The 72,089-nt window shown below is 42.3% G+C and overlaps 2 protein-coding genes across 3 annotated transcripts in view; both read right to left on the bottom strand.

The window, feature by feature from the left end:
- Positions 1 to 19,266, bottom strand: part of IL18R1 (interleukin 18 receptor 1) — a 20,727-nt gene extending 1,461 nt beyond the window's left edge. The window contains exons 1-9 of the mRNA XM_054163007.1: positions 19,221 to 19,266; positions 17,978 to 18,218; positions 12,893 to 13,070; positions 11,057 to 11,210; positions 10,487 to 10,549; positions 5,398 to 5,554; positions 5,088 to 5,221; positions 3,607 to 3,768; positions 655 to 813 (exon numbers count right to left, since the gene is read on the bottom strand). Of these exons, the coding sequence (XP_054018982.1) occupies positions 655 to 813; positions 3,607 to 3,768; positions 5,088 to 5,221; positions 5,398 to 5,554; positions 10,487 to 10,549; positions 11,057 to 11,210; positions 12,893 to 13,070; positions 17,978 to 18,218; positions 19,221 to 19,266 (1,294 nt within the window). The remainder of the gene's footprint in view (positions 1 to 654; positions 814 to 3,606; positions 3,769 to 5,087; positions 5,222 to 5,397; positions 5,555 to 10,486; positions 10,550 to 11,056; positions 11,211 to 12,892; positions 13,071 to 17,977; positions 18,219 to 19,220) is intronic.
- Positions 19,267 to 32,737: 13,471 nt separating this feature from the next.
- Positions 32,738 to 57,834, bottom strand: LOC104310024 (interleukin-1 receptor-like 1). Of its 2 annotated transcripts, none has more exons than XM_054162965.1 (10): positions 57,771 to 57,834; positions 55,590 to 55,791; positions 55,152 to 55,320; positions 54,907 to 55,069; positions 52,536 to 52,604; positions 49,004 to 49,136; positions 48,761 to 48,918; positions 40,143 to 40,286; positions 38,154 to 38,312; positions 32,738 to 33,805 (listed from the first exon to the last, which is right to left on the bottom strand). In XM_054162965.1, the coding sequence occupies exons 1-10, from the start codon at positions 57,832 to 57,834 to the stop codon at positions 33,459 to 33,461; spliced, it is 1,608 nt and encodes a 535-aa protein (XP_054018940.1). In that variant the 3' UTR covers positions 32,738 to 33,458. The 2 variants fall into 2 exon arrangements, with proteins under 2 accessions (XP_054018940.1, XP_054018939.1); XM_054162964.1 differs by lacking the exon at positions 32,738 to 33,805 and adding an exon at positions 35,943 to 36,209.
- Positions 57,835 to 72,089: the final 14,255 nt, after the last annotated feature.

The following is a 72,089-nucleotide window of genomic DNA, read 5'->3' as shown; positions in this document are numbered from 1 at the left end:
TGCCTTGTGAGGGACGTTGACTAACCTTATTGTTCAATGTTTTTAACAATTAAATCTATTTCCTCAGCTTTGGACTAAATTGAATCATACCTTATCTTTTTTTCCCAAGCATTTGCAAAAGGCCATATATCCACAGGCCATTTAGAGAAAAAAAAAAATCCCATGTTCTTGTTTCTATATTGTTATCACACTGTTACATTCACAAAATAGTTTCAACCACCATAGGAAAGATAAAGTAAAAATACAAGTTACCTGAGAATAACTCAGAGTACCAGAGACACCATCTGCTTTGTGCAGTAAATGTAAGTTCATTCATAGGTGCTTGCTCACAGCAAAAGCAGAGCAAGATCACTGTCACCGTGGAACACCTGACACATACTGTGTTTTCACTTTCTCTATGCTAGCTTTTAAATCTGTTCATCTTGGTTCTGGGTAATCAAAGATGTGTGTATGTGGAGGTGCATGTGAATTCATAAATAAATTCATAAAATGTGTAACGTGTGCATGTGAACTCTGCATGCACATGGGCCAGATTACATGGGAAATGTAGCATTTTAATGCACAACACATTTGACAGAATTCCTTCTCATTACAGACTTCTAACTATGTGTGAAGATGCACTTATTTAATGACAAGAACACTCAATACACTTACCTCCTCCAGGGCATACATCCCTCTCAAATATACATAACTTGTACCCAAAGTTTTTTTCTAATACCGTGGGTAATATCTTCAAAGCAAATTCTCTCTCTTCTTCAGTAGGAGAAACACAGTCTTTCAGGTAAGACACAAACGCATCATATTCTTTTCCATCTGGAAAGAAATCACCAATTGCTTTCTTGTTGATAACCATTAGAAATACAGTATCTGATCCACCATTCTGGTTTTCAAAGTTACTGCCTCAGTAGCAAAGCACCAAGACACTCCTGCTCTTTCCTTTGATACTTAGAAGAGTCTTCAAACAAAACAAAAAAGAAAAACCCTGAATCAATTTAAATTCAATAAAAAAGATTCTGATTGAATTTGACAATTGATTTCCACATTTGCTTTACTCTTTAGATTATCTAAGACTATCAAGTAGCTCCACAGAATGAGTACTGGCTACAGACAATAAACCAATTTATTATTTTAGTTATAGAAGTATACCATGTCTGGTTATGCTTTGGGCAGTAAGTTGCAAACACAAAATCAAAGACCAATCCAGAGGCCGGGTTTACCCCATAGAGTGATATCTAATTGAACTTCACTACAGAACAGCTTTCTGGATTGATACAGTGGGGTACAAAGCTTTGTGTCTTAAACTGTGCTTTTTTTCCCTTTTTCTGGTTGCTTTACTACATGTTGTGGCAGTTTCAGGCTATGCCTTTAAAAGTTAGCTGCAGAGTTTGAGCAGAGGAGTGGAGAAGTATAAACAATTCACAGTTCGGTGTAAAAAGGAAAACAAAAATTATTCTAAATTAATTTCATTGGACAGATGTGTGAGATGTAGAACAGAATAGAATAGAATAGAATAGAATAGAATAGAATAGAATAGAATAGAATAAGCCAGGTTGGAAGAGACCTTCGAGATCACCGTGTCCAACCCATCATCCAACACCACCCAATCAACTAAACCATGCAACCAAGCATCCTGTCAAGCCTCGCCCTGAACACCCCCAGTGACGGCGACCCCACCACCTCCTCGGGCAGCCCATTCCAGTGGGCAATCACTCTCTCTGTGTAAAACTTCCTCCTAGCATCACACATCCCACTTCATTCCTTCCTTCCTTCCTGGCTGCTGCTTCTGCTCTGCTTGGCTGGGAGAATTTTATCACCACTGACCTTGAGATAAGAACACTAATGAGTAACGACGCTTTGAGCTAACAGTACTCCTAACTTCTTTTCTCTTTTCATTCTAATTAAGCAGAGAAGGTGGGGTAGGAGGGAGGTTAGGAGAGAGCAGAGCAGTTCCCCTGCCCCTTTTTGGGATCCCAGAAAGGGGTTGTGGTGGTTTGAAAGGAAAGGCTCTGCTTTCCCTCCCCCACTGAGAAAGAGACCACGGCTAAACCCAGTCGGAGAAATGAGAGTATATTTTACAAGGAAACAGATTAGATGTAACACAACAAACACAGGTATTTTACAGTATATACAGGAATATACAGCAAATGAACTCAACCAGAAACCAGACCCCCCACAGAGGGGGCTTCCCCCTGTGGCCTCCTTCACCCCCCTACCTCCCTTCTCCCCCAAAGAGGTAGAAGAAGAGACGAGGACGGTTAACAGGGCAGGAAAAGAATAAAGGCCTTGCACAGGGAGTTAGTATCTTATCTTAGTTGGCCAGAATCCCAGAAGCAGATCCAGCCGAGAGGGACAGCGAAGGAAGGAAGACTGAGAGAAAGTTCCCAACTCCCCTGGGTCCAATCTCTCCTCCCACAATCCTACCAATGAAATTCGTTTAGAAAACCAAAATATTTTACAAACATTTAGCCAGTGTGCCCCTTCCTTAAAGGCACAGCGTCAAACGGCCACAGGGGTTCAGTGGGGTTTCTGTGCTGTTTTCTGATTGTAAATACCTGTATAGTATTGTAAATACTGTATATTTGTACATATTCATTGCAGTCCATTGTGGAGTGTAGTTATTGCTTGTAAATACAGCTTCCGTTTGCTTTCCCCACTGAGTCAGCCGAGCTTTTGTTAATGTGGTGGTAAATTCCAAACCCTTACACATGTGGTTAATAAGAGAGAACAAACTAAAGCACATGAAAACCTACATATACAAGAACTCCACAAGTAGGAAACCCATAGCCTACTATCAGACACTCAGGTCCCCCAGGTTGACATAGTCCAAGTTCTCCGAAATCCTCCCTGTAAGCCAGTGATAGCTAATGTCAACAGATAGCTAAATAACAGTGCCTGGCATAAATGGCATCCACTGGGAATTCTCCAAACAATGCAGTTTATTTAAGCTATATTCAAGCTGATTTAGCAACTAAGGAAGTCTAAAAGAATAATTTTTGCACACACATTTCAGAAAATCATACCCAGGATTGGGTAACTGTCAAACTTGCTCCTTTAGCAAAGGTCACAGCAATGCTGCTTGGTATGATACTGGTAGCATGCTCTTCTGCTCTCCTTAAGTGCATTTGATGACATACCTGCATACACTACAATGGCCTTCTACAGTCAAGGAAGTATTTTAACCTTCACCTCACCAATGAGTATCAAACGATGTGAAAAGAAATTTCTGTCTCTTTGCCTGCCTGACAGCTCCAAGAGTGCTCATCCTCTTTACAGATAATTATAAACTTCTTCACTTTAGTGAGCTTTTGTGATGAAGAATACATCAGAACAGAGCACATTCAGGCAGCATCTAACCATGTCCATTCTACTACCTGCTCCAGAGACAAATTTTTCTCTGTGTTTATCTCCTGTTACTGCTTCAGGTGTATAACAAACTCCCTTTAGAACCTGACAAGGTTCTCTTTTACATATTCTTTGCTGTTTCTACTCACAAAACTCTTGGATTTATTTTGTCTTTTCCTCAAAGATGACTGTTTTATAGAACCAATCAGAAACAAATTTTTAATGAATACACTTACTTCAATGTCAACATTAACCAAGTCATACCTCCAGCAGTGTCATCTCTTCTGCATATGTTCCTGTAAAATAGAACTAAGTCGATTCTAAACATGACACAGAAAAACATCACAGCTACAGCAACACATGGAAATAGTATGGCAAGGACCATTGCAGTTGTAAATATGTGCTCAGGCATATCTTGGGTCTTCCCTGTAAAACAAAACCCAAGAAATTATACCCTTAACAAAGAGTATTATATGGCGACATTATTGTGTTCAATACTGATGGCATCTTAAAATCAAACTCAAAAAAATCACACTGGTGATGTGAATTCTTTCCTGCTAATACCTGAAGTGTATATGCATGTCATTTGTCCTGAGATGGAGAAGAACTACAGAACATGGATTACTCTAAAAACTAGAGAAACATTCACACACCCTTTCCACATATAAATCACTATAGTTGGGACTAAGACTGACACTACAAATCTTCATAGTTATACAGCATCCCAAACATCACTCACTTTTATGGCCAGTTTTTTTTCCAGTTTCTTTCCTGTTATTCTCACCCCTCTCTCAATCCATTCATAACAGTACCCTTTAAGCTCTTTGGACAAGAATTTTTTTTCCTTCTACCTCTAGTCTCTTATCAGGTTTTATGTTTGGTTGGTTTTTTGTTCCCTTATCTTTGTCTTTTTAGTTCCAAATACATATTTTCAACCCTTGAATCTCTGTGAAGTCTTTATGAAGGTACTGTCAAGTCATGCTCATTGTAGTCTGTATTTCATTTGCTTTATTATATACATCATTGTTGGGACTACTCTAATTTCACATATTTCCTTTTAGTAAAACTTGTAAAGGTCTGAGAGAAATGGAAAATAAGATAGGAATGACCATTTGGCATGAATCTGGACTATAGATGTGAATCATGACTATAGAGTAAAGGTTAGCTTTCTATAGCTAGAAGGATAGGGTCCCTGACAAGGGAGAAACCATCAACCAGTATGTTTCAGGCACTATCAGGAATATAAAAGACCTACTTTTGGGGGAGGAAGGAGTCAACCAGCCAACCAAAACCACAGCAAGCAATGAAAATATCAGATTTTAATTTTAGAAAGAGCTGCTTAATAAACAAAGCTGTCCAAACAACAGACACTGGACTGCACCAAGCTTTGGGTAGTTACGCTCTGTCATCTCACTGATTGGATGATGAAAAGAGGACAAGGAATACTCTGTCATGTGATCTAACAAATTGCCACCCAAAGATCTGTCATCCAGAGATGTGTCCAGAGCAGAGACCAAACTGTAGTCTACACACATATGCTCTAGCAGATGTAGCAGCAACCCCTGCTCCCCTGTGCAGGAGAAATAATCACCCAGGGGATTGTTAGGTCGAGCACTAGGGCCTTCAGAAGCAGACAGACACATCTGGAGGGATGTTGATAAGTCAGTTTCATGTCCTCAGGATTGAGGAGGTTGGCATGATCAATAGTTACATATGAGAAGTAGAAGTCACAGATAACACCGTACCTTTCCTCAGCTTCATGATTTTTATTTGTGTATTTTCATCCATTTGAAACACGCAGGTAAAATTACGATGCATGTCCTCCTCTGTTACCTTTTTAACCCGTAGTAACCTTGTGACATAGACCTTGTTTCCCAGCCTACAACAAGGAATGGTATTAGCAACACTACAGAAACTTACAACTGGCTAAGAGGAAGACTTTGCAGAAAAGGCTCTAAGAGAACCTCTGGCTGAGGTTGTACTGAATTTGCAGTTCCACAAAATACAGGACATGATCACATAGAAACAAAAGCATAGTATTTTCAGGAAACTTACTGTAATGTCTTTAACTCTTCTTCACATATCGAAGGTTCCTTCTCAGGGATACCTATGCATTTTTCTGGAAATGTTTGATTAATTAACCAGTAGAGGCTGGCATCCTCTTGCATACAATAACCCAAGAAACCTGTGCAATTCAGTATCTCTTCTTTACCTAAACAAAGCATGACATGAAAAGATCTAGCCAGAAATATCATTCATATTTACAGTGCAGTAAAATGTTCACTTTCCAAGCAATGTATCCCATGAACTGTGCTCCTTTCTGGACTTTTCAGCCCCTGCACAGCATTTCACAGGTGTTCCACCTGCTCTGGTGGTGGCTTTGGCAACCATGCACAGGGCTCTGTTACAGCCTGTTGTCGAGTGACAGTCATCCACTGCTTTCTCTCAAATAAAATGTCACAGCTAGAAGAATTTTAAAAGATGAGTGTCGCGACAGATGAGAGAATTTCAAGCTTTAGAGAACAAAAGGCAGTTGAAACAGATGATCTTTGTAAGTCCCTTCCAATTCAAGATGGTCCACGATTCTATGAACTAGACTGTGTTCTGCAGGCAGGGAACAGGAGAGAATGGCTCATCACCAGCCCCACAGGGGCAGGTAAAAGTAAGTAACTGGTAAGGGGAATTACAACCAATTGATTACAATACCTAAACTACACACTATGACTCAATAAAGTCAAAACTGTTAGAGCCTCTGCAGAAGTCTCACAGAGGAAATTCTCATTTCAGCACCACTTCGTGAATTCAGCATAATACCAAATATGCAAAGAAGTCTCTTAGTCAGCTACATCAGACAGCTTCAAAGCACTAAATAGAAGTGTCAGAGTCCAGTTGAAGAGTAGGACACAGTTTCTCTATGGGGAACCAGCTACAGAATGCAGAAAGAATAAAACTAAAAAGACAGATGTACATTTGGGTGGCAAAGGTCAGAAAACTGCAGCTCTGGAAGGTGAGATCTGATGATTCACAAGGCATTTTATTTTAAACATTGTCATGGGAAGCATGACCTGAGCTTAGCTGCAACTATAGAATAGAGTAGAGTAGAGTAGAGTAGAGTAGAGTAGAGTAGAGTAGAGTAGAGTAGAGTAGAATAGAATAGAATAGAATAGAATAGAATAGAATAGAATAGAATAGAATAGAATAGAATAGAATAGAATTAACCAGGTTGAAAAAGACCTTCGAGATCATCATGTCCAACCTATCATCCAACACCATATAATCAACTAAACTATGGCACTAAACACCTCATCCAGGCTCTTCTTAAACACTTCCGGTGATAGCGACTTCACCACCTTCCTGAGCACCCCATTCCAATGGCCAGTCACTCTTTCTGTGAAGAACTTCTTCCTAACATCCAGCCTAAACCTCCCCTGGTGCAGCTTTAGACTGTGTCCCCTTGTTCTGTTGGTGGTTGCCTGGGAGAACAACCCCCACCTGGCTACAACCTCCCTTCAAGTAGTTGTAGAGAGCAATAAGGTCACCCCTGAGCCTCCTCTTCTCCAGGCTAAGCAACCTCAGCTCCCTCAGCCTCTCCTCATAGGCCTTGTGCTCCAAACCCCTCACCAGCTTTGTTGCCCTTCTCTGGACACCTTCCAGCAACTCAACATCTTTCCTAAACTGAGGGGCCCAGAACTGGACACAGGACTCGAGGTGCAGCCTAACCCGTGCTCAGTACAGGGGCACAATGACCTCCCTGCTCCTGCTGGCCACACTGTTCCTGATCCAGGCCAGGATGCCATTGGCCTTCTAAGCCACCTGGGCACACTGCTGGCTCGTGTTCAGCCTACTATCAACCAGTACCCCCAGGTCCCTCTCTTCCTGGCTGTTCTCCAGCCACTCTGACCCCAGCCTGTAGCTCTGCATGGGGTTGCTGTGGCCAATGTGCAGAACCTGGCACTTGGATGTGTTCAATCTCATGCCGTTGGACTCTGCCCATCTGTCCAGCCTGTCGAGGTCCCTCTGCAGAGCAATCCTACCCTCTAACAGATCAACACCTAACCCCCAGCTTGGTGTCATCTGCAAACTTACTGATGATGGACTCAATCCCCTCATCCAGATCATCAATAAAGACACTGAACAGGATGGGGCCCAGCACTGATCCCTGGGGCACACCACTGGTGCCTGGCCACCAGCTGGATGTGGCACCATTCACCACCACTCTCTGCGCTCGGCCCTCCAGCCAGTTCCTAACCCAGCACAGAGTGTTGCTGTCCAAGCCACAGGCTGACAGCTTGGCCAGGAGTTTGCTGTGGTGGACAGTGTCAAAGGCCTTGCTGAAGTCCAGGTAGACTACATCCACAGCCTGCCCCACATCCACCAGGCAGCCACCTGATCATAGAAGGAGATCAGGTTGGTCAGGCAGGACCTGCCCTTCCTAAACCCATGCCGTCTTTAGCTACTTGAAGGGAGGTTGTAGCCAGGAGGGGGTTGGTCTCTTCTCCCAGGCAACCAGCACCAGAACAAGAGGACACAGTCTCAAACTGCACCAGGGGAAGTTTAGGCTCGAGGTGAGGAGAAAGTTCTTCACAGAGAGAGTTGTTAGCCATTGGAATGTGCTGCCCAGGGAGGTGGTGGAGTCTCCGTCCCTGGAGGTGTTCAAGAGGGGATTGGACATGGCAGTTGGTGCCATGGTTTAGTAGTCATGAGGTCTTGGGTGATAGGTTGGACTTGATGATCTTTGAGGTCTTTTCCAACCTTATTGCATCTATGATTCTATTACCCAAGCGGCTAAGGAGGTCTTTAACTTCTTCCTCCTGGATCACAGGGGAACTACACTGCTCCATGACTCCACCTGCCAGCTCAGGAGGCCAGTTGTCCAGAAGACAACCTATCTTGCTATTAAAAATTGAGGCAAAGAAGGTCTTAAGTACCTCTGCCTTTTCCTCATCTTTAGTTACAATATTCCCCTCTGTGTCCACCAAGGAGCAGAGGTTGTCCTTGCCCTCCTCTTGCTATTAATATATTTGTAAAAGGATTTTTGGTTGTCCTTCACAGCAGAGGCCAGTCTAAGCTCTAAATGGGCTTTTGCCTCTCTAATTTTTTTCCTGCATGACCTAGCAACATCCTTAAACATTCCATGGGTAACTTCTCCTTCCTTCCAATGATGATACACCCTCTTTTTTTCCCTTAATTCGTTCTGAAGTTCATTGCCCATCCAGGCCATCTGTCTGCCCCAGCAGCTCATCTTCCAGCACATTGGCACAGCCCATTCCTGCGCATTCAAGATTTCTTTCTTGAAGTAGGTCCAGCCCTCCTGGACCCCTTGGTTTTTAAGGGCTCCAGGAGGTACCTTCTGAGTTAGTTCCTTAAGTCACCTAGGTCCGACCTTCGGTAGTCCAGAGTGGAGGTTTTGTTGCTGCCCCTCTTAGTCTGACTGCATATTGAAAGCTCAATTATCTCGTGGTCACTGGACCCCAGACAGCCTCCAACCACCACATCTCCCACCAGCCCTTCTCTGTTTGTGAAAAGAAGGTCAAGCAGAGCCTTACCCCTGGTAGGCTCACACAGCAGCTAGGATAAGAAGCTATCCTCCATACACTCTAAGAACTTTCTAGACTGCCTCCTCTCTGCTGTGTTAAGTTCCCAGAAGGTATCAGGCAGGTTAAAATCACCCATAAGAACAAGGTCACAATTTCTAAGCTATGACAGCATCATTTCCAGGGAACACATCTAGAATGCCCTTTATTAAGCCACAGAAGACAGTTGTTCAGACCAGAATGCACAAATGCTTTTCAGTAAGCAAGATCTCCCCAGGAATCCTCTAAGGGCACACATTATAAGCTGAGTACAAGATTTATCAGTGTGGATGCTTCTAGTGGAAGTTTAAGAACTTTAAAAGCAGGATCCATCTGAAAATCTGTCCTTCTAAGATTTGAATCTTGGAAACTCAAATCATAGTTGCACAAATTGAAATATAAACTTAATCTTCTAGTATCATCTACCTCACAGCTTTTTCACCATACACAACAGCTATTTTCAGGGAAATATTATAGAATGCCATCTTAAAAATTACAGGTTAGAAAGACCATGGACCCAGCTCATCCAAGCTCCCCTTCACTCTCCACCATGTCATCTGTCTCATCACTTAGCAGGTAGTTCAATGACTTTATCAAATGATCTTGTCAAGGTAGATAAGGAATGGAAGACAGTGGGTTCATAATCACTTGATACTGAATCCTTCTACATTCCAAGGGTTGGGACAAGCACAGTAAGTGGAAGGTAAGAGTGTACTGGGGGGTTGGGGGCATCGTAGGATTGTGGCATAACCACTGGAAAAAGAACCTCCTAACTGGTATTTGTAGCAGGAAATAAAATCAGCATATGCAGGTCCTGGCTAAGCAAAGGAGATAAATACAAATATTGAGACTTGAAAAGGAAAGTCTAAGTAACCAGGTGAGAGATGCACTGTTCTAGAAGCACAGTCTTGGCTTTTAATAATACAACTAATTCTTTGCAGCAGCAACAGACCTTCATGCTTGCTTTGCCAGGGCTGTCAGTCCTCACATTTCTCATTTCCCTGCAGAATAACATCCTCCTCTGCATCAGGTACTAAGGTGATTAATCATTACCACTGTTCAGTGAACATACCAGGTGTCTTTCACACATTACTCCCCAGGGTTGCCTATCTACAAAGGCGAGCCATAGACAGATGGTTTTGGCAGTGTTAGGTTAATGGTTGCACCCCTATTATAGTTTATGATAAAAATTATAAGCCAGAAATATGATTAAATATGAATGTGATTTATTAAATACCAAAAACATTTTTCTGACCCATGATCGAAAGGTCCTTTACAGCCTATGCAATTCTATGACTCTGTGGTTCCATGGTTTGTCACCAACACCACATTTGCTTGCTGGTCATAGCAGTTTCCACTTCTGCATCTGTAGAAGGGTACATTTAGTGTACTTGTGTATCAGTCATGAAATACACTATGCAAAACATAACCAGATGTGCGGACAGATCAGATTCTGAAGGGTGCACAGGTAATCATTAGCTTGATTACACACAACCAGGCTATCAACCACAACAGAACAAAAGTATGCATATGCAGTAACTACCACAAAGATTTATGCACTGATTTCATACCTATTTCTGTTTGAATTTCTTCATTGCGTCCAACTATCTCCAAAGTTGTAGCCTCTGGTGCATCTAAAATACAAAGTACTGCTATTGAAGTAATAGTTTGCTCACATTCTACCACAGTGAAAATTACAGATTTGCTTTATTTCTACAACTACTCATATACATTCCATTCAATTTAAAGAACAATATCTGGGGCCTTGCATTACTGAGTAATTTAAAACACAGTATGCCCTGTTGATATTTTCCCACATGCACATACACACAACGCAGTTCACAGTGGCTGGAAAGACTCCTCCCTGCAACTCTTAGTAGGCTTTTATGACTTACTTAGAACAGCTAATTTTGAACAAGTACAACTTTAGGGAAAACATTCTAAACACGTTTTTCAAATTTGGTAATCCATCACACAAACTTATGCTGCTGCTTTCTCAGTTTTGAAATTACTGCGGAATAGTTTAGATTAGCAGCTCTGAGCCCTCTTGTGTATATTTGTCAAATGAGAGCTGTGGTTAAAATGTTACACAGCAAAGAGAACTAAAAAGCATGCTACAAAATTTTAAAAAGCTTTCTTACCTTCTTTGACTACCAGCTTAATGGTATTTGTGGTGTAGTATGTCTTCCCTTCATGATGAATTAAAATTTTGCAGGTATATATCCCTGAGTGCTCCACTGTTAAGGTTTTAAAATCCAGTTCCCGCTCTGTTTCATTTTTGTAGTTCTTACAGTCCTTCACAGAGACAGAAAATATCATTCTATAACAAACATGCATTCAAAACTTTAATGATATAAAGAGAAAACTTTATACACTCCTCATCACTTTGCCACTATCTCAATTACATTTGTCTGATCCAAAGGAGCTGTGAGGTTGTTGGGTTTTTTTCAGAGATGATGGCTTGGGTCTGTAGGTGTCACCTGCTTGTGGCCAAAAGTTGCCTAGACTTCTGAGGAGCATTCAGGTTAAAGCGAAATGCCTCAACACCTAGGGAAAGTGACCATCTCTGGGCACTTATGTTTGTTTACTGTCCCTATACCACAAAACAAATTCTGGTTTTGAGCTGAATCACAGAATGGTCTGAGTTGGAAGGGACCTCCAAAGGTCATCTAGTCCAACCCCCTCTGCAGAAAGCAGGGGCATCCTCAACTAGATCAGGTTGCCCAGTCATGTCAAGCCAAACCTTGAATATCTCCTTTTAATTTTTCCTTTTAATTCTTCTGAATATCTTGTTTTAATTCATAGCACATGATAAATTCAATGTCTGGTGAAAATGTAGCAATATTTGTTTCTGGTCTGGGAAGGGAAATGGTCGCTGCTGGAAATTGTCCACAAAAAGGCATTTCCTCAATGCATATGGGAAATTACTAACGGGATCTTATACACAAAAGCACATATAACCTCACCTGTTTCATCTCAAACAAGAAGGCTTTGAAAACTTTCAGAGTTAAGCATCAAAGACTATTTACATGCAAGGACAGCTGCATCATCTGTCTCACAGTATTTATTGGGTTTTGTATTAGGCACTGGCATATTCAGATTAACTATGAGGAAGTCTGGGGTATGGTCCTTCACTAAGGACAACAACCCAACGCCCTGCTCACCAATGGTCCTAACCCCCCAGGCCCTGAATGACAATGGATTGAAAAAGGTCTGTTACTCTAACCAGGACCCCGAGAGGAAAAAGGAGCACTGGCCAAGGTAATGCATATCAACAGGGTGGAAGGGATCTATTCAGAGTGTTTCATCTACTAGATGAGCACAACATCCAATAGTTACAGGTGTTTTACACAACTATCATCTATGCTCTGGCAAAAGCTGCTAGAGAGAAGACTTTGCCCAAAATAAACAGAACAGTATCTGTCACATACTATGTAAAAAGTGTTTAAAACCAGCAAAACCGAAATGTTTGCTCTTTTTTTTATTACAAGCACATGTCAACTGCAAAGCAAGCATCTAGGCACCTCATTTAGTTTCAGGATAATGCATATATCAGCAAAGTAGTATCACAGTATCACAGTATAACCAAGGTTGGAAGAGACCCCAAGGATCATCAAGTCCAACCTGTAAAAGTGGGAGGTGTCCCTGCCCATGGCAGGGGGCTGGAGCTGGATGACCTTTAAGGTCCCTTCCAACCCAACCCAGCAAACAGGCATGTTCATCAGATCTTTTACCATCCCAAACTACCAGTTTATTAATGATTTCTGATTACAGGTACCTTTGTCTAACAGAACAGAGAGCAGAGAAAAACTGTATCTGTCTGAAGGTTGTTGTTTATTTTCCCCCAATTAACCTGAGAAAGTAAAGCTTTACAAGATTTGTAGATGCATTTAAAAATTTGTTTGCAATGAATTTTTCCTGTAATCACGTTTTTCTTCTGTAGCCAATGATTTCAGTGACACTGTTTCAGTAATTACCTTGAACCATGCTATGCTGTCATTCTTGTTGACAGACAAATCACTGCATTTCAGCGAGTGGCCAGTTCCAGCGTTTTTAATTTCAGTAGTTAAATGATTGTTGTTGAAACAGCTGCTTTTATTTCGTTCTAGTACATTCAATGTCCACTTTTGAAGTGTGAAATTTTGTTTTCCACTGCTAAAAAAAAAAAAAAAAAAAAAAAAGGAAAAGGAAAATCAGGTTTAGGAACTTTTTAAAGGAAGGCATCTTAGTAAGTTACACAATAAAATACAAATAATTACTTTAATGTATCTGTTAGGAAGAAAGTACATCTACAGTGACCTAGTTATTTGTATTCCTTTTTATTACATTTCCACCCCCAAATATGTGTTATTTCCCATAGTAAAAGTGATTATGTAACTAAGGAATAGTGTGGCCAGCAGGAGCAGGGAAGTCATTCTGCCCGTTCTCAGTACTGGTTAGGCCACACCTTGAGTACTGCGACCAGTTCTGGGCCCCTCAGTTTAGGAAGGACATTGAGACACTTGAATGTGTCCAGAGAAGGGCAATGAGGCTGGTGAGAGGCCTCAAGCACAAGCCCTATGAGGAGAGGCTGAGGGAGCTGGGGTTGCTTAGCCTGGAGAAGAGGAGGCTCAGGGGAGACCTTCTTGTTCTCTACAACTACCTAAAAGGAGGTTGTAGCCAGGTGGGGGTTGGTCTCTTCTCCCAGGCAACCAACACCAGAACAAGAGGACATAGTCTCAAGCTGCACCAGGGGAAGTTTAGGCTCGAGGTGAGGAAAAAGTTCTTCACTGAGAGAGTCATTCGTCATTGGAATGGGCTGCCCAGGGAGGTGGTGGAGTCGCCGTCCCTGGAGGTGTTCAAGAGGGGATTGGACATGGCACTTGGTGCCATGGTCTAGTCATGAGGTCTTGGGTGATAGGTTGGACTCAATGATCTTTGAGGTCTCTTCCAACCTTGGTGATACTGTGATACTGTAGTATCTATCACAAAACATTAGACAATAAAATTGTAAGTGTGGAATATGACAGTATATGTTGTATCAACCAAGGATGCATCAAACTGTGGTATCATGTGTAATTACAAGGGAGCATGAGAGTTTTAGGACCTTGAGCCAGATAGTGGTTTTGCAGGTTTAATCTCCTAAGCATTGCTAAGGTTTAGATGAGTCACTGAAAAATATGTTTGTAAAATAGATAAAAAATAAGATGGACAGCTCTGTTATCATTCACAAAGCAACAGTGTTCATTGTTTGAAGCCATGCAGATAGTCATGGATACTTTGGAAATATTTAAATATTACACAAGTCTCATGAATTACTGAATCACTTCTGGACTCAAACACATCTGCAAAACAAGACATTTTGGAAAGGATTCACCTCTTTTTCTTTCAGTCTGCCCTGATAAGAGATCTATGATACCTGGCCATCCCAGGTTGACTGGTAGAGACAGGAACTACACTTCTAAAGCAGAGTCATCATGTCCCATGCAGTACTGACAAAAAATCAGGAGAATATGCTCAAAATATTCCTCTCTTGAATATCTAGAAACTGACTGTTGACCTTTAGATATCTACTATGTTCTATTCACTTAGTTCTGTAAAGAATCAGATTATAGCTGTGGGTTATTTCATTGCTAGGTACTTCAAATATAAAAGAAGAAAGAATCATTCCTAGGAGAACAGAAACCAATTCAAGAACCATCTTGATGAGAAGAGCTAATAGGACAAAGCAGTTGAAATGGAGAAGCAAGCCTGACAAAATGTATCAGCTTAAATACCATTCTTGACTGGCATGCCTTTTAATGTAGAAGATTCAGAAAAAACATTAGGACAGGCTTGAAGGGGCTCTGAGATATCCCTACAACTGTAGTGGGTTTGGACTATATGACCCTTAAATGTCCCTTACAACTCAATGCATTCCGATTCTATCATTTATATGATGAATTTACACCAACTTTAGAGTTGGCTTTGGTTTGTTTTCTCCCCACCTCTTTTTAAGATCGCCCTGTTAAGATCACTCATTGCAGCTTTTTTCCAGCCTTCACAGATTCTCCTTATTTTCCTTACTCACTTGACTACTTCTTTAGTCATAATGGTGATGGACTATCTAAATCAAAGCATAGTGGTTTGGTTTCTCGATCAGTTAACTATGGTGGCATAAACAGGAAAAAGCTTATCAAAACTTTCCCATCAGAGATGTACTCACTTGGGTATTCACAGTGGGTGGAGTCCTTCTCACCTATTGTTCAGCAAGATAACCTGTACCCCAGAAAGGCCTCTCTCTCCCCCTAACAATAAAGATACCTAAGATAATTTTAATTGTAGATATAAACATTAGTTCTGATTAATTCCACGAGTTCTGTGTGTCTCTTTAGGTAACTACACATCTAATAATAAAATCCAAATGATTTTACTATCTGGATTCAGCAGACAGAAGAGAAGGATCAATACAGCCACACGTTCTCCTCAACATTGTCACTCCACAGAAGCTTTCTTCTGTGATCAGATGTGGTGAAATCACTTCAACAAATAGGAGTATTTCACCTAAACTGGATCAAGATATTCTTCTACCTGGTGGGCCAAAATCTGGCAAGGAACAGCTCTCTGGAAGGTAACAAAAACATGCCTATGCACTCTAAGATTAGTTTGGCTTAAATAACTTTGTCTGTTATACACATGATTTTCAACAACAACAAATATGCACCAAATTGTCTTGTTTAAGCTGCTAGGCTGTAAACTGTTATATTTCTGTTCGGATTTCACTTGTCTGAGTCTTTACTGATAATTTGTGGGGAACAAAACTATTTCTGGCTTAACAGCCTTTTTACTTCCCCCACCAAACACACCAAGTAGGAACAATTAAAACTATCTTGACTCAGGAAGTGAAAGCCCTTAGAAGATTTTTTTTTCCAGGAAGCTACCAATTCCCCCAGTTTCTAGGTCACTAATACAGAGCAACCAAACAACCACCTTTTTTTATGTATTCTACTTTTTCCTTTGGCAATCACAGGATATAGGCTATGAGAGAAACACACAAATTAGAAATCTGGCCAGAGATGTGTGACAGTTTTTCTGTTTACCACTGCCACTACAAGTGCATGTGAAACCTTTCATTTTCAAAAAGTATTGCTGAAGATGGACACACACAGGCTTACAGACAATGTCTGTGAATTCCTGAATTTATATCCCAAGTCTGCTACACTAGCAAACACACATGAGCACAAAACACACACAAACACACACTAGCGATCTGTGCTGTGTCTCAGAAGGACAATTCTACATTAAGTGGAAAACTTCTGATTCTTACATGAAATATATTTAGGTAATACACCACACATACATGGTTACAGCATTTTTACCTCTTGCTGCTTGCATATTGTTAGTTGTAACATCATTAAAAAAAAATATCTAAATTTAATTAGTTTGCAGAATCTGTTAATATGTGTTTTTTTCCTTGTCTCAAAAATCTGCAGTATGTTTGTAATTATGCTCTCTAAAACTGCCCAAACACTTACAGGCACCTCATTTCCCATATAGCTTACAAATACATATCTCTAAACAGATGAAAATAAAAAATGTCAAATAAAAATATACTTGGAGTGTCTGCTTTCAGCCCTCCAAATTTTAATCTATTATTGATATTCTGAACTGAAAATTATTCCATTCTAATTTACATTGTTATTAAATACTAAACATCCCTATCTGAAGAATCCCTAGCTGCAGAGATGGCTAAACTCCTCTATCTGAAGAAAGCCGTATCTGTAAATAATCTTTTGCATTTGCAGAAATGTAGCTCCATTAACATGCTCTCCAATAGTGAGAATCATCATATGAACAAAGTCAAATATCCCATTTAGAATCCCATAATAATTGCCTTATTCCTATTGTTCCAGTGGTAAGGCCTGTGAAGAGTTCCTGCATGAGGAATCCTGACATGTGTTTTCACTCTGGTCCTAACAAAATTTGGGGGGGGAGGAAATAAAATTAAAGTTATTTCAATGGTCAAAATATGTTTTTTAATGAAGAAACATTTTCTTTTTCCAAAATACAAATGCTTTCCTTGCAAACTGAGTTTTAAAATGCAGCACTATTATAAAGTCCTAGAAAATTAATAAAAAGGCAGAAACTGAAAACTGTGAATTCCAAATGAATGCTAATTCAAAACCTTTCTTCTGAGTTTCTAGCTTAAGCAGATCAGCAATCAAGACATTTCACAAAGGGTTCAGACTTTTGTGTTTTCCAGAAAATACTTATCTTAACAAACTCCATCCTAACAGTTTTACTTAGTCTTTTTCTGTCATCTCTTCCTATATAAAAGGCTGGTTTTCTCAGGTTTGAAGCCTGCATAATTTTTTATATTCATTTGTAGAGTTCTTGTAATTTACTGTATTTTTTTCTGCTTAAGATTAATGATTGCTTCAATTTTAAATGCTGAGGTACAGTTTTGGTGCAAGTTATTCATCAGAACTCCACACAGAAAACCTTTCATTTAGTCCTTTAGTCTTTCATGGTGGTCTAATGGAGATTATAACCAAACAGTTGAGGCAAACCCTTATTTATCATTTTGACTCATGATGTTCTACAACAGTAAGAAAACAAATCCAATTAATTCACTTTTTCTTTCAATGTCTTCAAGCATGCAAGGTTTTACACAGAAACCAGAGTTAAGATATGTCACAGCTTGACAGGCTTCATAGCATAAGATCCACTCAACACATTAAGAAAGAACAAGTCTGGTGGAAGAGACAAGCAAATGTTTCCTTTTACTTGCCAGTGGACGGAAGGATTGCCTATCACTCATTTTGCTTAGGTAATTAATCACAAAGCAGCAGATATGCTACCTGCCTTACCAAAGAGTTTACAGAACCTTTAAAAGGCTGAAACTGCTGACTGGAAATTGTAAATACCATAGGTCTGCTGGATGGTTACAGTGAAATGAAATGGAAAACAGCACTACAGTTAATGCCTTTTCCTGCACCTCCTTTGTACAGATGCCACAAGCAATATAAAGCAAAACAAAGAAATTAGCTTCTTCATAGACAATTGCCAAAGCAAGAGGTTCAGCCACCAGCTTGTGTACCCACCTGTAAGTGACAGAGTAATTCCCGGAGTCACTGAGTTCAGCTGGCCAAAACTCCAGCAAATTCATTTGGGAAACAATCCTGTGTGTTTCTTTTATCGCTTGCTGCTTTCCAGCATTTTCTCTGTACCAGTTTATTGTGTATGCTTCTTCCTGAAAACGTTCTTGCATTGACTCAAAATAACAAAGGAAAAAATATTCCCCTTCTAGCACATCAATGGAGGCACGAAGGGGACACAGCTTCTCTTCAGAGAATGAAGGAAAAAGACACATTAGAAAGCCAGGTACTACTTTCAGGAAATTACATTAGTCTGACTTTAAAGTGATTTGTTACACCGTTGGTCTTTTACAAAGCAACTTTTGTTCAGCAGGGTGGTTTGGCAGTGTTTATTTATTCCAGTAATGCCCACCAGAAGAATCAGTTTTCCAAAGGTTTATTTTATCTCACCCAAGCAAAACCAGCAGGAAAAGAAAGGTAATAAAAAAGGCATCACCCTAAGATTATTTCTTGTGGGTCCAACAGTATCAGAATCAAATAGGCACAAATAGACAAATCTGACCTCACTCTATAGTAAAGCAGCTACCACAAATGGAAGGGGGGGAAGATAAATTATTCACCTATGGTTTGACTGGTTTGACTTGACAAACATGGCTAATCCTTAGAACGGTTCAGCTACCACAAAACCAGAGATCCTATGAATTAACATTTGCCTTTTCTTCCCAAAACTAAGCCATTCCACATCTAGATTTCTTTTAAACTTTAGTCTCAAAGGCTGCTTTTCCAGTCAAATTTCCCAAATGTACCTTTGCATAGAGTGGTCACTAAAAATACAGAAAAAGGACCATGGTCTAGCATTATTAGTCAAGAATAAAATAAGCCTTCAGTTTCTATTTCTCCTGAGGTTCTCAGAGATTTTTGCTGTTTAGCAGCTGTTGTGATCACACTACTGACTGACAGAAAAATAAGCAGACTCATCCTCTTCCTAGTGGTGGCTCTTTATACAAACATTCTCCCTTACCACATCATCAGGTGTCTTCAGGTAGCCTCTTTACTCTTTTTATGACTTTTGTATTTTGGACCAAATTTCCTAAGTCTGGAACTGGGCTAAAATTGCCAAAACCTCTAAGATTTTGTTCAAAACTGCAAAGCACCTAACTTGCCCCACTCTAAGCAACTATCAAGAAAATGCCAAGTATTCAGCAAAAGTTTGGACGGTTCTACTAGTGAAATGAAGATTTATACTTACCAGTGGCAGCTTCAATGACAAGCATTAAAAAAAATATTAGAGACATTTTATTGACCTACTTCTCACTTTTCCAGAGGTATGAAACAATGGTTCTTTCTTGTTCTGAAAGCCTAAGAAAAACAGATTCCAATTTCATCACAAGTGCAGAGAAACAAATTACTTTGAACATGTCAGCAGTGTAACTATTGCCTGATACTGAAGAGGGTGTTCCAAATTCAGTGTTATACTTTTTTATCACATGTATCAGAAAAGGTATCTAGATTTGTCATGGCAATTCCTTCTTTCATTTTCTTGTTAACTAGAGAAATTTTACACTTCTGATTAAACTGACATTCTCATAGAAGCACTCAAACTTAGAGGCCAAGCCAGCTGACACCACAGGACAAGGCAGTGCTTTTTTCCTGCACACAGAATATAAACTTTGCAAGACTCAATCTTGTAGACACAGCTATCAGGAACATCTCTTGCTTTCAATGAGAACAACACAATGATAGATTGGACATATTTTGATAGCTAAATTTGAGCCTGATGGAAAAAAAATGTGATCTACAATTTTGTCTATATAACCAATAAACGCTAGCTGAGGAGGAGAAGAAGCAGCTTGTATTGAACTGTTTCATGTGTAGTCAACTGTGCTTTCAAACACAGTGGAAAACACCTCTAAATAATACCTATGTGGAGTACCTTCTCTGAGATTCCTCAGAACACCAGTTTAACTGACAACCAAAGGCAGAGCCAGTCCTTTGCTTACAAATCAGGCAGATTAGGAGCATCAGCAGCTCAATTCAACATCTGCAACCATGACAGACAGCATTGCTTGGTCACTGACCCAAAAATGCATGGACAAATCACATACACATGCAGCACATTTCACAGAGAGCTGCCAAAAGAAATCTTGTTATCATTCCATTTGTTTGGGTTTGTTACTTAAACCTTTTGCAATTTCAGAAAACATATACTTACTGCTGTAAGATTGCTGCCCTGAGATTTACAATCAGAAATTTCCTAGTATCTGAAGTAGCTGGAGGCAGGAGGCTAAAACAGTTCCAGCAATATTCCAGAATGACTTCAAAGTATGTAGCTACTCTCCCTCTCTGATTATTCTCTCTTGTTCTTTACAAGTATGCCATCGTCCCACAAATCACTGAAAGGAGATAGAAGAAATATTTCACATCCCTTTTCTTCAGACTGCCTGGTAGGCAGATTTAGGAAGCATCTAAAAGAATTTGGATGTGGACTACTGCAACACGCACCTTTAACATGCCATACAGTAAACTGATCAGACCTGGTTTCAGTTCCCATCTACATATGGAGATTCAAACTGCTACACTTTAAAAGGAAAGAAGCGCTTTTCATTTCTTGTCTTTTCATTTTTCACCCACTCATATCCAGAAGAAATACAGTTGTTATAGACAATGTAACTATGATCCACTACATAAAGAAAAATCATTTATCACCAGATTTTTAATTCTAAATCCCTGTTGGCATACCATATCAGCATACAGTGGAAGTTCTGTTGAATGAAGAATAGTGCCCTTCATTCTTTCAACAGGGATTTAAAAAACACAGTATAATGCAAGATACTTTGGAATAATCAGGTTGGAGATCAGCAGTTACTATTAACAAGCAAAACATAAGTCCTTAATCTTACACTAACTTTTTTGTTGCACCTGATCAGCTTGTCTGAAAGTGTTCTAATCTGGGCTAACAGTATTTGCATTTCAGCAGTGTGGTGTGCAGTACTCTTCAATGAAACACGCGGGTAGGGGCACATGGGGAGGGAAGAGCAAAAAGAAAGACACATGGGGAGGGAAGAGCAAAAAGAAAGACACATGCTTTTGGTGAAAGCTAGTACGAAGAGATTCTTCAAGGAACAGAATAAGATTTTTAATTTGCAAAAAGAAATGGAGAATTAAAGTAAAAGCAAGGATTCTCTCTCTGATAAAGGAGTACAGAAATACTCAATGGACGAAATGCTAAAGCAATAGCAGAGGATGACAGGTTCAATGAAAAAAAGTATAAAAAAATCCCAGGTCTAAAGCAACAATAGTTTTAGGCATGCTTTTAAAATTTCATGCATGCTCAAAGCCACTGATGGAATTCTAATAATAAGAAATGAAGGTTCTTAAAAATGTGCCATTGTGGACCAAAACCAACCAAACAAACAAAAAAACCCAACATTTTTAAACAAACTGAAGCTGTAAGTTATGTAAAATACATTAATGACACCTTCCAAGCTAGAAAATTTTGTGTATTTAAGCACCATTTAAATTATTCTTTATTCTCGTAGCATTATCAGAAGATTTTAGAATGAAATGGTGCCGGAAGCATCAAAGCAATCCTCAGTTTTTGTCAAGTAAATAATTTTTATGAACACTTTTGGAAATCAGAATTTGATCCCAAAGGCTTGTGACTTACTTTTTGTAAAATCAACAAATTCTTACGAATGTCATACTGTTTGAACAAACATTTTGTGGCCAAAGAAGGAAAGTACTAGTCTTACCCCTTTAAGAATGGCTTCCTGTGGAGTTTGTTTTAAAGTATCACCACGCCGTGCCAGAATTTGTTGAATTAAACAATATAGCAAACAGTTGCCTTAAGCATAATAGATCGAAGCACCGTTCTGCCAGGACTGCAATCTATTGATAAAAGTGAAAATCCATCTTCAATTCAAACAACGTAAGTGGTCTACTTGCTACGAAAATTTTGCCAAATGGAAATCTGACAGAGGCAGTCTTTCAAACTACAGAAAGCTACAATTTGTACTTACAAAGATCTTCTGATCCTCATTTGTCACTGAAAGTGAGAGCAATCTCTTCCAGTGTGTGAGTCAATACCTAGCTCAGTCTGAAAAACATCCTGAAAGAGGAAGAGTGGAATTTCTTAATTAGTGAACTGCTGACTGAAATAAAGGCAAAAACAAAAGCGTATCATGGGCACAGGAGGGAGTCAAAGAAAGGTGCCAGAGTCGGCTAAGGGGAGCATGGCAGGGAAGGCAGGACTAGAGGGACAGTCAGCCTTGGAAGGGAAGGAAAGTTTAGGGAGACTAGCAAGCATGGGGGCGGGGAGAAGGGGGGGGCGGTGCGGTGCAGCCAGGGTCTCTCGGAGGTGGAGCCGCAGCCCGTCCCGACCAGCGACTGCCGCCGCAGCCTGTCCCGACCAGCGGCTGCCGCCGCAGCCCGTCCCGACCGGCGGCTGCCGCCTCAGCCCGCTGCCAGAGCAGGGCCAGAGGGATGCGGCTGGCGCGGCAAGGCGAGGGCCCGGCACACAAACCCAAGGAGGTAGGCTCTGGACGCCTCCAAGAGAAGGAAGACGGAACAAACCTGTCTGCCTTTCCTCTACCCTCCCCCTCCTTCCTCGTCCCGTCCGCCCCGCTTTCCCCTTCCCCCTTAGGCTGTACCCGGTCAGAGTGCAGGGCGCCGTGCCGGGGCTGAGGCCGAGCAGCAGCGCGGAGGAGGCAGTGTGAGGTACCGCCGGGGTGCTGGCACCCAGAAGTGCCTCCCGCTAGCAAAAGGAGTGAATAGCAACATTTTAGGTTCCCTCTCACAACTTTCGGGGAGGAGGGAACATAAGGAGGTGATGTCTTCCGTTATTATTAGTCGAAATGCCTGTTCCTCTGCTTTTCTTCTGAAAGCCCATTGCAGGACTCTTCTCCCATGAAGTGTCGTGAAAGTAGGATGGAGATTTAGGAATGCATCTGTTAAACTAAACACAGTAACTTTTATCTCTTCTACAGCTTCCTCCTCCCTTCACTGGCTGTTTTAACAATGACGATGTGCAAAGAGATAAACTGTCTCCTGGAAAGATGGTGTTCGGCAAAGATCTCAAAAGGAAAAAAACAAAATAACGTTACATAACATCATCTGCAGGAAAAGAGATAAAGCAAGGCACACGATCCTACCATACTTTGATCAGAAATATCCTGATTTAAATGGTATTTTTCTGTAATAGCAGTCCCTTTGTGGGGAGAGCAAGGCAAGCTTTCAAGATGTGAAACATCTTGCAGCTCCATTGCTGCAAAGGGAGAGCATGTGTTCACTTCCAAATAAGCCATCATGCCAGTAGCTGAGCCTGCTTTTTAGCCAAGTAGGGGTATATTGGAATTGTAGTTCTATTAGGGATTTCTGACAAGCATATTTCCTATTTAAGTGCTGTTCCTGAGTAAATGACAGGTTGTCACTGTTTCTTTCATAGGAATGGTTTATTTGCTATGTGTTGGGCAAGGATTTGCTATATTTGCACTGCTTAGGCTGCACCTCGAGTACTGTGTCCAGTTCTGGGCCCCTCAGGTTAGGAAGGATGCTGACTTGCTGGAGCGTGTCCAGAGAAGGGCAACAAGGTTGGTGAGGGGCTTGGAGCACAAGCCCTATGAGGAGAGACTGAGGGAGCTGGGGTTGCTTAGCCTGGAGAAGAGGAGGCTCAGAAGAGACCTTACTGCTCTCTACAACTACCTGAAGGGGGGTTGTAGACAGGCAGAGGTTGGTCTCTTCTCCCAGGCAACCAGTACCAGAACAAGAGGACACAGTCTCCGGCTGCGTCAGGGGAGGTTTAGGCTGGAGGTTAGGAGGAAGTTTTACACAGAGTGATTGCCCACTGGAATGGGCTGCCCGAGGAGGTGGTGGGGTCGCCGTCGCTGGGGGTGTTCAGGGCGAGGCTTGACAGGATGCTTGGTTGCATGGTTTAGTTGATTGGGTGGTGTTGGATGATAGGTTGGACATGATGATCTCGAAGGTCTCTTCCAACCTGGTCTATTCTATTCTATGCTATTCTATTCTATTCTATTCTACTTGTAAATAAAGTTCTTTTGATAGCAGCAGGTAAAAAATGAAATCATCACCTCAGGATTATTTATTTTCATGTAATCCTTTCCATGTTCAGAAACTTGTTTTGTAACTGCTACCCTTTTGGTTTTTTGTCCAGGACAGCTGGGGATGTAGAAGATCCCCGCAGCAACAGAGGGTGTCTCTTCAGAGGTAAAACAAGAAGGTTACTTTAAAAAAGGACCCAGCTTTTTTGTTTATTTTACTACTGAGGTGAAGCAAAGAGGTCTGTAGAATTTTACTGTCTCGCCTTATTTGTTTTCCTCATCAAAAGTTGCATATAAAAGCAGTCAGACCATTAGCTAATGTAAATCAGCACAACTTCAGGAAAGCCAACTAATAATCTGGCCCAGTATAGCCACTTGTTAAAGTAATACAAGATATTTTGCAGTAAGTTTTGGGTTTACAATCCAATTTCCAATTTCAAAACTCAAAGGAAAGCATATATAATAAAGAGGATTTTTACAAGGGAGTGCAAAAGCAGTTTAGCACAAGGAGAGCTTTATACTAGAGTTTCTGGGGGAAAGAGTCCTCAATGCATCCCACATCAAAGCCAATGATACTAACAGACAACCTGTTCCTGGAGGTGGCCTGCAGGCTGGGAAGAGAGCCCCTAAAAATGCAGGATAAGGGAACCCCAGTCAGTAAATCAGCTTCAATGGAGGCCCAACTTAAATGCCTCTACACTAACCCACAATCAAGAGCCATATGCATGCCTGCAGGGCTATGATGTCCTTCGCATTACTGAGACATGATGGAATGGCTCTCAGGACTGGAGAACAGGATTAGATGGGTATAAACTCTTCAGTAAAGACAGGGAAGAAGGGGAGGGGCTGTTTCCTTCTACATCAAAGACCAACTGGATCCCCATGGAGTTCCACCTGGGGATAGAAAAAGAGGTGACAGAGAGCTTATGGGTGTGGAATAAAGGGAAGACAAAGGCAAGGGACACTGTAGTGAGGGTCTTTTACAGGTCACCTGACCAAGAAGACCAAGTGGATGAAGCCCTCTGTAAGCAGATAGGAGCAGCTTCACATTCTGAAGTCCTGGTCCTCATGTCAGATTTCAACCGCACATATAACTGATTACACCAGCAATCTAAGAGGTTCCTGGAGTGAATTGATGACAATTTCCTCCTCCAAGTGATAAAGGAACCCCCAGGAAAAGGTGTTATGCTGGTCCTTATCCTCACCAACAAGAAGGGGCTGCTTGGCAGAATGTCATGGGATAAAGCCCTGGAGGAAAGAGGGCTTCATGAAAGCTGGTCAGTATTCAAGGACCATGTCATCCATGCCCAGGAGCAGTGCATCCCAAGAAGGAAGGTGGCAAGCAAGAGTGCCAGGAGACTGGCATGGGTGAACAAGGGCCTCCTGGACTTAGCTGGCATATAAACAACAGAAGCAAGAATGGGCCATGTGGGAAGGCTACTAAGAAATTGTCTGAGCAGCCAGGGATCAGGTCAGAAAACCAAAAGCACAGATGGAATTAAATTTGGGGACATAAAAGGGAATAAGAATAATTTCTTCAGGTACATCAGTGACAAAAAGGCGGCTAGGGAAGATGTGGGGCCTCTTCGAAGGGAAAATGGAGACCTGGTCATGAGGAATGTGGAGAAGGCTGAGGTGCTCAGTGACTGCTTTGCCTCAGTGTTCACTGGCACGAGCTCTAGCTGTACTGCCCAAGTGCCAGAAAACAAGGGTAGGAGTAGGAAAAGGAAGATTCACCTACTATAAGTGAAGATCAGGTTCAAGACCATGTAAAGAACCTGAAGTTGTACAAGTCCATGGGACCCAGCATGATCCACCCATGGGTCCTGAGGGAACTGACAGATGAAGTTGCCAAACCACTGGCCATCATATTTGAAAAGTCAAGGCAATCTGGTGAAGTTCCTTATGACTAGAAAAGGAGAACCATAAAGTTTGGAAACTTTTTAAAGTACTTTTACAACTCTATCTTCCATTAGATGTTCTCACATTCATTTGCTTTCTTATTGTTCTGAGATACTCTCAAGTTCCTGAACTTTCTTCTATGTGTTAGAAACTTATGGCATAGCAAGCTCTGAGATGTGTATGAAAGGAGAATAAAGTTTGGACTTTTTAGTCCTTATACCAATAAAATTTTACTGGAGAATTCGTAGCCTCAGAGAATAAATTCAACTACAGCTCAGATTTTCGTTATGAAAATGCCATGATGAAAGTGAAAGTTTGCACTAGTATCAGACCCAAGAAGCTTTTACCACCTGACCAATCAGCTAGGGAAGCCCAGTTACTTCTCACAGTTTTTGATGTCTTCCTTTCCATATACAACACAGGTGCTAACTGAAAACCTAAAATGAAAAGATTTCCATCGTAAATAGCAACTCTGGTAACCACAGCTTAAGCTTGTTTGCCTCTAGCTAATGTAGTCCTTTTTAATCTACTTCCATCATCTCTGTATAACAGCTACATTAACCTGGCAGAGGTTAAATTATATTCTATTGTGGGGGTTTTTTTCCAGTATTTTCTATCTGTGATGTCAAAAGGCAAATTCTGGACTATTGCCATGTCTGTTAAAGCCTCATTTGTTTCTCAGCGTTTTTAACACATACAAGTTGCACATTTTCAATCTTTCCTCAATGTTACAGCATCATGGGATAATTCAGGTTGGAAGGGTCCTCTGGAGGTCCAAAAGTCCAGTACCTGCTTAATGTGTGAACATCACCAAGGATGTAGATCTCAGTTTCTCTGGGTGTATTTTCCAGCATTTGATCGTGCATATGTTTTTTTCTTTTTCCTCGTATGACTTCTGATTTGTGCCAGTCGCTTCTTGTCCCATCACTCACTTCGTTGATAAGAGCCTGGCTCCATTCATTCTTTCTGTCATTCCATTAGATTCTTGTAGACATGAACAGGAGTTCTTGTCCTCTCCCTCTATGAACCATGCTCTTGGTGGTCTCTCCCTGGACTCATTCCAGGGAGTTAGTGCCTTGCTTTTACTGAGGAGCCCAACATCTGACATAGCACTCCATATGTGATCTTGCAAATACAGCATACAGCAGCATGAATACTATCCTCAGCTACACTCATGCTAGTAAGGTGCAGGGGGCAGTATGTCCTTTGTCACAAGGACATACTGTTGACTTATGTTCTTCTTAGTGTCAACCAGCTGGTCCCTTTCTGCAAATTTACATTGTGTTGTGTTGACCTCCAGGCTGTTTTTTTGGTTTATTCCATCCTAAATGCAGCACTTCACAGTGAACGTGGTAAGACATTGGAACAGGTTGCTCAGGAATGTCATGGATACCCTCTCCCTGCAGACATTGAAGGCCAGGTTGAATGAAGCCTTGAGCAATATTATCTCGTGGAAGGTGTCCCTGCTGATGAAGTGGGGGGGGGGGGGGGGGGCAGTGGGGGGGTGGATAGACAACTAAGATCCCTTCCAATCCAAACCATTCTATGAATCTATGGATTTCCTTCAAGCTGAGGATTGCGTGCTGATCACAACCCACTGATACCATATGGATCCCATCCAGATCACTGATAAAGATATTAAAGAGAACTTAGCCCTGGGGAGCACCACTTCTGACTGGCCTCTAACTGGGTTTAAATCCATTCATCACTACTCTTTGGACCCAGACACCCAGCCAAGTTTTTGTACCCAGTGAACTGTCTATGCATCCAAGCCACGAGCAGACAGTTTCCTCAGGAACATGTTGCAGGATGTCATTACATATTATTATAAAGGAGTACACACTTTATTCTCAATGCCAAATCCTAAGCTGTTGTTTACCGGCAACACTTTATGGGTTTCAGGAAATTACAGCACCCCGAAAATGGCAGTCTTTATGTCTGATGTTACCAGAGCGATTTCAGGACGGTCAAAATCGCTTAACACCCATGTGTCCACCAGATGGCGCGATGACTCTGCTCTAGTAACAAGTGAGCGGGACTCTGCTCTCCTCAGTCCCCTAAGGTATCAAAACCAGGGAAGGACAAAGTAGAAATTAGAGGGCATTCATCTCTAAATGAAAGTTCTAATTCAGCGCAAAATTAACTTTTCCCTGTGTACTTTAAGCTTCAAACATCCAAACTGATTCTTCTATGACCTTTCTTTGGTGAAAGGAGAGATTTTTTTGAAGAGGCCAGACTGCTGTGTTATTCCACTAGGACGGACTGCCAGCTGTAAAAAGTTGCTAAAACACGTTTAAGAAAATTTTTATTCTTTGTAAGTCACATATCAGAGAATGGCTGAGGTTTAAAGGCACCTCTGGAGGTCATCTAGTCCAACATTCCTTCTCAAACAGGACCATCTAGAGATGGTTGCCCAGAACCCAGACCTGTCAGCCTGACCTCAGTGCCAGGCAAGGTTATGGAACAGGTCATCTTGAGTGCAATCACACAGCACTTACAGGATGGCCAAGGGATCAGGCCCAGCCAGCATGGGTTTAGGAAGGGCAGGTCCTGCCTGACCAGCCTGATCTGCTATGATCAGGTGACCCACCTGGTGGATGTGGGGAAGGCTGTGGATGTAGTCTTCCTGGACTTCAGCAAGGCCTTTGACACCGTCCACCACAGCAAACTCCTGGCCAAGCTGTCAGCTCATTGCTTGGACAGCAGCACTCTGTGCTGGGTTAGGAACTGGCTGGAGGGCTGAGCCCAGAGAGTGGTGGTGAATGGTGCCACATCCAGCTGGCGGCCAGTCACCAGTGGTGTCCCCCAGGGATCAGTGTTGGGCCTCATCCTGTTCAGTGTCTTTATTGATGATCTGGATGAGGGGATTGAGTCCATCATCCAACCTCCCTTCAAGTAGTTGTAGAGAGCAATAAGGTCACCCCTGAGTCTCCTCTTCTCCAGGCTAGGCAACCCCAGCTCCCTCAGCCTCTCCTCATAGGGCTTGTGTTCCAAGCCCCTCACCAACTTTGTTGCCCTTCTCTGGACTCGTTCCAGCAAGTCAACCTCCTTCCTAAACTGAGGGGCCCAGAACTGGACACAGTACTCAAGGTGTGGCCTAACCAGTGCTGAGTACAGGGGCAGAATGACCTCCCTGCTCCTGCTGGCCACACTGTTCTTGATGCAGGCCAGGAGGCCATTGGCCCTCTTAGCTGCCTGGGTACACTGCAGGCTCATGTTCAGCCTCCCATCAAGCAGTACCCCCAGGTCCCTCTCTACCTGGCTGCTCTCCAGCCACTCTGACCCCAGCCTGTAGCTCTGCATGGGGTTGTTGTGGCCAATGTGCAGCACTTGGATGTGTTCAATCTCCTGCCCTTGGACTCTGCCCATCTGCCCAGCCTGTCGAGGTCCCTCTGCAGAGCCTCTCTACCCTCCAGCAGATCAACTCCTGCCCCCAGCTTGGTGTCATCAGCAGATTTACTGCCAATGGACTCAATGCCCTCATCCAGATCATCAATAAAGATGTTAAAGAGCATGGGGCCCAGCACTGATCCTTGGGGCACACCACTAGTGACTGGCCACCAGCTGGATGTGGCTTCACCAACTTCATGTCCCTTTGTGAACTCTCTCCAGTATGTCTGTGTCTCTTGTCTACTGAGGATCCCAGAACTGGACACAGGACAGGGTGTGGACTCACCAGTGCTGATGCTGTAATGATGTTGTGAAAGTATTCCACAGTTCTTCTCATGTTTTCTCTTTAATACTGCAAATGTGTTACTACATCTGTAGGACATAAATTTTAATGGCTATCTTAGACTTATTCAGCAACCATCAAGGAATAAAGAGTGTGCCAACTGCAGCATTTTTATTGTCATTATTATAGTTCCGTACTTGTCCCCTGGTTCAGTAAAAGTGCTTTGCCATGCTCAGAATTTGCCCCTTTTCTTTTTGTCAAGGCCATACTGTTCACTACTGGTAAACCACACTAAGAGTTGTCAGGTTTTGCCTTATATTGTTTCCCTCTTGTTTTCTTGCTTGACCATGAGGTTTGACACAAAAGAGTGTGTGGCCACTTGAGCCTGGGTGCCTCTAAGAGGACCACAAAGAGCAGACCTCCAGGAGATAGAGAGTGTCCAGGAGGTGTACTCGTGTTTCTTCCCATAAATCCTGCATCCCTACAAAGATGGTTGCAAAGTTGTTTTCCTTCTCTTTCTTCCCTTTCTGCTCCCATGGGAAGCACCTCTCTTCTGCTATTTTTTAACGCACAGTTATGATCTAGGCATGGGGAGTACAATACAGCTTTGATGGGCCTTGGGAGAGAAAAATAAGTGGGGGCAGTTTGGGCCCAGCCAGCCTGAAACCAGCCTGCCAATGGGGGGTGGAAGAAAGAGCACTGATGCTTATGGTAAACCCCAGGTGGGGTTTTCATCTGATTTTGTGGAGGTATTCTGGAAAGCTTGGTCCTAATGAGCTTGTGTGTTAAGCCTAGACTGTAGATTTCTTTGTATTTTTATGTTTTGCTACACTCACCGCTATGTAACAGTAGTGTTGTAGTTTGTAATGAGCTTTTCCATCACTATCCAATCTATTTGTGTGAGCATTATTCTTTTGCCCCTTTTTGGAGCAACAGAGCAATCTGTCTGCTCATCAAGCCATGCCGGAGTGTCAGTACAAGACCCATTTGTTTTTCACCATCATAACTACATGTCTGGCTAACAGAAGTCTGCAAGATATCAGGGTGTTTCAGAACAATTTACCTCATTACTGACCCCATGCACATCCTCATTGTACCTTCCCCTCATGCCTTTCTGGCATAGAATCATAGAATGGTTTGGGTTGGAAGGGACCTCCAAAGATCATCTAGTTCAACCCTCACAGCAGTCAGCAGGGACACAACATGAAAATTCATGCTAGACTTTTTGTTTCCAAGGTACTCAGTTTCATTCTTTCTTCCTTTCTGTTAAAATCTGAGCTTTTAATAATCTTGGAAGTGAAAATTCTCTCTTGCTCAGTAGCTGCTGAGAGAAACTGTCATAGTATAAAGCAGCAGGCTTTTCTGCCTTTACACATGCCTTTTGTATTGGTATTCTTTCTGTGGGAAGAAAGGGTAATGGAGGAATAAACCAAATCTCTTACATTGGCATGAATTCATTTTGTGGAGCTTCCGCAGAGACAGTGAGGTTTATCTAGAAGGATCTTTTGGAACAGGACCCAACACTGCACACAATCTAATGAGGCAATAGTAAAATATAACATTAGGCTTTTACAGCTGTGGTGAAGAGAACAATGCGTGCATGAATGCTTGAAAACATAATTCAATTAAAAGCTGTTTAATTTGACATAGACCTGACAATTTTCTGTACATATGTACACATACTTTCCTACTTCAGATAGCTGTCCATAAGTCTCAATATCCACATTCAACAAAAACTTACAGCAAAGTACTTGCTTGTTCTGTAGCCTGGAATTGATGACATTAGATATTCTGCATCTAATTTGCACTTTTGCAGTCCATTCTGCGGTAAATCTGAATCTCAAAACCATGTCTTCTTTGATAGAAAGTAAATTCCTGGACTTAAGAATCTAAAAAATGAAAGTTTGCACTTATATCCTTACTAGAATATATTTTGTTCATACTCTTCTGATTAGGATGTTTGGCTCTGATTTTGCATGTGTGTTGTGAATATGCCCTCAGAAAATGAGCGGCAGATATACCAACGAAAATATATGTCAAATTTATTTACAAACTCTGTAATGGGGTATTTACAGTCACCCTTCACAGGTATCAATATCCGGTTAGTGAAACAATCTTTACAGAATGTTTAAATATGGGCAATTGAATCAAACAATTCACAGAACTTAGAATCGAAACTAATTCAGAAAGCGGCGGGGGAGGGGTTGGTCGGTGACCGGCAACCCTCCACTCGGGGCAATCTAAACGCTACCTTAACTGGAAACTCTATAAAGAAAGGCTTGACTTACAAGCTGAGAACTTCGTGAGGTCTCCCCTTAATAATGTTTACAGTCCAGAAACGTGGCACGGATGTGCCGTAAGATGGAGACAGGAAGTGGCGCCGGCCGCGTGGCTGCACCGCGTGGCTGCTGCTCCTCCCAGGACACAAAGGTCTCCCGCTCGAGGGGGGCTGTGGCAGGTCAGCGACGCTGGCTCACACGGGCTGCTGGCGTTCCTCCTGCAGCAATGGATCGGGCAGTGGTTGATCCCACGGGGTACTGTCCACGGCACCACACGCAGCTGGGTGACGGTGGCAAAGGAGCGTGAGGTCTCTTGGGGCACTGGCTTGAGTCCCGGGCAAGGTGGACCACGGCAGCACTGGCACGCACACACTCACAGGCTCCAACACGATGTGTGGGGGGGGTCATTTACCAAACGACCCCTATTTACCATTTGCCCCAGTGAATACTGGCCCAATGAGCATTCTGTTGCTAACGCAAGAGTAACCAATGGACTAACACCTACCAAATATGGTGCAAGTATATGCTATGCCCGGGCTGTTTACCTGGACTCAGTGGTACCAGGATCCCCTCCTGCTGCCCCCAGAAAGGAGGGGGTAAACAAAAGAGGGTTAACACTCAGAGGAGTATGTTCCAGAAATGTTTGGGGCATAATCCTGATCATAAGCATCCTTCACTACAATGTGAGGGTGTTCCCCAAGAGGTGTAAATAGGGATATGGTCAGAGCAAAGGGAGGAGAATGGGAAAAAAAAAGAAAAAGTAAGTGGATACTGCATGTTATAAAAATACAATCACTTGTTTTTCAGTAGCTTAAAGGAATGCTACCTGTGTACAAAAAAATAAATTCCTGAATTTTAAAATATTATATCTCCATGGAAATCATGGCAAGAATAACAACATGGTCTGTTGTACTTGAAAGATTTAAAATTCCCCTTTGTGTGACATTCTTTTATATACATATGATAGGAGAAAATGCATATAAATATTGTTAGTGTATTTATTTCCCTTAACATTGCTCTTTTTTTTTTTAATACTATATTCACACTAGTCTCAAAAGAGCCTTTACTGAGACATCCATGCTAAGGAAAAATCAATTTCTCATGGAGTTAGTTGAATTAAAATGGAACAAACGAGGGAAAAAATAATCAGAAGCACAACATTATAGTTTTATAATGCACATTATACTTTTTAGTCAAATAGTAGGGAAAGCATTTCTGTTTTATCAGTGGCATTAGAAAGGTGAAACATGGGCACTGAGCTCTTCAGAATCATAACTATTAGTTATATGTACAGCTACATATGGGAAGTGCATAGTTACATTTTGTTTCCTTTGACATGCAAAATTCTGCACACAGCCTAGAATGATTTATATCCTGAACTCCCATACCATAAAAACTACCCATATTTCCCCAGACCTATTCCATTAGTTCACCTTATTGCTGCTTAATTGAAGGACTGAAAACAGTTCAAAAATGCAGCTAAAATTCCAGACTGCAAAATCGTGTACCTAGTAAAAGGAAAAAGAGCTGCAGGCATGTAGTCCATCCAGGTAGTGTAATGGTATTTTCATAGACATTCACCCAGCATCAGTTGAGTGTGAGGACTTGCGTCTCAGTGGCATATGATACCTCACCTGTTTCCAGAACTTAGAATTGGATGACTGTGGTTGTGCAGTGTGCTGCTCTTTCCATTTGATGGTACCTTGCCGCTTAATAATAAACCTAAGAGATTCCTGAAGCTTCTCATAAGTTCCAATTGCCTCCATTTCCAGCAGGATCACCTTTGTATCATTTTGAATGAGGGCATTGTACAAAGCAATGTGTTGATCATAAGCCTGTTCTTCACAATTGATCAACTGGTGTGTTAGAAGGATAATTAGCCGTCTGCTCTTCTGCATCCTCTTCTCAATTGCACTGGCTGTATCTAGGAACGTGCAAGAAAATGACGACACCCTTTCTTATATAAACTCTTTCATGTTTAGGCACTTTATTTTCATTGACTTTTAACCAGAAATAACTTCTGTGACACTTCAGCCTGGTTTATTTGGCAGAAAGGTTCATAATTTCACTGCTTTTGAGAATTGTTAGAAGCTTCTGGACCAACTTGGACATCTCCATATCAAGTCTCCAGGAGCTGCTTTTCTCAATGACCAAGCTGCCCAGAGAAGTAGTGGAGTCTCTGAAGGCTTTCAAAACACACCTGGATGTGTTTGGCAGGGGGTTTTGGACTAGATAATTTCTAGAGGTTCCTTTCAACCCCTAATATTCTGTGATTCTGTGATGTCTGTGTAGATGAATGTCTATCCAGTGAGATGGACATCCCAGTTAGAAGAGATGCCTGTGGTCTGTAGAATGAAAGCTGGAGTTGTTTAGGTGGAAGCAGATGAGGCTAAGCCAAAAGAATGGAGGTTGGAGTCAAGCAATGGAAATTCAATGTAACACTTATTTAACAAAGTCACTGATTTGCATATGTCATCAGCCAGCTGCATGTATGCATCCTATTCTCCTTTGTTGGGGGCTGCTACCACATTGCAAGGGTCTTCTCATTCTCAGAGGGGCCCAGAATTTTCACAGAATCACAGAATTGTCAGGGCTGGAAGGGACCCCGAGGATCATCTAGTTCCACCCCCTCTGCCATGGGCAAGGACACCTCACACTAGAGCAGGTTGTGCAGAGCCACATCCAGCCTGACCTTAAAAAAACCCAGGGATGGGGCTTCTACCACCTCCCTGGGCAACCTGTTCCAGTGTCTCACCACCCTTAAGGTGAAGAACTTCTTCCTGATGTCCAATCTAAATCTCCCCTCCTCTAGCTTGGATCCATGGCCCCTAGTCCTATCACTACCTGACACCCTAAAAAGTCCTTCACCAGCTTTCCTGTAGGCGCCCTTCAGATATTGGAAGGCCATGATAAGGTCTCCTCCATATTGTTTTTCAGCTCCTGTGTCAGGAAAAGAGCCCTTTTAATGACTTCTCTGTCCTATTTCTTGGCTCTGACAGTATTTTGTGAAAAAAATTTGCCTTTTTCTTTATGTTCATCGATTATAACTCCTTTCACTTTCTTCTTATTTTTCATTAGATTTTTCTGATGTTAGAAGGTGAGAAAATTAAGGTGAGGAGCTATTGTATTAAGTTCCCAAAGTATCAAAAACTTAAATAAATAAATGAGTGAAACCTTTCTCAATTTTGAGGGGCAGTCCTTTGTGCTCAGGACTGAAAGACCATGGGCCTAGGGAAGTATTCACTTCTACATCTGGATTTCTGATGCCATACTTGTGGCAAGAGGAAAGATTGGGCTGCATGATGCAAATACTTTATCTGAGGGATTCATTGCAACCTGATTTGTGACTGTTAGAAGTTTATATTAGTTCAGAAAGCGTCAGAAAACATTGTGAAATGAAAATCCATTAACTATTACACACAAAAATTCAAGCATCTGAAATCCACATACTGCTGGGAGAGCACCTTTATGGAAGTATAATATAAGCTTGCCCTGTTTTTTAAGTCTTTTCCAGACCTTTGCCTGTGGCCACTGCTGAAGATAGGACACTTGGCCACACAGAACATTGCTCCAGCAAAGCATGATCATTCCTCTGTTATTTGCTCGTGGTTTTGTGTATTACAGACAGTGTTTGGTTAGATTTTGCAGCAAGAGATGCAGATGGCAGGACAAGAAAACCAAGAGAAGAATGGAGTAGAAGATGATGGTGAAAGCTTTTGGTTTGCTGGGTAATAGTTGCATTTGCACCTCTTCAGGCAACTGTTAGGTTTTAGGAAATGGCATGAATTAGTAATACCATGAAACAGAATGCTAGTTTAGAGAAGTATAGAGGGAGTCCAATATCAATGCAGTGATTTTCCACTTGAATCATTCTGTTTAAATTTCATTTATACTGGAATAACACAAGTTTCAAGTAACAAAGCTTTGCTGTGCAACAAGGAGTCATAAGCGTATCTTGAAATAATACTTCCTTTTTATATTCTCACTGCATTTTTTTTCCTAGAAACACATGGAATTTTACAGTGAAAAATAAAAATCATCAAATGCTATGGTGTGTGTTCATGAAGGATTACAATAGCTCAGAGTGGCATTTCCTGTTTTACTCTCTTAGCATATTTTAATTGTGAGGTTTGGGATTTGAAAGTTGGTAATTGAAGGCTCAAGATCAGAAGATAAACAAGTGTGGGGAGCATATGTATAAAGTTCATCTGCCTGGAAGCAGAGAATTTGTAATTGTTCCCAGTGGTAGGCAGATTTGGAATAGCTTTTCCATCCAAGTGAGAACATTTTGGAGCATGAAAATGGCCAAGGAAGAGAAAAGCTGAAGTCTAGAAAAGTAGGCAAGAGAAAAAGAAAGACAATGTCAATGCTCAAGACATTTTTAGAGTTTTAATTAAACCTGATTGAACAAGCCAAATAAAACTTACTCACTGTCCAAAGCTGGCTTGGTGAGTCCTCTGTCTGCCAGTCCTGGGCAGAGGTCAAAATGTCTTTGTTTTCACCCAGCTTATTAGTGCCATTGCTAGCCCTGCAGGCTTTGCCTCAGTTGCATGCGATGCTCAGTTTCCTTTAGGACTGCCATCCATAAACCACAATTTGAGTGTAGTAATCCATAACAAAATACTGTGCTGTCCCTAATCACCTGAAGAGGTGGCATATGTTTTTGTCACTGACAGTTTTGTGAGCTACTGTCAGTTCCTCATTCTACAAGTGAACAGTGTGATTCATCAGCAATTGCAGTTATTTTTTTACATTCTTGTTGCAGTGGCTTTTCCCGTGGCCAGGCAGCACTTTTCCTACTCTCCAGAAGTGCATCAAAGATTTCAGCCCCAAATATGGGCAGATGAATGACATCTGGCCCGATGCAGATGATTTCAGAAATATGTAACAGATAATGTGCCAGTTTTGGCTTTGTGCCTGCTTACTGACAGGGAGAGGCAATCTGGTCCACAGTGTAAACAAGAGCATAAGATAAAAAGACAAGTCAGCTCTGGCAGAAAGCAGCACCTAGATACCAGCAATCATAAGAATCGGTGTGATGGTGTCCATATGGAAATTAACACAGATTAATTACAGAACCACACAGCATGCTTTAGGTTGGAAGGGACCTTTAAAGGTCATCTAGTCCAACCCCCTTGCAGTAAGCAGAGACACCTTCAACTAGAGCACAGGCTGCTCAGAGCTCTGTCCAGCCTGACCTTGAATGTTTCTAGGGATAGAGCACCTCTCCAGGCAAGCTGGGACAGAGTTTCTCAATGTAAAAAAATTCTTCTTTGCAACTAAATCTCTCTTTCCACTTAAAAACATCACCCCTTGCCCTGCCATAACAGGCCCTGCTAGAGGTCTGCCCCCATCTTTCTTACAGGCCTCTTTAAGTACTGAAAAGCTGCCCTAAGGTCTCCCCAGGGCCTTCTCTTCTCCAGGCTGAACAACCCCAACTGTCTCAGCCTGTCCTCCCAGCAGAGGGGTTCCAGCCCTCAAGATTGTTGTCCCTCCCATCTGCTGCTAGCTGATGCCTCCTCAATTTCCAGCTCAGATTAGCACATTTAACCTCAGCTGTGGACTCATGAGAGCTCCTGGCAGGGCAACTATCCCCACAGCAATGGATTCTCCTGACCCCCCCTGCCCACTCTGTGAAACCAGGGGGGCAAAAGTGAGCAAAAGGCTCTCCAGGAGAAAACCACTGAAAGCCTTACTAATTTATATGATGCTGTTCTGGAAGCAAGGAAGCAGAATTAAAGATCATCAACTCTTTCCTGAATTAGTGCTGGGAATTGTGTGAAATGAAAACTGGTCGCGTTAGTGAACAGAAGCTGAACTTCCTGTGACTCTAATGCCCTTTTAACAGGTTGAAAGACCCTGAGTGATAACGAGGTTAATCTGTCAGCTTAGTTTGTGGGTTTTATCTCTTGTTTGTAGACCTTCTCATGCATGGTTTGGTTGTGGCTTTGCCCATATAATGGCAGTGCAGTCACACTGCTCCAAAAGCACATATATGTTTAAGAGTTACACTTGGGGTCACATTTCCTGTATGACTCAAGAAGACACTAAGCAATCCATGCCCCTCCTTGTAGCTTGCTTGCCTTAGCACACCAGCAAACAGAGAATGCCGTTAGGTTACCCTGCCTCAAAGAGCAGACACACAGCTGCTGAGGAAATGAGCAGCAAGCTCTGGAATGTAAAGGGATCTCCTATACTGCTAAAAGGGACTAGAACCATGATCTGCCCAAGTTTGACAAGTCATTCAGTGCATTCTCTGATTTGAAACTTACCTTCTCCAGGATGCATATCTCTTCCATAAATACACAGTTTATATCCACATTTATTTTCTAGAATATCTGGCATGATTTGGTAAACAAAATGTTCCACAAAATCAGCTTCATTGGTGTGGCTTTTGGGGTAGATAACATATGCATCATATATCTTCCCATCTGTAAGGCAAAACACGGCAGAAGTGTTACGTTAACATGAATTAGACCTGTCTATTGCAAAACTAAGAAGAGAAAGAAAAGTATCAGTCTTTGAAATACATCAAAGTAGAAATTCATGTTAATCTGGCTAATTTGTATCATTGGATGCATGCTTGGAAATTACAGACTGTGCACATTTGGAGTTTTCCATGCTCAATTAATACGTTGTCTTTCGAAACTTTGGAGAACCCAGCTTTTGGAACATGAAGACTTTATCCCAAAGTATACAGAGAAGAATTCAGTTGGCTGACGCACGTTAGCGTGAAATGAGACAAAGCCCAGAATTTCAGTGATTTCTGTTAACAGCCTCAGTCTTTCAGGACAAGATGCTCCACTTGAAAATCTCACGCCTTGAAGAAATTGCTCATCATTTCCACAACATTTCATACTTCTGAGTGAAAAGCTCTGTTACTCAAGAAGCAGTCTTGTATTCAGAACCAAACTTCTTTTTTGCTCTTTTCTTTCTTTTGCTCTTTTCTTAATTTTTCTCAAATCATCATGGTACTTTCACAAATATGTCATTTATTTCTGTCCAGTGTTGCTATCTAAGGTTGTTGTTCAGACTGTTCTTACAATAAATTAATTTAAAACAAACAAACAAATAAAAACCAGCCACTTCCAAGGTCTGATTCATTTAATCATAAAAGATACTTAATTGGAAAATGCCTTAAATAGCACACTTTTTTCCTCTTTAAAGAGAACATAAGTAATTAGATCGGCTGTGGACATTCAGACATCTATTGTAGGATTCAGATTTAAAAGATGTATATTTAGATGTCTACATGAAAGCTAGGTGTCTGAAGTCCTGCCACAGTCAGTGGGGAACTGACCATTGCAGCTAGTGAATTCTAGAGTGATTCAGGTTATTCTCATGTAAATGCCAGGGACCCAGCTGAGTTGCCTAAGCATAGGTGTCTAGTGCCATATGAGCCTTCCTCTGGTACTCTGTCTGATGTCCAGATCCTTCTCCAGCAGTCTGCAACATCTGGCAGATCTGTGTTATGTGTTCAGTTTTTTGGCCATCCCAAATGACTCCAGATGCCCATGTTCAGACCACTGACACAAGATCCTAGTGCCTGGTTAGCTCAGTTGATTTTGTTAGTGAGAAGCTGGATTTGGTCACCTGAAAACATGTATCATTAGGCACCGCCCGCCTTCAGCTGACACTGCAAAGGGGTTCAGGTTTCTTCTAAGTCCTAAGAGAGTTTCAGTGGTACAGCTGAACCCAGTCCCAGATCTCCAAGTTCTGTGTCTATAATGGGAACTTGCATGTGTGCACCTCAGTTGCACGTAATTAAATTTAGATGTCTTAATCTTGAGCTGATGTCCATCGCTGGATTCCGCCCGAAAGTGTATTCTACAATCTTAGTACCTTTCGCTTTGGCTTACAAATATTGCATTGCTCTAATGTGCTCTAATGTGTGTAAAACATTAGCCAACAGACCAGTTCCTTGGCTTCAGAGAGCACATAAGTACTGTTAACAGCACTGTAAAGTGTATTTTCACTGGCATTCAATGTATCTTGGCAAATATTTTTGTTTTAAAAATATGAAACCAGGACTGAATCCCCTTTTACATCATGCATCACTACAGAACCCAGGAAACAAGAAAATGTTAAACACTACCATATTGCATATGTCTCCTCTTAATTAAATTATTTCAGAAGACATGAGAAAGTGAAAGATCAGGGTCGTGTGTCATATGAGTTAATAAACAACTATCAAAAGATTCTCTTTTCATATGATTTGCTTTTTTCCCTTTTTTCAACTTCCTTGCTCAATCCTTACTCACCATCCTTGACTGAATAAGGCTGAAATATCTCCCGATACAACAGGACGATATCCACTCGGAAGGACTGATAAAGTATAACAGACACTGCTATTGTGAGTAGTAGAACTAGAGATCCTGTGATCAAGAGGATGTTAGGGAGACCCACTGCAAAGAAGAAGAATATATTGTTAGCCATTAGAGAACTTAACCCGTGTGCTGAAGCCTCAATCTCTTGTGTCCTTACTTCTGTTGCCTCTTTAAGGAGTTCACAACAATGACAACAAAGCTTTTTCATTCCCCCGATAGTGTAGCCAACACAGAGAACGTTAAACTATAAGCATACAAAGCAGTATATAATTAATATTTATTTCCATTGAATCCAGACCTACCTACACTAAATACCACAGCTGAAGACAACGTTGAAGCATTTTGTAACATTGCAAAACTGTTAATAACACAACCAGCAACAACATTCAAGCATTTTGTAAGGCATCTAAGACTATGCATGACAACTCTAAGTGTCCACAAAAGGACAAACTGAGGCTTCTGGCAAAATTGCATAAACAGGGTATAGAAGAACATGTGCAAATAATAAATCTGCAAGATGAGAACAAAGTACAGAGAACAAGCAGAAAAACAGAGCATGCCCTGGTCACAAAAATAATGTAAACTATGCTAGAGGCAGATGATGTTCTCCCCTGCCTTTTCCTTTGAAGATGATCAGGGATCATAAAATATCAATGACAAGTAAGGAAAACTGGGAAATAGAGCCACTCACTTATGTTTCAGTTTTCCTCGTGGGAGAGCTCTTGAATCTACCCACATTCACATCAGAGATTAAGACTTATCAAGGACAGAGTCAGACTAGATAGAAGAAAAAAAATTCTTACAATGAGGGTGATGAAACACTGGATTATGTTGCCTAGAGAGGCGGTAGATGCCCTGTCCCTGGAAACATTCAAGGTCCAGGTTGGACAGGGCTCTCAGCAACCTGCTCTAGTTGAAGATGTCCCTACTAATTGCAGGGGGGTTGACTAGATGACTTTTAAATGTCCATTCCAACCCAACCTGTGTTGTGATTCTGTGATTCTATAAGGATGTCCGTCACCAAAACTCTGCTATCACATGCACACAGCTAATCTAGGACAAGACATAATTATCACTCTCCTAGGGAAAAGATACATTTCTATCACATCTCACATAGCTGGATTTCTGTAACAGCCCATTTTTCCTCCACTGTGACTCACAGAGCAGAAAACAGTCTAGATATGTGCATCCTTCTAGATGTCATGTAGTTCTGCTACAGCAACAGACAATGAGAGGAGAAAAAGCAAGGTCATTTTGTACTCTTTCCAAAGTAGAAACATGGAAGCTTAATCCACAGCCACAATGCTGAAGAAGACACTTTTGACCTCTGTGCTGGACATATCGAATTCACCTAGGATTTAGTATTTAAAATAGTATGAATTTCAGACAGCCAAGTTTGAAATTAAAATATCTAAAGCTTCATAGAGCAGTTATACAAAGAATTCATTATTCCTGTGGGAGAAGAATAATGGCAATTGTCTCATAGAAGAAATCTGCTCCTTAGAAAGATACCATAATCTGCTCCAATTGCCTTTAACACATAGACTCAGAGCAGTTCCATGTATATTTTTTTTCTCTGACATCTAAACTCATTAAGACATTTCCATTCACTATCCACCTTCTTTACAGCTTCAGAGATTGCATTGGATTGGAAGGGACCCTCAAATATCTTCTCCACCCCCCCTGCAGCGAGCAAGGACACCTCTAACTAGATCAGGCTGCCCAGGGCCAAATCAAGTCTAATCTTGAATGTATCCAGGTATGGGGCCTCAACCATATCCCTGGGTAACCTGTTCCAGTATTTTACTACTCTCATTGTAAAGAACTTCCTCTTTATGTCTAATCTAAATCTACCCTGCTCCAATTTAAAACCATTGCCCCTCATCCTATCACTACATGCCCTTCTAAGATTCTTTACTTAATTATTTCTGCCCAGCATGACAACTCATCATCCTAAAGCTATAAAAATGTAAGCATTTTAGGAACTTTTCTGTCATGCAGATAACTGAAATTATTTGGATTAAAAAAGATACCTCCAGATGTGTTGGACTGGGTGATGAACTTTTGTTCCCAAAGAAATATACATTACAGATACATTATAGTTTCCAGATTGCACATCATGTCTGCATAAAATGATCTGGTTTTATTTTACTATGTTATAGCAAATATAATAATTAATTGTCACATGGAATGCCCTGGCTTGGAATATCACCATAAATTTAAATACCAGCATTCTGGCAATATAAATGTGGAGGTCAGCTCTGGCATCCTCACTGTAAAGACCCTTCACAGCATCTCAGCCCATGGAGGGTGATTTTATGTACTGGTATACACTTCCCCCAGCCAAGCCTTGTGCATTCAGAGTAGGGATCAGACTTTCAAGGCTTTCCCCCTCTCTGCCTGCAAAAGACCCATAAGACGCATGCCTGAAGCAGCAGGCCCTTCCCCAGCACTTCAGGAGGTGCATCTTACAGCAGGTTGAGGAACCAGTCCAAATTTCCTCCACAGAAGAGGCAGCAAAACAGATTGTAAAATGCTACATATTGTATGCAGCCACTAAGTATGCTACAAGGTGAAGTCACTGATCATCACTAAGGAGCAATTTTAGAGCTTTTGCTTGGAGTGAATGAAATAAGGCAAAATATTTAGCCAAGAAGAGTCTCATATGGGAATTTACAGGTACCCCAGCTTCTGCAGGAGATGTTGAATAAAGCAGTGTGTTAAGTAGTACTTATGAAAGAATCCTAAAAATATTAGAGCCTGAGAAATTCCACCAAAAAGGTATCAAAAAACTTTACATGTATACTTTCCCTTTCCTCTAGTAGGATGTGAGGTAAATTTGACATGATTTTCATACTCTTGATGTTTCTTTCTTTGCTGTTTAAAGGGCAGGAGAAAGAAACTTCAGGCATGTGATGAAGCATAGCTCACCAGAACTAGGAGTTTTGAGGAAACCACTTCTGTAAGAGTGAAGTGGACAAGAAAACAATCTATTTTATAGTGAAGTCTGGCCATTTTTTTGTTTGTTTTAGCAGTGTTATATGATGCCTATGAAGGAACTTTCTCCTTGTGGACCCCTTCAAATTTTATGATAGGATTGAATTTCCTGGTCAATACATATACACGGAGACAAAATCTGGAAACCACTACGTGGTGAGGACAGCCCAAGCATCAGAGAATGCCTGATATTTCTTACTGCTTCATTTGATGGCAATGTGCTCACCACAACATTCCAAATACTTCTGCAATGCATTGAGAAAGTATCTATAAAACATCTAGATAAGAAACAGGTTCCAACAACAGCTCCTGCAATTATGAGCCAAAAAAACACCCACTGTTTGCAATTGGTTTTGCACAGATTAGACCAAGGCTGGAAAAGAAGTAATCCTGTGTTTGTAAAGCTTCAGTAAAAAAACTCCACATGGGTCTCCCAGGAAGAGCAGGTTCAGTTCCCAGTAAGGCTGACTCAGTCTGTCATTTCTCTGGAATAAATTAGGTCTCTTCATCACAATAGGAACAAGGGCCAGAAGTCACTTCTAGAAGCCTTGCACAACAGATCCTATTGTTCAGTTTGACTTTGCTGTATCATTTAGCAGCAAAGAGTTCATGAGTAGACTGTCTTCTAATACTATTTATTTATACTCAAGAGCAATGGGAATACAGAACTATCAACTCACAAGAAACTATATTGGAAAAGCCAGGCCAAACAAGTCAGAAGTTAACATTTGAAGGATTTCCTGACAAACTCTGGAAGAACAGCAGGGATTTTGTAACCAGACAGTAAATACAGAGTTCTGGGTCTGGAATTCCTGTCCACATCTGTCTACCAAAGATGAGCCTGAAGATTAGGTTCAGCACGAAGTATCTTTGAGGAAGAACAGGACTAATGTTCTGGGCCAAACTCATCTCTGCTCCAAATGGCTGGAATTTTAGCATTCTGCAGAGAAGAGGGTTGAAGCCAGAAAGATATGTAGTCCTCTGGCTATTTTACACTTCCTTGTGATTAAGAATTGAGGAATGATCGGGGAGAAATAAGATGATACCTGTGGGTCAGAAACAAGAAAAGCCACCTCCAGTCATGCAACCAATTCTGTAGTTCTAGTGAAGAACAAGAAGCCAATGGCAGCTTTTACACTAATAAAAGGAGAAGGACTTGGAAGCTATTCAGACAGCCTATGTATTCTCTAGCAGACAAGTTAACGAGGATGCTAAAGGGATATTTCTGGCGTGGTACAGCTCTGCTGGTAGAAGGATTTAACACTGTCAGTGTTTCTTCAATTGCTTGTTATTGCCTTTGTCTCAGGAGCTAGCAGCTTCCCTCCCACTGCTTTTGTGAGTACTGATCCACAGCTATCAGTGGACTGAACTGGCATAACCAGTGTAGCTGATTAGTTTTCTGATTCTTGACACATTCATTTTCCAGCATGAGAGATATCAACCAGTTGTGGAGGGCAACAAAAAAGTAGTCATGCAGGCAGAGTTGTTATCTCTTGCCAAGCGTCCAGCAAGACTAGCTACATCTTTGTCATGAAAGGTGGAGGAAAAGGTAATTAAAAGAAGTTCTTGCAAATTCCTTAGCCTTGCTGTGAGCCAAGACATACTACACATCAAGTCACATAGATGATCTCAGAGCACATGAGAAGGCATGTCTTGGGGCAGAGAGGGAATGTGAAATCTGGGATGATCTCCATCTCTGGAATTAAAAAGGGAGACATAGGATTGAAAGATCTGGAGGAAATTAGAGTTTAAAAGTTGTTATGAGTCATGAAGAATGTTTTTTATGAACAAGTGTTGGCGAAGGAGTTGGAAAATACCAAATAGCTTCAGGCAAAGAGAGGAGACAAAGAATGTGAGATAGTGTGCAAGGGTGAGTTCCCTACTGACTGGCAATGATCAGAGTCTAGGTACAGGATGGGTGAGAAATAAACAGAGAAAGCTCTTCGTCAGAAGGAGGAGAAGCAGCTATGTAGCAGTACCAGCAGCTGAATGATTCAGGGATGTTAATCCCTCCTAATGGAGGCAAGAAAATAGCTGCAGAAACTGTCAAATTTCAAGCCAAATCCTCATTAAATCCTTCTGCTAAAGCAAAGAAAGAATTTACTCAGCTTCTCTGTGTCTACAAGGCATAGCATGTGTAGTCTAGATACCTCCAAATCATATCAAAAAGGGCTGACTGCACCACATTACTCATGATAACTGAGGAACTTAGGTCATGTAGCTTATCTCTAAAGAGCTGATCAGGTTCTCTTAGCAGCATTTATTTCCTGTTTAAAAGTCTAAATGCAAATACACTTGGGATGGGTAGACGTTTGGGGCAGACAGCTGAGACACTTTTTTCACAATACAGTATTTTCTTTGTACACTTGCGTGAATGCATGCATGTGAGCACTGCATATACCCTAGACTGGAAAATATCCTTTTTGCCCTGTGAAACGTCAAGCAGCTTTGACACTGACATCCATTCTTGGCAGTGTTAAGTGAGGGCTTTTATTTTCTATGGAGGCAAAACCAAACATTTCTCACAAGTCTTGACTGTGAAAGAAACTCCTCCTTTTCTTACAACTCCTCTCTGGCAATTTTTTCTGCTCTTATGTGCATCACAATTGTTACCAAAGTAAATTGCTAGGGTTAATTATAGTGATACTATTAACAGTGAACTAATACTCTAAGTACTTGATTATGACTCAGAAAAATAGATTTAATTCCTGATTCCCACAGAAAATTTCCATGTGGTAAGCCAAATCATTCATTCAGCAGGCTTTTGAAGGCAGAGACTATTGCTGTGAGACTGAACAGTTATTAACACAGAAGACTTGTAATGCGAGTGGTTATAGCACCTTTGCTTCCTCAATCTTCCACTTGTACTGCTAAATGCTTTTTCTCTGCTTCATTAAGCATCCTCAAAATGCATTAATCTGAGTAGCGAGTGACACAAGCCCTATTTATATCTTACTTCCTACCACAAATCTACACTACAAATAATGATAATGTCACTCATACTGAATGTCCTGAAAATAAATTAATCAGAATGCAGAGTAAGAACTCGTGTAAAAAGAACATTAACAAGAAAATAGCTAGCAGACACACCTTCTGCTGTGAGAAACAAACAAACGAACAAACGAAACTGCACAAACATTTTTCCCCTTATTAAAAATAAACAAACAAGTCAAACACAAAAAAAATAGAGTACACATTTTTATTACACATTTACAAGACAAGAGGCAAAAGCACACCCTAAAGCATTTTTATTGTACTCAGAGGCAAGCTGTCTTCTGTTTAACATAAATATTGATCAGCTGTGTGAGGAGTGAGTGAAGAAAACTAAAGCAGAGCACAACCATTTCTGGACATAACACTGCTTACACTGACAATGCTGAGGAGCAGAAGCAGGCATCTTGACAACAGAGGCAACAAGGAGAAGGGAACAGGTATCCACACAAAGCAGGCAGCAGCAAAGAGGGGTCACAGTCAAGGGCTTTCATGAACATTTAATGGAGACCTATGGATTAAAAAAAAAAAAACCAATAGATTTGTCTATAACAGAAATCAGATTCATTGAATCACTTAATGAAAGCAGAATGTAAAATATACTTCTTCCTTCACCTAATTTGTAATATGGGGCAAATAAAGGGACATTGTATGAACTAGAGCAAGCAGGAACTGTTACTCAGTTTCCTTCACTCTCATTGCAAGTACACTCCCACACTCAAATACTTCAGCGCTGAGCTGATGTGCTTCCAGCTTAATCAGTGACGCTATGCTTGCACTCACTTAATGTTCAACCGAAACATCACCTGCTACCTCCCTATGATAGTTTCTGGCTGTGCCTTTAAGAAAGATAGCTGCAAATTCTCTAGCTGTACAGTTGGGTGTAAAAAGGAAAACAAGAGAGATAATTATAAACTACTTTCATTTGTAGATGTGTAGGATGTAGTTTTACGATCTTGCATTCTTTTGTGATTCCATCTTTCTGCTGGCGTGCTGGCAGTTTCTCACTGGACACAGACCTCTTATTGGCTAACCGTGAGGTAAGCATTGCTAAATTCATAACAACGCTTTAGAACTGACTGAAATTTTCCTCAGATCTCTCCTTTTCTCTTTTCTTCTGATTAAGCAGAGGAAGAAGGGAGGGGAGATGCTGGGGGGGAGGAAGTGAGGCAGCATCCTCCTGGACAAGGGGGATTTCTGTGCTGTTTGCTTTTTTGTGAAAACTTGTATGATAATGTAAATACTGTATATTTTGTACATACTCAGTGCATTCCTGTTAGCTTTGCAAATACAGCTTTTCCATTGTGCTTCCCCAACTGAATTCAGCCAAATTTTTGTTGATGTGGGTGGGTTAAACCATCACATTTCCTCTTGATAGTAATTGGTGATATTCTGGTAGATGATGCCATATCCTCTGGTACAGTTTACCTACATCCCCTCTAGTCTAGATTAAAAACAAGGAAATATGTCTATGCTTTGAAGCCCTGATCTTGCAGGAAATTATGACCAGTCAAGAGTATTGTTGGACACGGAGCTCTACACACTCTGTGATCACAATACACTTGACTTTATTCTTCCCATCATCCTCTTACAGAAAATTAGCCCTTATTAAGTGCCTATCAAGGACCTTGGGATTTCTTCTTAAGGTTCTCTGGGGGTCAGCATACCTGAATGGATAAGAAAGGAAAGCATTGACCGCAGCTTCTTTTTGTTCCTTCACGGACACAAAAGCATTTTCTGCCACAAGAATCTAACTCAATGGTTCTGGCAACAGTGCTTAGGGATATGACTATCCCCATTAGAAAATAATTCCTATAGGAGTTATAGACCATCCCAGTCCCCACCATTTACTACCTTGGATTTTCCTTCTCTGGCGGAGAGAAGGGAAAACCTGTGAACACAGTGACACTCAGAGTGAGGAAGGATAAAGGCAAACACTATAGAAGTTAGATGTGCCAGTTATCATGGAATGGGAAGTAAGGCAAGCAAACTGGCAATCTGGCAGACAAAATTCTTGTTTTTAAAGTTTGCCTATTTTCTGCCAAGGTTCCACACTAGAAACAGCGGTTTCTCACAATGCATTGTAACACTGATGACCAAAGAAGAGGTGGATTCCTTGCCCAGCTCTCATCTGCTGAGGATCCCCTACAGCCTGAATATTTTGCAGAGAAAACTGCACTATACCAGTGCGCTGCAAATCCAAGTGCATTGCCTGCCTTCAAGGCATGAGGAATTTTCACCAAGCAGAAATATTCTAGAAACAGGATATTCTTATCACAGTGCCGATACAGTCGTGCGCTGTATATTTAATCTCTTGCTGATACCATTTGAGTAATGCCCCCTTCCTCCCTCCCAAGCTCTACCTTCCACCCTCCATCCACACTCCCGCCATCAGAATTACCCTAAGGACCTTCATAACCCAATGAAGCCAAGCAAATCTTGCCACTGGCTTGAATTTGTAAGGAGGAAACACTCTGTTTTTTCTTATTATTAACAGAAACAAATAATAAAATACAATCACCAATGTATTTCAAGGTGCAAGAAAACAAAATGAAAAATCCTACCTTCACACTGTGCTTTGAGTTCTAATGTTACTGTGGCTCTTGTGTTGTGCCTTTCATTCCCCACTACACATGTGAAATTCGCCTTCAGATCCTCTTTTTTCACTTCAGATATATCCAAAGTTGTCTCTCCATAATGTACTTGCTCACGTCCTTCAAAACTAAGAGAAAGAGCTGGTGCTGTTGGCTTTAATGGCTGGCACAGCTTGCATAGAAGAAAGATTATTCTGTATTTTATGTACTTACAAGTGAGTTTTTTCATGAAATCTTGACAAATTCAAATGCTTCACTGGGTTGTTATCTATATCCCATGTGACAAAAGCTATTGGCTGTTTCCTAATCCCCAGGCGGGCCTTACATTTCAGAGACAAAGCATCACCTAATCAAGACACAGAGACATGGAAACACTCCTTGATGAAAAACAAGCATCCTTTTATTTCCCTCACAACATTTTTTCCACAAATCTTTATGCTACCTGTGAGTTTTATCTTAACAATTTTGACATATTTTTCTGAACTCTCGGTGACAAAATGAAATAGTAAAATGAAAGTTGAAACAAACAACCTAATACAACACCAAGGACTATAAAAGGAAACATTTATGTTTGTTATGTTGAAGGCAATGTAGACTTTACTTGTGATGCTTAACCCATGTAGTCAGCTATTGAGGGACATGGAAAGCAAATGCTGGTTTACACAGGAATGTACATTAAAATCACAGAGTTGAATTCTGACCTATATTATTTTGAATAAGTCTAGTGTGCAGAGTCTGGTCTTGGATTTTATTCAAGATGGACAAAAATAAAGTTAATCAGTCCAAGCACAACTAAAGCAGGAAATTACTTAATAAGTATTTGCCACTGGGAAATACTTATTCCAAAGTAAGAGTTGCCATTGCACTGGAAGAAGAGATAACTAAAACTTTTAAAATTATTCCTATGTAAATCTGCATCTAAGCAGAGTTTAGATAAGATTAAGAAATTTTATTATTTACTTTATGAATTGGTATTAGGGAGCATGGCAAAACCCCTTGATGTTTTCAAACTGAGACAAGAGAACCAGTATAGAAAATGGGTTTTTTTAAAGGTGAAGTGAATTTGCTCCACACAAGCAGTACTGGAATACTTATTGTCCAGGGAGCCTGGGGAGGCGGGGGGGAAGGGGAGAGGAAAGGGGCATGAAGAGCCCACAAAGTGCTAGAGATGCACCATCTTATTAGAGAAAGGTGGTCCTGCATCACAAATCGTCTAATCCTGAGTGAAAAACAGGTGAGAGAAAGAGGAAGATAGAAAGGGAATGTAAGTCAGTACAGCAAACCTCTGAACCACAGTGCAGGGCAACTCAGACTCAAACCTGTGCCCCTGCAGTACCTGCCACCAGAGCAGCATGGCTGTAGAATAGAAGCAGTGGAGTGGTAATTGAGATAACTTGTGGAGTGGTAATTGAGAACCCTTGTTCCAGTGGCCCATACTCACCCGTCCTGCCTTGGGAGACAAGCACCCTGGGCTGCCTGTTTATGTTTCAGATGGGCTCAGTCTCTTTTTGGAGTTCCACCTTTCTCTGTTGACTGTACAAAAAACCCAAATCACTTTCCCTCTTACCATAAGCATCTTGCTCTGATGCTTTAAGTTTCTCTGGGTGAATCTAGATCACTGAGAACATCTATGGTTATAAATGTAAGGAAGCCAGGGAGCAAGCTCTGCATCATGGGCTCTCCAACCTGCTCTTTCTAAGTTCACTTCCCTGTCCTGTCTTTCAGCCCTCCCAGTATCTTCCAACCAGACAGATCTGCTAAATGCTAGCTAACATAGACATGAGCCAGGCCCTTCTTGTGAATGGGCATCACATTGGCCAGTTTCCAGTCACCTGGGACCTCTCCAGTGAGCCAGGACTGGTGGAAAATGATGGAGAGAGGCTTGGCCAGCTCATCTGCCAGCTCTCTCAGCACCCTAGGATGGATCCCATCTGGTCCCATGGACTTGTGAGTATCCAAGTAGCTCAGCAATCCCAAACTAATTCCTTGTAGATTTTAGGGGTACTACACTGCTCCCTGACCCCATCAACCAGTTCAGGAGGCCAGTTATCCTGAGGTCCTCCTGCCTTATTGTTGAAAATTGAGGCAAAGAAGGTACTTAGAACCTCAGCCTTTTCCTCATCTTTAATTACAATGTTACCCTCCAGGTCCAATAAGGAGTGGAGGTTCTTCTTGCCCCTCTTTTTAGCATTAATATATTTATAAAAATGCTTTTTATTATCTTTCACAGAAGTGGCCAGCTTAAGTTCTAGCTGGGCTTTTGTCTCTCTAATTTTCCTCAGATGATTAAAAAAGGAATTCAAGGCCCTTGGACAATTGATTGATGGGGCAGAAGCTCAAGTGGTATTCTGCTCAGTTCCCTCAGTGGCAGGGGTGTACACTGAGAGGAACAGGAGAAGCCACATTCTCAACAAATGGCTCAAGGGATGGTGCCAGCAACTGAATTTTGGGTTCTTTGATCAAGGGGCAACTTTCACTGGACCTGACCTGCTGGACCTTGATGGGGTGAAATTAACTAGAAAGGGCAAGAGGGTACTAGCTTTGGAGTTGGCAGGGCTCATTGGGAGGGCTTTAAACTAGGTCTGAAGGTGGTGGGTGAGGAAACCAGTCTCTCCAGAAAGGAGAGAGTGGGAAACAAATTAGGGTCAATTGAGAAATCAACAGCCCTGCTGAAGAGCATGTACACCAACGCATGCAGTATGGGTAACACACAAGAGGAGCTGGAAGTCTTGGTCCACTAGGAAGACTATGATACAATTGCTATTACAGAAACATGCTGGGATGGTTCACATAATTGGATAACTGCACTGGGGGGGTTACAATCTCTTTAGGAGAGATAAGCAAGGCAGAAGAGGAGGAGGGGTGGCCCTGTACATTAGGGAATTGCTAGATGCCACAGAACTTGAGATTGCAGATGAAAGGGTTGAGTGGCTGTGGGTTAATATCAGAGGGAGGGCTAACAAATCTGACACCCTGATTGGAGTCTGTTATAGACCACCCAGCCAGGATGAGGAGGCAGATGAAATATTCTACAGGCAACTGGAGGCTGTCTCAAGATCATCAGATCTTGTCCTTGTGGGTGACTTTAACCTGCCAGACATCTGCTGGGAACTTAACTCAGCAGAGAGGAGGCAGTCCAGAAGACTCCTAGAGTGTATGGAGGACAGCTTCCTGATGCAGCTGTTAAGTGAGCCTAGCAGGGGTCAGGTTCTGTGTGACCTTTGTTCTCAAACAGAGAAGGGCTGGTGGGAGATGTGACGGTGGGAGGCTGCCTAGGGTGCAGCGATCACAACATAGTGAAGCTTTTGATATTCAGGGAGATAGGGAGGAGCAGTACCAGAACCCTCACTTTGCACTTCCGGAGGGCAAACTTCAACTTGTTCAAGCAGCTTATTCAGAAAGTACCCTGGGCAGCAGCCCTTAAGAACAAAGGGGTCCAGGATGGTTGGACCTACTTCAAACAGGAGCTCTTGAAGGCACAGGAACTGGCAGTTCCCACGTGTCAAAAGATGAGCCGCCAGGGAAGGTGACTGGCCTGGATGAGCAAGCAGCTCTTGAAGGAATTAAGGGGAAAAAAGAGGATGTATCACCTTTGGAAAGGGGGGGAGGCAATTCGAGATATGTTTAAGGATGTTGTTAGAACATGTCGATCGTCAGGGGTTGGAAGGGGTCAAAAGATCAAGTCCAACCCCCCTGCCAGAAGAGGACCATGTTAATTTTACAACAATTTAAAGCTTATACTTACCAAGCTCCACTTGTACTACATCTTTATCCTTTGGAAATAAAATTTGAAGAGGTAAAGGTGAGGGTTTTTCTTTGGAAATTAAGAAGGGAAAGAAAGCACATATTAGAAAGCTGTGAAAATGTATTTTGTAAGATAACTATTATCACCTGTGTAAGGTTAACATTTTAATACCTCAAAGTATATTTTCAAACAAACACTATGACAGTGTTTCACATGTCTGTTGTGGCTCTCTAGGTTTATAACTATAATGAAGTATTTGGGGGAGCCTGTACATGTTAATAGTTTAAGTGTTTCTTGCTGTTAATTTCAGTTTTTACCTTTGCACATAAAGAGAAAGGGAAAGTTTTTGTTTGTCAAGTACTGTAACAGCTATTGAATGGGGGGGGAAAAGTCCACATTAAAAAAAACAGGGAGAGGTAGAGATAATGTGATTCCTTCCAACATTTGAGAAGTTACGCACATCTGTGACATGAAATAGCTAGTTTATGCTTTTGAGTAGCATTTCAGCTGTGTACTCTCTATACCCACTATACCAGTTTCCTGCCTGTGTTCCCCTCTGTCTCCCCATATTTCTGCAGCCTGATAACCAAGCACATCTGCTTCCCAAGACTCTCTGTGCTGTCTGCACACTTTCTGCTGCACACAACTGCTTCCCATTATCAGTTTGCCATGACATTTCTTATCTGTCATCATTGGAATAGAATAGAATAGAATAGAATAGAATAGAATAGAATAGAATAGAATAGAATAGAATAGAATAGAATAGAATAGAAAAACCAAGTTGGAAGAGACCTTTGAGATCGAGTCCAACCTATCATCCAACACTATCTAATCAACTAAATCATGGCTCAAAGAACCCCATCCGGTCTCTTCTTAAACACCTGCAGTGATGGTGACTCCACCACCTCCCTGGAGAGCCCATTCCAATGGCCAGTCACTCTTTCTATGAAGAACTTCTTCCTGACATCCAGCCTAAACCTCCTCTGGCACAGCTTGAGACTGTCTCCTCTTGTTCTGTTGGTGGTTGCCTGGGAGAAGAGACCAACCTCCACCTGGCTACAACCTCCCTTCAGGTAGTTGTAGACAGCAATAAGGTCTGCTCTGAGTCTCCTCTTCTCCAGGCTAAGCAACCCCAGCTCCCTCGGCCTCTCCTCATAGTGCTTGTGCTCCAAACCCCTCACCAACTTTGTTGCCCTTTTCTGGACACATTCCAGCAAGTCAACATCTTTCCTAAACTGAGGGGCCCAGAACTGGACACAGTACTCAAGGTGTGGCCTAACTAGTGCTCAGTACAGGGGCACAATGACCTCTCTTACATTCTAGAAGAAATACTATTTTTTCTTTGATATATCTATTTGTCATCCTCAATAATAATTGTTACAGATGGATCCAAACTATATCCATCTGCTTGATTTGAATCAGGCAATCAGTTCTTTCAGATTTCTTCCCCTTCATGCATGTTTCTTCTTTTCTTGCCCTTTATACTGTCTCATATTTCCCAATCCAAACATATTGCTTGCAAGCCTTTCTGTCATCTGAAGGCACCTCTGTGAAATCTTTATTTCCCTAAAAAAATCTGCAGAAACTCCTGCTACCCAAGCTACCAGAAAAGCAATTCTCTTTACCCATCCTGTTTCTAATTTTCATTAGCTGGATCTAATGAAAAATAAATGCAGCCAAAGTCAGTAACTTCCTAACCAACTGATTATGCCAAGTTCTTAGCTGCCAGCTTTCAGTGGCAGAAGTTCCTCTGAGTCAGTCTGGATCAGCAAGGAAACAGGAATATAGCTCATAAGCCAATATTACCAAAAAATAACAGCCCCATTCATCAACATACTAATTTTAAAGGCTGATAAAAACTCAAAGAAGTTGTCATTAAATGCTTTAAACTTAGTAAAAACTGGAGCAGACGTGTCTCATTCAAGAGAAATCTAAAAGTTTTTTCACTCCTACTATCAAATCAGTGCTAGGCAATCAGGATGGACCAGAAGGTGTTGAATTGTAGGCCAATTAGCTACAAATTCTTCTCCACTTGAACAAATAAAAAGCAAAGGCTTATGGCATTCCTTTGAGAAAACCCTCCATTTCACAAATAAGTGCTACCAGACAGTTCTACCAAGCACAGTATATAACCAGAGATGTTAGACACTTTTAGCAACAAGCTGAATGTGGCCAGGTCCGAATTTACCCCCATCTTGCTCCAACTGGATCTCAATCCACAAAATTACCTGAAAAAAAGCTGATCTAAAGTCTCATTATGTAAATAATACAAACCAACAGAAACACTTTTTAATGTACAACAGCAGCTTCCTTTGCTTCAAGCAAACATCAGTCTCTTTTATACGAACAAGCTACAAAATGATGGTCTTACCCTTACTTATGAAAATCCTTGTTGCTGATACATTAAACACATTTCCTTTATGAGTGTAGGTAAATTGACAGGTATAATAACCATCATCCTCCTTTCCTGGGTTGTTAAAAAAAATGTATTTTCCTCTCTTGAAGTATCTCTGTCCCTGAAGAGGTTTGCAGTCCTGGAAAAGAGAAGAGTATTCGGCTGCAAATAGCTTTCATAGTAATGTGATCTACAGCTGGCACTGTCAGGGTTCTATTTACCTTGTACCACTGGATGATAGTAGCATTCTTGTAATTGTCAATTGTAGGACAAACGATTTTTCCAGTTCCAGTGTCATTTGGATAACGAATCTGACTTGGGAAACACATTCCTTGCTTGAATGGGTGCACCTGCACACTCACGTTGAATGAATTTGTGCGATTATCTGAACTTGAAAAATAGTATAAAGATATGTCAATGGCAGTACTTTCATGTGGAATATGTTAAATATATTTAACAAAATATCTGAAGTCTTTTTATGTGAACACACGGATGATTACTGTAGTTCAGTCGCAGATTTCAGTTCCCTAGAAATAACAATTGCGAAATGAATACTTAGATAAATTGCTGCATATCATGGGGGAAAAAAAGCATTACGTCCACAGCTAACAATTGGAATGTATTATTAAAACATGTAAGTGGGTAAGGGTTACACTTACAAATGTGTAACACAGGTGTAGTTTCCAGAATCCTTTCTAGAAGTTGGCAGAAACCAAAGAAATCGTTGCAAGGAAAATATTTGTGATCCTTCCTCTTCTGCAGGAATCATTTTGTTAGTATCTGTGTGATACCAGCTGACCTTCACAGCTGACCTCCATCGCGGGCATCTTATAACAAAAGCCTCACCTTCCATTGTATCAACTGCGAATGAACAAAAGAGAAAAATCCCAGATGAATTAAACCTTAACCCCACTGAGACGGTGGAGAACTTTGAATTCTTGTGTCAGTATACCAGTGTTACAGTTTTAAGGCTATGACTGATTTCTTTTTTATCATTTTTTTTTTCATTTCCAGATGTTTAAAGTCTAGAGATGGACAACTTTTAGAGCGTGTCAATAAATCTCATTAAATTGGTCTGCAGAATTTCTCATATTTGCAGCACAAACTTGTTTGGTCTCTTCTGTTGGGGCTGCCCCTTGCTTTGGTCCCAGCTGCTTTATCTCTGGTTTTGCATGCAGGCTGAAGCGTCTTTTATTTTGGCTGTGTAAGGTACAGGGGGGCGGAGGGAGAGGGAGAGAGAGAGAGCAGGCTGGCTGTCAATACAGTTCCCTGGGTCCTTTATCCAGGGGGGGTGGTTTTGTGCTGTTGTTGAGCTGTAAATATATGCAGCTATACCTTGTACATGTTTATTGCATTTTATACATTTATTTTTATTCTACTTTTGTAAATATAATTCCATTTTTCTTCCAAATTCTGAGTGGGTCTGGCAAATTTACTCCAGGGGGGTAAAGTTCCAATTTGTTCGAGTGAAATCAAACTCACAACAGCCATTCATGCCCCTCTGCCTTCCTGGGGGAACAGTAGGAGGAGGATGCAGAAGAGCTTCTTTCTGAAGCTCATCAAATTGCAGGGGGAAAAAAAAAAAAGACAGAAAGAAAGAAAGAAATGGAACCAACTGAAAGGAAGAATCTTATGGAAAGGTGAAGAGACACCAGAAAGGAATGAAACAAATAAGAAGGTTAGGTAAACAAATCACACATGCTCACACATAAGAAGAAAGAGGACCAAGATGGAAGTTTTTTGATAGGTTTGGTTTTCACTGGGTGTATTTCTGCTTTTCAGTACTGAAACCATCATATATAACTGACATGTGAGTCAAGTAATTTGGATATATATTTCAATTCTGTCTTGAAGGGACAAAACCTCAAATATGCCCTGAAACAGACAATGGAACAGGAGCCAGGAGGTCTGGTTTTCCAGGATGTTGCCCAGGCTTGTCTGAACATGCCCTGGGGTCCAAGTGGGCCAGGTGTGTGCCTTTGGCCATGTTTGGAAAAAAATGATTCTATAGATTAAAGTATCAGGTTTCTATCTCTTAATCTTTGTTGCCCCTGCCCATCATTGTCAGAGGAAATCTATAAATGCTAGACCAAATCGTGAGCAATATGCCTTGTTTTACTGGCAGCAACAAACTGCAACAAACACCACTGTGAAGGTAGCAGCTGAAGAACCTCTCCATAGCAGGCAAAGCTGCAAAAGCTGCCAAGCCCAGAGCTGCAGGGATGAGAGCTGCTCAAAAGCCCAAATTCCCAGGCTCTTGAATAGTGAACTGGCTGCTAAAAACAGACAGGTTAATCTGAAAGTTAAATTGCATTTTGGAGAAGAGAAAGGTAAGAAAATAAGCACGTATGAAGACTGGACAAAGATGGAGCTTGGAAGAGGGGCTACACTGGATAAGGTTGCATGAAAGTGAGAGTAGATAACCAAATAGCTAACCAAAATAATGAATATCTATCAAAAATGAGGCTTTGTGGGAGTATTGCCACTGCCTGGCTTTAGACACACAGGTGCACAAATCAGGTGGTAAGTCTCTATATACGAACCCTTGGCTTCTGCTCTGGTTGTTTCTCAGGCAGTGGTCCATCTGCAGTGACATTACATATCATCTCACTTACTAATTTAGGTACCTAAATTAGCCATATCAGGGAGAAATACCCCCAACCCTGTCTTTTTAACATCATTCCTATGAGCCTCGCAAAGACAGAAGGAAGTAACAGAGATGTCAGGAAAGGAAAGGTGGCACTGTTCTACTGAAGGAGAAACATATTCAAATATGGAAACAGCCTGAATATTTCTACAGAACAAATGTCAATAAAAAGTGTTTTTCAAATGTGACTTACACATTTCAGATGTCACAGGAACTGAGAAGATGCATAGGAAGATCAAATGTGCATACCCCATCATATTTCTAAATGAAAAACAAAACCAATGCATTCTCAGAACATACTTCAAATCAGCGTTCTAGTATTATGGCACTAAGGTACACCTACTAACAGATAACACTATCATGCAGAAATAAGCTGTGTCATGTGATCTGCTATGTACTGTCTCTGTGTGTGTAGCAGTGGTTTTGAAGCTCTGATGTTATGCTCTTTGTTCTATAATCAATGTAATAGGTGATGTTCCAATGAAACTACTGTTATGACTTAGATGTACTGGAGCAAGTGTAGAGCAGGACAATGAAGCTGGTGAAGGGCCTGGAGAACAAATCTTATGAAGAGAGACTGAAGAAGTTGGGGCTGTTTAGTTTGGAAAAGAGGAGGCAGAGGAGAAACCCCATCACTCTCAACAACTACCTGAAAGGATGTTGTGGAGAGGCTGTTGCTGATCTCTTCTCACAGGTAATTAGTGATAGAACAAGAAGGAACAGCCTCAAGATGCAATTGGGTAAGTTTAGACTGGACATTAGGAAGAATTTTTTTACAGAAAGAGTGGTCAGGCATTGCAATGGGTTGCCCAGAGAGGTGGCTGAGTTGCCAACCCTGGATGTGTTTAAACGTTTGGATGTGATGCTTGGGGATATAGTTTAGGGGTGAACTTTGTAGAGTAGGGCTATCGGTTGGACTTGGTGATACTGAGGGTCTTTTCCAAAATGAATGTTTCTGTGATTCTGTGACTTCCATGATTCTGTAATTTGGGAGGAGGGATTACTGTGCCATAGTGGGCCTCAGGAAAAGCCTCTTTTTGCTTGGTTGCTTTCTTTTTTAAGGAAGCTAAATGTAAAGTGCCATCCTCTTCATAATTAAGTGCAGAAGAATTATACCCTGATTTAGAAAAGGATAGATCCTCAACTTGGAAATACCTGGAATATACTTGGAATATAACTGTGAGAGTCTAAATTCCTTGTATGACTCAACAAAGATAAAATCACTTGCTGCTTGCCCAGACAATATGTTGTTGGGCAGAGCCACTGGAAAGAAGGTGCAAAGACCAATCCTGGATGCAAATCACCTTGCGATTGCATTGTGATAACACTGGACTGCAGCTAGCCTACAACAATGGCCCAAGGACCCAGCCAGCACGCCTTCAGGACAAGGTCATTTCCAGCTTCAGATACCCCCAGGAAGGGAGGATGGCGAGATGGGTGTGTGGGCAGGTTAGATGGAGAAGGGGAAGGTGGAGGCCCTCCCCCCCCCTCCTTCTAGACCCCTGCCTAAACACACAGGAATGCACAGAAAGATTTCCTGGGGAACGATACCTGGATATTTACCTAAGGAGGATTTCCTGGCTCCTGAATTCCTGAGGGACAATGCTTGGACATATACCTAAGGACTAAAAACTGTATAAAAGACTTGACCACTACTGGCTTAAGGAAGAAGAAAAACACAGAAGGACCATGCCGCTGAGGAGGAAGGAAAAGCCCGGGCCAAGGCTGCATCGGAGAAAAGAGGTCATGGAGCCTGGGAGAAGCAGACTGAACCCTCTCTCCATGTCCTAAGTCCCGTCTACTGCAACTCATGGAGCTGACCCAGGCTGCCCAGTGGACCTCATGTCTTCTCCAGCCAAAGCCTCAGCACCCTTTCTCTACAGACCCAGGCTGCCCAGAGGGACCACATCTCTACTCCAGCCAAAGCCTCAGCACCGTTTCTCTACAAACCCAACATCTCCTGCAGCACCTTTCCTCCACAGACTCAAACTGTCTTGGGGGCGGTGAGGGGTGTGGTAATATAATTCCTTTCCTCTTCTCTCTCTCTTCTCTCTCTCCTTCTCTATCTTCTCCCTCTCCCCTTCTTATTTCCCTTTTATTTATGTAATAAATAGCCTAGCTGTTGATATTTTGGCCTCGCTTGTGCCTCTAATGTCACAACACGGGAATATTCAAAAGAACTGAGTCTCCTTCCCTCTCCGGACCGAGACAATAACCTGGAAATACTTGGAATATGCCCTGGTTTTAATTTAAGCTTACACACAACCAACTGCTTAGGTGTACAACTTTTTGTTGTTGTTTTCTATGAAAGCAGAAATATCTTCAGGTATCTTCTCTAGGTGAAGTGTTTAGCAGTAAGAAAAAAACCAGGTGTGTGTCAGCAGCAGAGATAGCTTGAAGGGGAACTGAAGAAATGGACTGGAAAGCTCGATAAAGGAATGTATGTTATACTCTTATGTGGCAGTTTTAGGCTGTGCCTAGAGAATTTTCCACAGATCTTGAACAGAAAGAGAGAGTGTAAATGAATTACCATTGGATGTAAAAAGGAAGATAATGACAAAGTCTAGATAACTGTTGGTCTGTACAAAAATAAAGTTAGTTTTAACTCAGCAGTTTCTTCGCTCTAGCTGGTGCTTCTGCTGGCCTTGCTGACCTTGAATGTGTTTTTGTTGTGACTAAGTACTAACAGCCTACTCTGTGTTTTTCTCCTTTCTTCTCTTGCCCCATGTACAGAGGCCATAGGGGAAGAGGAGGAAGCTGTTGGTAACCCCCTGGTTTTGTCCAGGGGGGTTCTTGTGTTGTTTATAAATCGTAAATGTATGTAAATATTGTATATTTTGTACATATTCATTGCCTTTCATATTTTAGATTGTAGTTTTGCTTGTAAATACAGCTTCATTTGCTTTCAACTGAGCTGGTCTGGCAATTTTATTTTGGGGGGAATTTCAACCCATCACATTTTCTAACAGCAGCAGGGCAGATCCCATACCTCACTGACATTTTCCTTTGTGTCTAATTGAAATGCACCTGTTGTAATTCATACCTAGTGGTGTAGCTCAGGCACTCTCCAGCAGAATCATAGAATGACAGGGATTGGAATGGACCTCAAGATTATCTAGCCTAATCCCCCTGCCAAACAAGATCACTTAGGGCACACCACATAGGAACACATCCAGGTGCATTTTGAAAGTCTCCAGAGAAGGAGATTCTACAGCCTCTCTGGGAAGCCTGCTCCATCACCTTACAGTAAAAAAAAGCTTTTCCTCATGTTGAGGCAAAATTTCCTGTGTTCCAGATACTATACATTGTCACTCATCCTATCAATGAGCACCAGTGAAAAAAGACTGGCCCCATCTTCTTGACATCCATCCTTAAGTTATTTGTAAATATTGATCAGGTCCCCACTCAGCCTTCCCTTCTCTAAACTCCAGCAAACTACATTATTAAAGAAATTGGCTATTTATTTGTGTATATTAAGTTGACCTACACTAGGAATATAACAGGACACAGCAGATATACAATCCAGCTATACTGTGCAACTGAAACCATTCTACTTACCATTAATAAACCCTTTGTTTGAATGCTGTCTTTCACTGCAGATCACAGAGTGGTGAGCTCTATTATCATGCATGAGGAAGAAGCAGATAAGTTTTCAAGAAAAATCAAGTTAGAAGCAAACTTGTGGTAGTTTCAGGCTATGCCTAGAAAAATTTTTCACAGATCTCATAACAGGTGTGTGTTGTGAACTTCAGTCTAAGCTGAAACTTCGGTCTAAGGAAAGTTTCAGTATAATGCTGAGAAAGCACTGGACCTGTGTTAGTACCGTATCTCTGATTATTTTTCTTTTCCCCTTCAAAAATTGTATTTGGCAACAAGCTGTTTATATTACCATTCATAAAAGTGAACAAACATTATAAAAGAACCACAATTTGCATAAAGACAAAAAACTGGAAATGTTATTGAAATTTTCACTTTTAAAAGCTTCATAGACTTTACAACATAAATATAGTGTGAAACAGTAGTTGCATGAGATTTGTTTACTAAGACATGAAATTCATTAATCCACCTTTTGAATGTTGTTTTCATTCTTTTATTAAGCTAGAAAATCTATTCTTATTGAAAATAGGTTATTAGATTCAAACAGCAATAACTGTGAACTTATTCCAGAACTAGCACTCAGCAGATGGCACCTATACTAGTTAGAGCTGTAAGTGTAAAACACAGCAATTTCTATAGTAAAGTATAGAAACACTAGAACTGATATGGATGCTCTTCTTACAAAACATATTGAGGAAATAAAGTACACTCTGAAAAAATCCATTGCACAGTAAATATTTTCTGGGTCCTTGAATAATTAGTAAAAATAACTGAGGGCAAATCCATTTCTAAATACCCTTCATTATAAGGCAAATCTTTGTTGCTCTTAAAATTACTTGTCCATCACATAAACATATCTACTATTTTAATCTTTTTCTTGAGATAAAGAAACACATAAGTGAACTGAAATAAACTTTCTTATAGAATACTTCAGTAATTTTTGGATAAATGATGATATAAAAAATTGACTTACCTTCTGGAATACTCAGAAAACAGAGAAGTGGCTTGCTCTGTGTGGCTGAATCCTTTACACTGATTTCCCTGCTGTAGCTTGTACCAGATACTAATGGAACTCTGTTTCACTGTTCGTATCTCTAGGAACAAGATACGTAGCTTCATTATGAGACACCTCCCACTAAATAGAACATGGAAATGACTGTAGCAGTCTTAAGCACCTATCAGAGATGATATCTCATAGTTACAGTTAATCAGATATGACAATAGCGTAGGTTTTCCATTAATCACAGATTATTCCATCTCTGCATGATTATGATGCAATAAATCTGGCAGATGGTTATGGGATTTCTCACATGCCTGGGATAAAAAAAGAACAGATGCTGAGCCAGCAGAGGGTGCTTTGGAATAGATTTTGTCTGAAACCAAGTGGCAGCTTCACCTACTCCAGTCAGGCAGCAGCTACTAGAGAACAGCTCTAGAAGTTCCTGGAGCACCAGGAATAGTTTTTAGTGAATGAAGTTGCTTTGCTGAAGTCAAGGTGATAAAAGAAGGCTGCTGAGAAACCATTTGTCTACATTTCCATCTCTGAGGCAAAAAAAAGGCTGGAGGGACAGACAGTTCCACAGGAAATCAAGAAGCAACTCTGAGCATGAGGGAGAGGAAGAAGTCACCTCAGTGTACAGTGACTGACAATAATGACAAGAGCAGGAGAGGCACTCAGCAGACTAGGCACATATTTTTAGGGAGCATTGGTCACGAGCTCTGAGCCAACTTCTAAGCATCAGCACTAACAATAACCTATCAGATGAAAGATTCCAAACTATTCTCTTCTTGTGTAGCAGCCAGTCTAAAGGGGCAATTTCAGTACAAAATCAGCCAAATTCCCTAGGGCAAAACAGGCTGTACATCTTAGCAGGATAACCACTAAAGACATTTTGAGAATCAACTGTTCATTCTTTTTTTTACCAAACAGGAAGATTTTAAGCTATGGTCAGCCAAGCTCTTATTTTTCCTGGCAGAGTTACAAATACCACTTATTTCCAGTGTTCCTGGGACACTGTATGCTCATTTCGGCATACAGTAACTCCACATCAATACATAAAGATGTAACAATTAGACATCAACATTACTGATGTCACATCCATATTTTTCCTAGTTAATGCAAAAAAATCCAGAAAAAGAAAAGATTAAAAAAAACCAAAACAAACAAAACACACCACAAAAACCCCAGCCTGTAACAACGAAATCATATAATCTTAGAAAGTTTTTAGCCAAGTCCACCACTAATCTATGTCCATAAACACCACATAGACATGTCTTTTAAAGGGTGACTCCACCACTTCCCTCAAGTAGCCTATTCCATTGCTTGAAAACCCTTTCATCAAAGAAAGTTTTCCTAATGTCCAATGTAAATCTCCCCTGGTGAAGCTTGAGGCCATTTCCTCTCATCCTATTGTTTGTTATCTGGGAGAAGAGACCAACCTCCACATCAGCCTCCTTTCAGCAAGTTGTAGAGAGTGATAAGGCCTCCTATGAGCCTCCTTTTCTCCAGACTAAACAACTCCAGTTTCCTCAACTGCTCTTCATAATACTTATGCTCTAAATCCATCTTTGGACACACACCAGCAACTCAGTGTCTTACTTGTAGTAAGGGGCCCAGAATGAAACAGTATTTGTGGTACAGCTTCATTAGTGCTGAGTCCAGGGGACAATCACTTCCATAGTCTTGCAGGCCATGCTATTCCTGATAGAAGCCAGGATGCTGTTGACTTTCTTGGCCACCTGAGCATGCTTCTGGCTCACATTTGCCTGGCTGTCAACCAATGCCCCCAGATCATTTCCCAGTGGGCAGCTTTCCAGCCTCTCTGTCACAAGCCTGTAGCACTGCATGAGATTACTGTGACAAAGGCAAGGATCCAGTGTTTAGCCTTGTTGAACCTCATACTGCTGCCCTCAGTCCATCAATCCAGCCTGTTCAGATCCCATTGTAGAGCATTTCAATCTTAAAGCAAATTGACGTTCTCACTCAACTTGATGCGGTCTGCAAGCTAACTGAGGGTACACTTGGTCTTCTTGTCCAGGTAACTGATAAAGATATCCAAGAGACTGAGCCCTGGTAAATGCTACTTGTGACCAGTCACCAATCAGATTCAACTCCATTTGCTGCTACTCTTAAGGTTTGGCGAGTCAGTTTTTCACCCAGTGTACGCTTATCCAAGTCATGAACAGCCAGTTTCTCCAGAAGAATGCTGTAAGAAGCAATATCAGATGCTTTACTAAAGTCCAGGTAGGCAACATTCACAGCCTTTCCCTCATCCACTAAGGTTTGATGCAGGGTGTAGGCTGGCTTAACCTTGGCGATCCCACAATGCTTTGGTCAGCTGATCAAGGTCAGCTCATATCCCTGCCTTGATAGACTCACAGACCACTCCCTTGCTCAGTTTCATGCAGTTTCATTGGAGTCAAGGCCTTCCTCATTTTGGGACTACAGAGAATTTTTAGTCTGGAGTAACTATCTGCATTCAACGGTAGATTCAGCATCCTCTCACCTCAATGTGTCAGGTTAATTTAGAGGAAGGTCAGGTATATTCAGAACAAACTAACTTCCATTGTCTGGGTACAGGATAAGCTATTCTATCATAAAGCCCACTGAAACGTGAAACCAGAGATGCTCATTTTGTTGCTCCATGCCTCAGACGAGCCCTTCATCCTGTAGGCCATTCCCAACGCCCAGGTTGTTCCCTGATGATGGTGCAGGTAGGAAACTGATTTCCTGGCTAAAAGATACAGTGGCCAGCAAAGCAAAAGCTATTCTGCAGATTTCTTAAGAACCTACAATCAATACTGAAAGCTTTATAACTTTTGGCCCAGCTTCTCAAAAAAATCCTGTTTGGTAAGTATATGAAAAAACGTGCCCAGAAAAACCTGTCAGGTAATTTCTTTGAGGACTTAAATCCCTTGGCAGCCTGTATGCATAGCACTTCAGCAACTGAGAGAATCGTTCAGCCTTCAAGCAAAGAGGACAAGTAATGGGTTTAAAGTGAAGGATGGAATAGCTATGCAAGATAACAGGAAAAAAGTATCAGGAAAGGTAGTGAAGTACTGGAAGAGGTTGCTGGGAACCTAGTGCCACTAGGTGTTAGATCATGCAGGGAAAAAAATAGAGAGGCAAAAGCCCATTTAGAACCTAGACTGGCCACTGCTGTAAATGAGAATAAAAACATGCTTTTACAAATAATGGCAAAGGAAGGGGCAAGGACAACCTCCACTCTTTATTGGATGCAGAGGGGAATATGGTAACAAAAGATGAGGAAAAGGCAGAGGTACTTAATACCTTCTTTGTCTCAATCTTCAATAGTGGGACAGGTTGTGTTCAGGACAAGTGGCCTCCTGAACTGGCAGATGGAGCCAGGGACCAGTATAGTTCCCCTGTAATCCAGGAGGAAGAAGTAAGGGACCTGCTGAGACACAAGTCCATGGGACCAGATGGGATCCATCCTGGAGTGCTGAGAGAGCTGGCAGATGAGCTGGCCAAGCTGCTCTCCATCATTTTTCAACAGTCCTGGTTCACTAAAGAGAGGTCCCAGATGACTGGAAGCTGGCCAACGTGATGCCCATCCACAAGAAGGGCCGGAAAGAGGAACCAGGGAATTACAGAGCTGTCAGCCTGACCTCAGTGCCAGGCAAGGTTATGGAACAGGTCATCTTGAGTGCAATCACACAGCACTTACAGGATGGCCAAGGGATCAGGCCCAGCCAGCATGGGTTTAGGAAGGGCAGGTCCTGCCTGACCAGCCTGATCTCCTATGATCAGGTGACTGCCTGGTGGATGTGGGGAGGCCTGTGGATGTAGTCTACCTGGACTTCAGCAAGGCTTTTGACACCGTCCCCCACAGCAAACTCCTGGCCAAGCTGTCAGCTCGTTGCTTGGACAGCAGCACTCTGTGCTGGGTTAGGAACTGGCTGGAGGGCTGAGCCCAGAGAGTGGTGGTGAATGGTGCCACATCCAGCTGGCAGCCAGTCACTAGTGGTGTCCCCCAGGGTTCAGTGCTGGGCCCCATCCTGTTCAATATCTTTATCGATGATCTGAACGAGGGGATTGAGTTCATCATCAACTTACTAGTTTGCAGATGACACCAGGTTAGGAGCAGGTGTTGATCTGTTGAAGAGTGTGAGGGCTCTGCAGAATGACCTTGACAGGCTGGATGGGTGGGCAGGGGCCAATGGGACGAGATTTAATAAGGCTAAGTGCAGGGTCTACACTTTGGCCACAACAACCCCAAGCAGTGCTACAGGCTGGGGTCAGAGGGGCTGGAGAGCAACCAGGCAGAAAGGGACCTGGGGGTACTGGCAGATAGTAGGCTGAACATTAGCCAGCAGCATGCCCAGGTGGCCAAGAAAGCCAATGGCATCCTGGCCTGAATCAGGAATAGTGTGGCCAGCAGGACAAGGGAGGTTATTCTTCCCCTGTACTCAGCACTGGTTAGGCCACACCTTAAGTACTGTGTCCAGTTCTGGGCCCCTCAATTCAAGAGAGATGTTGAGGTACTGGAAGGTGTCCAGGGAAGGGCGACAAAACTGGTGGGGGGCCTGGAACACAAGCCCTATGAGAGGCTGAGGGAGCTGGGGTTGTTTAGCCTGGAGAAGAGGAGGCTCAGGGGTGACCTTATTGCCATCCACTACCACCTGAAGGGAGGTTGTAGCCAGGTGGGGGTCAGTCTGTTCTCCCAGGCAACCAGCAACAGAATGAGGGGACACAGTCTCAAGCTGTGCCAGGGGAGGTTTAGGCTGGATACTAGGAAGAAGTTCTTCACAGAAAGAGCGATTCACCATTGGAATGTGCTGCCCAAGTAGGTGGTGGAGTTGCTCTCCCTGGAGATCTTCAAGAAAAGACTGGATGAGTCACTTAGTGACATGTTCTAATTGATTGGATAGGGCTGGGTGATAGGGTGGATTGGATGATCTTGGAGATCTCTTCCAATCTGGTTGATTCTATGATCATGAAGAAAAATCTGGTATTGGTATCAAGATGCTGGAGCTGGCGTTACAGGTCCTTACCATCTCTAAGAGTAAATGGCTCAGAGACTCAGCTGTCTGTGATTCAAAGGATGGGTTTAGCGAAGCATGGCTGTGTGTGGTGGTTTAGGCTGGGTGCTGGCCCAGATGCCACTGCGCAGGCCACACCTGGGAGGTCCCAAGGGGTGGGCCCAGCCCAGGGGGTGGTCACAGGGACCAGGTATTCCATTCCTATAATGCCCTGCTCCCCTATAAAAAGGCCATGCGGGGTCTTCACTTCCTCTTTCGTCCCCTGCTGCTGCCTAGGTAACATGGCGTGAGCCGCCTCCCTTGGGCCTGCTCAGGCCCAAGGCTGGGTTGGGGGGGGGAAGAAAGAGCCCTGGGGGGGGGGGTTGGGTGTACCCCCAGGTGGGGATGGGATGTTCTTGGGTATGTTCTGGGATCTCTCTCTTTGTCATGGTGCTTGTGGGTCTCTGTAAAACTTTCATTGTTGTTTGTTATTGTTTTTTCCTATTTAAACTTTCATCACTTTTGCAATCCGTTTGCCTGAGTCGTTATTTCTGCCTGTGGTGGGGAGGGGATCTGCCCCAACCCATTACATTTTGGCGCCCAACATGGGGCCAACTGCAGCTCAGATTGCAAAAGATGGAGAGTTTAAATTTAGTTCTGGGCGTTGGCTTGGGTTTGGGAAGTTGGGGCTCAGGTTTTGTTGCCGGGGCGACTGTGTGAACTCCTGTGGACTGCAGAAGGACACCTGGTGCGTGGCTGATGGCATGGAAGTCCCTCCTGTTGCTTGGGAACAGCGAGGGGTGGTTCTTTCTGTGACTTTCTGCCCAGGGTGGCTTAAGAATGCTCGAGTAGCCTAAGAAGGCGAGACCTGCCTTCTCCTCGTTCTCTGCGGAGCGGCAGGGAGCGGAGGAGGGGCAGCGGCAAGCAGAGCGTGGTCGGCCCGCGGCCGCTGCGGGGGCGGACACCCGCGGCGAGCGGGCAAGCGACTGCTGGAGGTGACTCGGACTCTGCATCGCGGCGACAGAGACGGCGGGGGCCGGGCCGGGCCGCGTTCAAGCGGCGGCGGCGGCACCGCCCGAGCCGGGCTGCGTTCAGGCGGCGGCGGCAGCTGTAAATCTTTCCCTGGTGTTTTCGGGCATGTTCTGAAAACGGCGCCGAGCACCTGGCTCCGCCTCCTCTCTTCTCAGCGAGCTGTGCTGCAGCCGCCCCCTCCGGGGGAGGGCTGTGAACCGGATGCGGCGATGCCTCGGTATGTGAACGCCCCGTGGGGGGGCGATGTGCCTGCGGTGTGCATTGGTGTAGCTTTGGACTGGCCAGAAGCTGTCGGTTGTGGTTCCCTGGAGGGATGGAAAAGGCGGTCATGGAGCCTGATTGCTCCGACCGGCTTGCCCCAGGGGTGGAAAAAGCCGCTGAGAAACTGTAAATGCAGATAAAGGCTTGGCTGAGAAGTTGTGAGGTGTTTCCAGGTGACCAGGATGTCCCAAGGAGTCCACAAGGAATTCACACTGCAGGAGGAGGACTGTGTCGCTGGGAGGTTCCATCATATGAGGAAGAACAACTGGAATGGACTGATGCTTGAGCCTGAATGAGAGACTGTGTGGAAGGAAGCCCAGAAGAAGACATGGACTGTTGCTACACATGTCATAAGAAGAGTTCTAATTTGATGATATGTTCTGGGTGCAGGGATAATGGTATGGAATAAGGGGTGGTCTGTGGTGGTTTAGGCTGGGTGCTGGCCCAGATGCCACTGCACAGGCCACACCTGGGAGGTCCCAAGGGGTGGGCCCAGCCCAGGGGGTGGTCACAGGGACCAGGTATTCCATTCCCATAATGCCCTGCTCCCCTATAAAAAGGCCATGCGGGGTCTTCACTTCCTCTTTCGTCCCCTGCTGCTGCCTAGGTAACATGGCGTGAGCCACCTCCCTTGGGCCTGCTCAGGCCCAAGGCTGGGTTGGGGAGGGGGGGAAGAAAGAGCCCTGGGGGGGGGTTGGGTGTACCCCCAGGTGGGGATGGGATGTTCTTGGGTATGTTCTGGGATCTCTCTTTGTCATGGTGCTTGTGGGTCTCTGTAAAACTTTCATTGTTGTTTGTTATTGTTTTTTCCTATTTAAACTTTCATCACTTTTGCAATCCGTTTGCCTGAGTCGTTATTTCTGCCTGTGGTGGGGAGGGGTTCTGCCCCAACCCATTACACTGTGTGAACTCAACTCAGATGTGTTGGCAAAATCACTCTTGACTCCGGCTTTACCTACGCAGTTAAAGATGTACCAGATAAAAAACTGAAAACATAGAGCAAATCAAGTGCTAAGATCAGGAGAGACAGGAGTTCAAACATTCAAGAGGAGAAATTATGTCCCCAAAGAAAGATAAAATCTGTGGTAAAAAGTAGAGATAGGAAAACAGTAGCTCAGCAACATCAGGGTTCACTCTATTCCAAGAAACAGTAATTAGTCTAGCAGTGCCTTAGCCCTGGCTGTCTAATACCTACCCCTATTAGCCAGGAAAAAGTTGCTGTGCACACCTTCCAGTACTTGAGTGGGACCTGCAAGAAGGCTGGAGAGGGACTGTTTACAAAGGCCTGTAGTGATAGGATGAGGGGCAATGGTTTGAAATTAGAGAAGAGTAGATTTAGATTGGATGTTAGGCAGAGGTTTTTTACAATGATGGTGGTTGAGCACTGGAACAGGTTGCCCAGAGAGTTGGTTGAGGCCCCCCTCTTGGCAATATACAAGGTTAGGCTCAACAGGGCTCTGGGCAGCCTGATCTGGTTGAGGATGCCGCTGCTCACTGCAGGGAGGTTGGACTAGATGACTTTTAGAGGTCCCTTCCAACCCACATGAGTCTAAGATTCTGCTACGTTTTGCACCCTGCTTGCAGACTGTCATTGCACTCAGTAGGGGACACCTGGACAGAAGTGCCTATGGCAAGAGACTTCACTATCTGCATTTATTGAGGTCAACATAGGGAGCAGTGGTGAAGTTAGAAAATGGTCAGGTGTCAGGGGAAACTCTTGTTGGGTGTGTCTATACCCATGATAGCTCTAATGTTTTTGAGCTGGTGGGGATCTGCCCTACTGAGGGTGCAGCATCCTTCCTGTTCTTCTGTGTTGTGGGGTCTTGCAGCTAGCATAAACACCTCATGCTTCATGCAGAAAGATTTTTCAAGGGTTATAAAATCCTGATGGAGGTGGACTCCTCTTCCCCTGAGGTGAGGATTGCCCCTGGTATTTATAATTAGCTATGCTATTTTATTACCACCCATGTTGTGATAAAGATGAATGAAGTGGTGCCCACATAGCTCTACTAGATCATTTCACTGAGAAGTTTGAGGCAGTTATCCCAAGATATACTGTTAGCATGTACATGCCTAACCAGAGTGTAACAGGTTTATGTGGCAAAACTTGTGGAGTACCAGGAGTGGCTACTGTGAAAAGATACCAGGAGCAGTCCTCATGCTGGATAGAGCCAGTTTCACCTGGTTCCAAGGAAGACCCACCACTTGCCAAAGCTAAGCCCATCACTGACATTGGTAGCACCTCTGTGATAACATACTTAGGATAAAAACTGCTGCAGAGTAACTGTGAGAGAAGAGTGAGACAATGTGAAAGAAATAACCCTGCAAAAAAAGGAGAAGGAGGTGCTCCAGGCACCAGAGCAAAGATTCCCCTGCAGCCTGTGGTGAAAACCATAATGATGCAGGTTATCCCTCTGCAGCCCATAAAGGACCATGGTAGAACAGATATTCACCTGCAGCCCATAAAGGACCCCACACTGGAGCAGGTGGTGTGCCCTGAAGGAAGCTGTAGCCCATAGAAAGCGTTTGCTAAAAAGCAGGCTCCTGGCAGGACCTGAGGCCATGGAGAGGAACTCACACAACAGCAGGTTTTCTGGCAGGACATCTGGCATGTGGGGGACCCACACTGGAGCAGTCTGTTCCTGAAGGTTGCACCCAATGGAATAGACCCAAACCAAAGCAGTTTGTGAAGAACTGTAGCCCATGACAAAAAGCTCACATTGAAAAAGGTTGTGAAGAAGTATCTCCCATGGGAGGAACCTCACACTGCATCAGGGAAAGAGTGTGAGTAAGAAGGAGCAGCAGAAACAAAGTGTTATAAACTGACCACAATCCCCAATCTCCATCACCCTGCACTGTTCAGGGGAAGGAAGCAGAAGAGTTGGGAGTGAAGCTGAGCCTGGAAAGAAGGACTGGGTGGGGAGAAGGTGGATTTAGTTTTATTTCTCACTATCCTACTCTGTTACTAACAGAGTAAATTGAATTAATTTCCCCAAGCTGAATGTAATTTACCCTTAATGGTAACTGATAAGTGATATCCTGTCCTTATCTCAACTGCTAAGCCAAAGCTTATTGTATTTCCTCCCCATGTCCTGTTGAGGAGGTGGAGTGATAGAGTGACTCAGTGGGCCCCTGATGGCCAACTAAGCTCAACTGGGGTGGCAAGGCCCCACATAACAGTAGATGAGGACATGTGTGTGGATAAAAAAGGATTGAGAAGAATTTAAGTGTTAGAAAGCCATCAGTATTTTCATCATGCTCATCTTTCTCCTTCATCCTGCCAAGGTAGAGCTATTAAGTCTCTTATGAGATTTTCAACTCCACCATAGTTGTCAGCAAGTGTACTAAAGTTCAGAGGATGAAAAATAGAGGTGAAAGTACCTCAAAGCAATTGGCTACACTAATAAGAATTATGTCTGCCCTTCTTAATGTGACTGGCATGTGTTTACCATTGGGTTGCACACCTATATGTTACTTGGGAAGCTATTTGATCCCCAGAACTTTATAAAAGATCTTTACAGTGATATTGATGCTTGTCAGGCTTATGGCACTATTCAAACAAAAATGTTAATGCCTTCACCAAAGCTTTTATGTTGAGAAAGGGTGCCACTGCAATGATTAAGACTTCTTTGTCTCCATC

This window comes from Dryobates pubescens, chromosome 7 (genome assembly GCF_014839835.1).
Source record: "Dryobates pubescens isolate bDryPub1 chromosome 7, bDryPub1.pri, whole genome shotgun sequence".
Lineage (NCBI taxonomy): Eukaryota > Metazoa > Chordata > Aves > Piciformes > Picidae > Dryobates > Dryobates pubescens.
The sequence above is the reverse complement of the archived record's forward strand: the minus strand, read 5'-3'. Positions and strand labels throughout refer to the sequence as shown.

Coding starts and splice junctions, on each gene's coding strand:
- LOC104310024 (XM_054162965.1), bottom strand. CDS start 57,834: ATGATGGGGTATGCACATTTGATCTTCCTATGCATCTTCTCAGTTCCT. Junction 55,321..55,589: donor TACACCTGTGTTACACATTT/GTAAGTGTAACC, acceptor CTATTTTTCAAG/TTCAGATAATCGCACAAATT. Junction 49,137..52,535: donor TGTAGTACAAGTGGAGCTTG/GTAAGTATAAGC, acceptor TGTCTTGATTAG/GTGATGCTTTGTCTCTGAAA.